We start from the raw sequence: 66,841 nt of genomic DNA on the forward strand, positions 1-66,841 counted from the left end.
TACGGAATCGAACTTAATTAATGGGCAGGAAACCATCGATTTTCACCTTGGAGTTTCATGTAATTTTGTCTTAGTTGTGCCTGTATTACTATTGCTAATTGCTCGTTACAAATATCTTTTTGCGGTAGAGAATAGAGTCTTGGATGAAGTGTTTTAGGGGTTGTGATTGTCATTTTCTGAGATAATAAGGTCGACATATTTTTATGCAAATCGATTGATGCCGTCTAATCGACCTATTCCTTCCGTTCCAAAATAAAATTATTTTTCACTTATCACACGTATACTAATAAAAATAAAAAAACTAGACTATCCCATTTTATCAAATCCTAATATAATTATTCCTTAGTGCTCCCAATACATTTATCTCGTGCTTTTAAAAACTCGAATACAATAATTACTAAAATTAAACTTATTTTGAGACATACGGAAGGAGAAATAGACTATTCTGTAAGAGATGGAGTAGGTTCCAAGCGGCCGGTTACCGCATTAACTAGGTTTGTCGACACTGTACGATAGCGAAAATCACTTAATATTTCGATAAGATTAAAAGAATTTGATAAAATTAATTCTTTTAGTGAATATATTAATTTGGTTTTTGTTGGTAATAGATGTGTTGCTGCAATTACCGTTGATATCGATTAGTACGAGAGACGGAGAGACCCCACCCCTATTCGGTGTTGATTTTTTTTCCCCAAATCATAAATTCACAACAAAGTATCACGTGAATGATAATACCTACAATTAGGCTAGGGAGCACAAACTGGAGGTAGCTCGTCTGGTTGTGTTATTTGTAGTGGAACACGAATTCAGGTCCTATAAACATATGTAAATGATAATACACATAATTGAGCTATATTTTCTTTCAGGGATAGACAACGATATACCGTTTTTGTTTATAGTGAGATCGACACCTATGGTGTCTTCATTAATCTCGATAGTAATATCAAGATATGTGACCTGGTCTTCAGAAATCATCCGTGGTGAGTTCTTTAACATTGATAGTGATTTCAAGAGATGCCTCCTAAGTTTCTTAGAGGTGCTATATGGTGAGTTCATCAATATTGAATCTTAAGATATACTAGTTCAGTCTCTAAAAGGTACGCTCAAGTGACTTAGTCAATCTCCACATAATCAAGTCTACGTTGACGGCATCAATCTCAAAATATCCCGACCTAGTTCCATGGGCTAATGTTTAGCCATCACCTTTTAGCCTCAAATTAGCCCTCAAGGATCCAAATAGGTGGGCTAATTTTAAGCTAATATAAATTAGTCCCCCTCAAAACATTAGCGCCTTCAAGGGGTGCTAATGGGGCTAATTTTGTGTGGGGACCATAAAAAGCATGTCTCTCTCTCCTCTCTTTTTACTCTCTCTGCCTTTTAGCCTTAAATTAGCCCATGGATCCAAACATGTCACCCTAGGCTAATGTTTAGCCTATCAATTAATGACTAAACATTAGCTCTCAAAATTATCCCTGAGCTAATCTTTCAAATAGGGCCCTAGTCTCTTAGAGGTACTCCGTGTTACTTTGTTAATATAAATAAAGTATAGCACTTAGTCTTTTAAAAGTGTTGATAGAGGCAAGATGTGTATATACGAGCGTCTGCCTTTTGACCATTTTTTTTTTTAAAAAAAGAAGCTATGGAGCGATCATCGGGTCTTGAACTTTGATAGCTGAAATGCACCTGTGAACGATTTTTTTTTATAATGAAAAACTTTATTTCCGGTCTTTACACGATGTGCACACAACCTATAAGCTGAACGGATAAAAATTAATGGCTGGCATTTTACAAGTGTACGACTAAAATTCATCAAAACTGATTTTGTGAGTAGAATTGTGACAAACTCAACGACAAATGTACATTCACTTCTCAATAGCGGGAGCAAAATAAGTACACTTGTTAGGTTTATTATGACGATTGATGAAACATATATATCTAAGTTTTAATATATACTCCTTCCGTCCCAAAAAACCTCAAAGGTTGGGTTTTTTTTTTTTGACAGAGGGAGTAGACTTATTAGAGTGTTTATATTCACAGCTAATTATTTTTTTAATAATATATGAATACTAGATTTAAGCTTTAGACCGAGACAATTACATCCCAATAAGTTTATGGATTCGCCAAAGTGGAATGGATGCACCCTCATATTTTTACTGTTGGTGTGAACTAGGTTGATTCTTTAATTTACTGGTGTGAACTAGGTCGATTCCAAGTGTTTAGCTTAGTATAAATAAAAACTTGTTTTGTTCTACTTATTTCAAAAATTAGTGCAAATATAGATTTTCTTTTGCCAAGTATAAAGTGAAACAAATCTATACATTTTTTTTAGAAAAAACACTTCCCAGTGCCAATATACTAATACTACGGAGTAAATCTGGTAAAATACTAATACTACGGAGTAATTCTGGTAAAATAATTTTTGGTAGATATGTGGGTCCCACTTGCCAGTCTCGGCGTAGGCTATATATCCGGAGTCGGACCCCCTCCCAACCCGGAACCCTGAACCCGCCAACCCGCTTCTTCCCCCCGACCCCTTCGCATCTCTCGCAACAAAAGAAACGAAAAGAAAGGGTTTTTTTCCTCTCCCCCATGGAGGCAGAGCACCCGCACCAGATCACATACACCACCACCACCACCACCTCCACCTCATCCCTCTGCCCGCGCCGCAGGAAGAGAGGAGACGACGAGGCGGCGCACCACCTCGTGTTCCCCATGGATCTCGACTCGGCCGCGGCGGCGGCTGCGGCGGCGGCGCACCACCAGCAGCAGCAGCAGCAGACCACGGTTCGTCCGTCTCTTTCCCCGTCTCCCCCCTTTTCTTGCGTTTCTTGGATGAAATTAATCTGCTGCTTCATCGCTGGACATATGCTCTGCGAGTTCTTGTTCTCGGGTTTGGGGGTGTTGGGGGGGGGGGGATTTCTTGGGAAGGCTTGTGTGCGAGGATTTGTGCCTGGGGTTCAGGAGAGGAGGAGGAGGCGCCTCTCTGGATTCTTTGCTTTGGTGGGTTAGCGAGGGTTTCTGACTTTCTTCGTGGCCGTGGTTGGTTGGCGCCGAATGCGTGGTGCGAGAATTCTTAGGCGGTTCTTGTTGTGTGTGCGTGGAAAGAGAGATTCTTTGCTTGCGTGTGCAGTGATCGGGTGATTTGGGAGGAATCCATGGTTTTCTTTGACCTAGGTGTTACCGCCATGGATTGGATAGAGGATGTTCCCATTATAAGCTGGAATCATGAGGAATGAACCTTCGTGGGGAAACACTAGTGCAATTTAGCTTCCCTTTTTTCTTTGTCGTGAGTAGTTCCTTGCAAGTGTTTCTCAGCGATTGAAATGAAAGATTAGCAGTTCAGCCCTTGCGTAGTTAGCATTGTTAGCATTTTAGATAAATGCTGGCTGTGTCTGTGTGGACATCAATGGCCAGGAGATGTTTGGTTGCCATTATCAGCTTCATCTACACAAAGTTATTTCTTTTGTTGCGATATCTTGTTCATCCTTCGTACGGTTGGCAGAGAAACAGTACTGTATCTCGGGAAAGGTTTGGAGGGATGCTGTCAGGAGTTCTGCAAAGTAGCGTAATAGCTTAAAACTACATGGCATTCACTTGTTCTTGGCAGCACTTGTACTTGGTTCTGTTTTTCCTGTTGAGAGATGTTCGATTATTGGCAATTTCATCTCATACCCATGTGCATTTGATAACCTCCTAATAGATATTTGTGGCTTCATCATAAACAAAACAATAATTATAGCAATTCTTGCTTCACATGAACCTTTTTGCAAAAAATTACATTGAAGTCTAACAGATGCATTTTCTGTCAATAGTCCCAGGACAAGCTGAAAGCATTGGCTTATGAGTACGGTCATGAGTTCCGAGTATTTTCAAGTGTAACATTTGAGTCAATGACTAGCAACTTGCCCGCAGCAGATCAGGGTACAATATATCTCTTGCTTTTATGAGTTCCGAGGTTTTCTTTACAAAAATCTCTCTATCTTTATGGTTGTGCTCTGATGCTAAAACATGGTTCATGCAGAGGAAGATGATGACTTTTATGAGCTTCAGCCTGCTGACTATTTCAACTTGGTTTCGAACAGAATAGGAGGTTAATTATATTGACACTTACTATTGTTTGGGAACTTTAGCATCTGTGTAGTACTGTCCAAATTGTACTACTTTTCTTTTTTATTGTAGCACTATCTAAAACAATGAAACTGACTGCAGAACAATCGAAAGTTTTGAAGACTCGTAAAATGCGTGAAGCAGAACTTGCTGCCCAACGAGCAAAGATAAAAAAGGTAAGATATAATTCACACTGCTCTTCTCTGTATTTAGTGTTTCTTTCTGAATCTAATTTGGTATAATATCTATTTTTCCACAACCTTCTTAACTGTAGGCAGTAATGAGGGTGCGATTCCCTGATGGATACATACTTGAGGCCGATTTTCATCCGTCAGAAACAGTTCAAAGTCTGATGGATTTTCTGAAGAAAGTAATCTCTAGACCAGACCTGCCATTCTATCTCTGTAAGTCCACTTGCTTGGGAGTTACTGATGTATTAGCTTCAACAGTAGGGTTTCACCTCCTCTTTGCCCCCTTAATTACCCACCTTTGTTTATCCTATCAACAACGATCTCGGCTTACAGTTAGTGTAATTTCATCTGTTTCAGTTTACAGTTAGCTTTGGTTTTCATAAAGACTAATGAGAATACTTGTATCTATGATAAGAACTATTTATCTGTTTCATTTGCAATCAAATATGTTGGCAATCATGATATCGGAAATAACTAACCTCCCTTAAGTAGTTCCATCATTATAGTTACATGCGAGTAAAATTTAAGTGCATCCTTTTGTGTAAAGGGTTTTACAATCAACCACCTTTTACAGAGTAATACAAGTTAATAAGCAAAATTGGGTACAACATTCAGAACACCTATTTGATGAGTTCATATGACAACATGACAGTAGCTCAAACAGGACAAGTTTTCTCATCGTGTTCTCGTTGCCCAAACTTGGATTAGACACTATCTGTTGTTATGTCAAAGGAATATCGTCAGTCACCAAGTTGATTCTGTCTGGTGATAGCTTTGACAAATGTTTGAGTTAAAATATGCCACATGTAACCTGTATGTGAAAACATAGCTTTAGGTTTAACTTCTACAGTTTTTTGGGTAAGCATCATATTCATCTGTCATTCTTTGAGCACAGATCATTTGAGTGACATCTCCATAGATTCTCTGCATTCATATCATAGAGATGTACCAGTTATAATTTCGTAATACTCCATCATTTGATTCCACTACAGATACAGTTCCACCAAAGAAGCGGATAAAAGACACTTCACTGGATTTCTACACAATTGGTTTTGTTCCTGGGGCTAATGTCTACTTCTCTTATGATCTGCCGGAAGGTATGTTTGTCCTAAATAAGTAATAACTAGTACCAGGTTTTGTTCCTGGGGAACTCATTAGACATTCCCATTCGTTTTTGTTTTTTTTATTGAATCACATGCAGGCTCAGAGTTAAATACAGACAGTGTAAAATCAGGACCTTATCTCCGTGAAGAAATTCGGATGTTGGATGGACTACCAATTGTCCAAGAACCTGTGCACCAACCAATTGATTCTACTATGAACTCTTCTTCTGCTCATCAATCTGATGTGTCTCAATCAGATTTTGCACCGCCAGCAAACAAGAAACCAGCTAAACCAAAGTGGTTCAAAAGGTAGACTTTCTTTTAGTGACATACTGTTATGAAAGAGTGAATTCATTGCTAAGCTATGCTACTACGGTGCTACTTCTTTTTTGGTTCAAATTTATCTGTTTTCTCACTTCTCTTGGGGAGCAAAACTAAATTATTGCCCTGGCAATAATTTATACATATCTGAATTCTCTGTTTAATTAGAATAAGAACCTACATGGAGACACCTGTGAACTTATCGCTTGCTTTAGGGTGCTAGAAGGTAAATCATGGTGATCTTGCAGCAATGAATTTGCTATTTCTCCAGCAGTAACAAAAACCCCTCTTCAAGTAGCATCGTTGCATGAGCAACAAGCCTAATTTATATATGTTGTCTGAACCACCTGTCGCAGCTTCTAACATATCATCACTTCAAGATGCATTACCATGTTCATCATGAAATTTTGTTGATTTTTCATTTTCACTCTTGACCAATTGTACATATCAATGTATTTATGTTTAAAAAAGTCAGTTTCAGTTTCAACCTGTGCATGCATTTTGCTGTATACCACTGAAGTTGTTCTTTGTAACACTGCTGCTTTCTTGGACATTACTGCTATAGCAATCTTTGCTGCACCGTGCATTTTACTTGATAGATTCATCATTTATGTATGGATGCCTTGCAGGTGATGATGAGGTGAGACAGTCAGGGCGCCAAGAATGCACCACCAGAGGACGACTCTAATGTAGGGGGATAGAGAGTGAAAGCATGACAATAATGGGTTGCTGTTGGCTTTCTTGATGGATGGATACACATTGTAAAATGAAACTTTCCAAAGAAATTTCACGAGTGCTGCAGAATGATTTTTTGCGTCTGATAGCACTGCATTACACTGTACACTCCGTTGCTAACAAAGCCTCCCTTTTCCTGAGTGCATATGGCTGGGGGTGTTTGGTTGATTGCTTCACTTTGTCACGCCACACTTCAGTCATGCCACAGTTTGTAGATGTGTGTTTGTTTCAATGCCACAGTTGTGTCATGCCACACTTTTCTACCGTTAGGTCTCACATGTCATACTCAGATAACTAGAGCTAACATTGCCACACTTGTGGCTAACTATTTCTTGGCCATACTTTTGCCACATGCCACAACTTACCTAAGCTTAGTTATGGCAAGCTTAGGCATCAACCAAACAACCCCGCTACCCCGCTGTGCGTTAATTTTCTGATGTCTCAATATTTTTCGACGCTGACTCATGGTCATGCTCATAAAGCATGGTCATGGGTAGTATTACTTGCTGACAATTGCTTGCAATTTTTTTTTAAAAAAAAACTTGCAGTCTTGCAAAAACGGCCCTTGAGTTCACTGAAATTGCAGTCAAAATCACTTGCACATCATCCTCTTTGCTCCATGATATTGTCTCTAAGTTGCTTTCTCGCGTCAATTTCCCCAGCGACTAGTTTGTTGCAGAGCGTGCAAGCGTTTTTTAGCAGCGGCCTCTAGTGGCCGTGGGCCAGCAAAGATATTGTGCGATGATTACGACGAGGGGTCGTGTGTAATTATGTTCACTTCACCGCTTCAATTATAGTATCGCCTTTGCGAGGGGTCGTGTGTAATTATGTTCACTTCATCGCTTCAATTATACTATCACCTTTGCGTTGTGCTTAGCTGTGAGTGGATGGATGCTTTTGACAAGAACGTTTCTGTCTGGCGTCACGAAATAATGCATTAATCCTGGGATTGGAATTCGACGTCTAATCGCTGACCCTGGATAGGTACAATAGAGATAATGTGAGTGGTCTCACGTTTGCTAATTAGGCCTCGTTTGGAATGTGTGGGGTACAAATTCATACAGAAATCGAGATGCTTATTCTGAATTTCCTGTGTTGTAATAGTAGTAGTCTTAATCCACCTTGGAGTTACAGCGGTGAACGGTGGAAAAAACGGATGAAATTTACCAACAAAATTCAAAATATTCTTTTGACCTTGATAGGGTTAATGGATCATCAAATTGTGATGTGATGTGGCCATGTGGGAGTTGAACATCCAACTACCAACAGGCCCAGCAAACTGCACGAGCTGTGTGTACTAAATTTCCTTGGCCAAGTTTCCCCTATTTCCGCTTATTTTTATTCATTTTTCATGTTGGAGATCAAGTTATCTCAGACGTGACAACACTTATTTTATTCAATATGTCTTCTTGTGCTGACATCTCAGAGATCATCGCATCGAGACCAAGAAAAGGAGGTTTGCAAAGCAAGTCTGAAGTCTCTGATCTCTGAAGACCGTTTAGACTGCAAAATGTGCGCTGATTTCGCCGTGATAATTTCAGAGGTTAGTTGGTAGGATAGCAGCCGGTTAGATACACTGACTCCTCCCCGTTTTCCAAGTCGTAGTCTGACGCATGGGACGGCTGCTTGGACCGAATTTCCAGAGACTTCGATTTCATCAGCGAACAAGCAACTTCCTGAAATCTGAACCTACAACGAAGGAGTACATCGTCAGAGAAAGAACTCTGCTGCGATGATTCAGGTTCAGTTCAACTCAGTCTTCAGGAAGACGGAAAAAGGAAAACAAGAAGGATGAGAGCGTTGCAAATTCTGTTCGTCAGAAGAACGTCTTACACACAGCGGGTCATCACTGGACCAGAAGACGTCAATTCGATGGTCGTAATTCAAACACAAGTTGACAAATTGTCAATAAGATTCTGCTCTGCTCAACCACATGCAGATCAGATCGATCTTTCGGCTCAGTTCGTTCGACGTCACACGCAAAGAAGAAGGCGAGGAGAGAAAGGTATCTGTCTCCTCTGCACACGTGACCCACACTTTTGTGAATTTGTGAGCGTTGAGCTCGTCCGAAAATTTTTCAGATGGGGCAGATGGCAACTCTCCATCCATATTCCATCACCTGTCCTAGCTGCTAAACTCTGAAGAACCTCTCTCGTTGCTCCAGTACAGTACATGATCACATCACATGGGTTTCAGGATAATTGCTCTGGTCCGATGGCGCCACAGATCTGAATCAGTTATCACAGTTCAGTCATCCAGTGTGGTGCTGCTGCTGCTGCTGCTGCTACCAGCTAGTAGGCTGCACGGCGATCTGTGTGCTGGAACCTGGAAATGGTGAGGCCAGGACGCACCAGGTGCGAGACAGCAATTACTACCACTAAGGCCCCTTTGATTTGGAGGAAAAGTATAAGAATTTTAGAGGATTTCAATCATATAGGAAAATTTCCTATGAAGCCCTTTGAAACAAAGGACTGAATCCTATCTAATCCTTTAAAATTCCTATGGAATGGACAATCCTATAGAGATTTTGGAGAAAATTTAGCAAGAGCTTCAACCTCTTGCTAACTTTCCTTTGAGTCTCCCTCTCTCATCCAATTCCTGTGTTTTTCCTGTGGTTCAATCAAACGGCAATTCCTGTGTTTTTCCTGCGTTTTGCAATCCTCTGTTTTACACTTACATTCCTATCAAAATCCTACATTTTTCCTATTCCTACGATTTCTCAATCCTGCGATTCAAATGGGCTCTAAAATTGAAGGAATTCAGTAACCGATACAGTAGCATTTACGGAGATTATGGTCACGTGAGGACATTTTTACGTTAAAAATTCATGACTAATGTAACTCTTAGGTTAGGGCTCCAACGTCAAAAATTCATGACGAATGTAACTCTTAGGTTAGGGCTCCAACGGCGGCTTTTCTGTCAGTAACACACACTTTGAAAAGAACTTATCAATCAATATCAAATACTCTTCGTCGTTTGGACTCGACAACACCGCTGGATCCATCACTGTACAGGATCAGCAAGATCGAGCCAAGAAATACATCAATAGAAATGATGTGTCAAAGATGATGCAGTGACAACTGTATTTTCATGTAGTAAACTGTAAACATGGATCAAAAACCATTCGATTTAGACGCACTGTACCACAGGTTCAGAGTGGTTAATCCATCCCATCAAAGCAGATTGGCGAGTAGTAATCCCGGATCGGTCCATTTCGTAATAGCAACGAGATGGGAAAGCAACCACTTGGATCGGCATCGATCAATCGTGATATTTTTTTCTTCACGCATGATAGCGACCTTGTCAGTTCGTCGATGTGCTGCGAACGTTTAAATTTGAATACCGTTTTCTCTTTCCCACAACAGTTACAAAATCCCTTTTTAGAAATGAATTTCGCGATTACCAACAGAGAAATTGGAATAAGTCGTCGCATTGGACTTTCTGCCCCAGATATGAGAATCTTTTCAGCAAATCCACGGCTCAAACATTTATGCGCGATTTGCTCCTGGATTAAACAAATATATTTAACGATAATAACACATGGACATGTCTCTTGCCACATCCATACCGCAGAGAAAAAACGATGGGCCAGTTTAGTTTGAGATCTAAATTAGGCTTGCCAATTTTTTTGGCAACCTCAACAATAATTGTGTATGTTTGGATTGAAGCCAAATTTTGATATGCCTATATAACATAGGCCATTTCAATAGCCAAATTAGTTTAATTTAGCTTCAATCCAAACACATGTTGGCCTTCCCAAAAATTGGCATGCCAAATTTTGGTAAGGCCAACATTTGTCACAAACCAAACTGGCCCGATATCAATTCAGCTTCTCCATTGCAAAAAAGTTTGATTATCGCGCATAAAAATACCTATAAATATTATACTCTTAAAATACTTCTTTTGTAGAAATTTACAGAGATCAAATTTACTGTCTCCTTGAGCATGTGTTCTAGTGCATTGCGAATATACACGTCTGATGTGAAAGAGTGTATATGTTAGAGAGCACACCGAATATATAGTTGAAAAAGATGCTAAGGGAAAGTGTTAAGTGATTAATTAATAGATTCTCAAAAAAGCTAGTACAACTAGCGAGCATATGCAGTAAAATTCTCCCAGATTTTACCGCGTCATTTGCAGATAAGCCCCTGTATCTGCCCAGCAATTACGTTGGAGTTTTTCACGGTTGGTGGCACAGAGCACGCTGGGTGGAAAGGTTGGTAGGTAGTGGACAGGTGGGTTGCAAGCCGCCCGGCTGTGAGAAAGCCAGGCAGGAGGAGGCGCAGCAGCACTAGCCGCGGTATAAAACATCCAAGCGCTCCTCCATCGTCGCCACCGCTCCGGTTTGCCTCCCGCGCGAGCCCTCGTCGACGCCGCCGGTCAGTACTTTGTCCTCCACCTTGATCGCTGTTGCTAATCTCCGGGAAAAAAGGAAATCGTCTTTTTCTTCTTCTTTTTTCTTCTTGTTTTGCTTCGGCGAGATGTCCGAGGTTTCTTGGGGGTTTTCGGCTCGTTGCAGTGTTTTGGGGATCTTCTTCTTTTTCTTTTCTTGCGGTGGTGTTTGGTTTGAGGTTTTGTGTTAGCGTTTTCTTGGGTTCTTTTTTAGATTTCTTTTTCTCTTTTTTTTTGGGTTCCCCCTCAATTGCGAGCGTTTCTGCGGCGGTGTGTGGGCGATGCGCGTCGCGTGCATGTGCTGCGGCGAGTTTGTTTCGGGTGCGGATCTCGTGCTTGAGCTCTTGATCCCTTTCATGCCGCCTTGGATGGAGTAAAGATAGTGAATTGTGGTTAAGCTTGAGCTAGTGTTCTTTCTTTTCTCGTCTGGGTTCTCGGCTAGGATTCAGGAACTACCCATTTGTCCTGCTTTTGGGAGCCTTTTGACTCTTTTCGTCGCCGGTTGTTTCGTTGGGATGTTGTTTTGTTGGGGGAAATGGTGGATCTTTTTTTGTGAAAAATGTTCTGGCCTTTTCGTTTCTTTCTCTATAGTTGTTTCACTGTGACTAAAGTTTAGCAAGGACAAATTCCAGATTTATGAACAAGAGTCCCAGTCCTAAAAGTTATCCAATTTGTAATTTAGCTGTAACTAATTCGGCTGAAAAAATTAGTGTTGTGAGGTTGCAGACGGTAAAAGATATCCAGTCACCTTTTTGTCAATTTTCATTTTAATAGCATGTGTTGGAGTTGGTTAGTTGTTTCTTGACTGCACACGAGTGCACCATGTGATTGGATGTTGCTATGTTGACCTTTTGTGTTGTTAGCATCTGGAGATAAGTTGATAGTATTTTGTTATCAAAAGTGTTTGGTAGATTGATCTATTAGAATTAGTTCACCTAAATGGCAAAAATTAAGTGTCATATTTGGCCTTGTCATGCTCAGTTTGCGGGATACTAATACAATGCCATAGCTTTAAATTGTCAATGAATAGAACAAGCCTAACCAGGCAAGCTATTTATATGTTCTGCTACTGCTAGCCAATTGTAAATGTTCCATTTCAATGAGTTGTATGAAATTTCTTAGCCTGTGTTCCGATAGTCTTAAGATTGATTGCATTTTTCTCACCTTTTCACAGGTATATTGCTGAAGGAAGAAGAGCACCAACCTATTTATCATGTCAGGAGGATCTTCACCAAGGTCAAGACGAAGCAGCTTTAATTCTTTATCAAGAGATCTCGAACTCCCTTCAGAGCAAGGTTGTCTCTCTGTTATTGTCCTCGGGGCTTCTGGAGACCTAGCCAAGAAGAAAACTTTCCCGGCACTCTTCCATCTTTTTGCACAGGTAATTTGACTCCTGAGTCCTGACAATAACTAGCTGTTTCATGTACAATTTCCAAAATCTACACTACGAAAGGAACAATCTAGTGCACAGTCATTTGAGGCATTCCAGAGCAAAGGTTCAGTTACTCATACTTGATCACAAGTAAAAGCTCGAACACTTGTACTATTTTTTCTTCCCAGATACAGATAGTGGATATAGGACACAATTGAAAAGAATGCTGGAAAATTGCAGAGCAAGCTTCTTTTTATCCAGCAAGCTGTTTTTACGAACCACTCATAAAATCTTAGTCTTTACAAGCATGCAAAATGTGTGCAGTGCTATAATTCCCAGGTTATCGTTGATATTCATGTCCTTGTGTTACAGGGATTTATACAATCAGGTGAAGTGCATATATTTGGGTATGCGAGATCAAACCTTTCTGATGATGGGTTAAGGGAACGCATTCGTGGGTATGGTTTCTAAAAGCTGGGTTTTTGACATCTTGGCATATTGCTGCTGTATTTAGATATTTCTACTTCTTTTAAACATATCTAGCCACTGAATTTGAATGTTATAGCTAGGATAGTTGTCAATAAAAACATTTAATACTCTAATTATGGTCAATACGTACTAAAAACAAGCAGTACATGATCTGAGATACATTGTGTGTAATGCGGTGGCAGTTATATGTTCGACATCTTCATGAAATTGTATTTGTTTTTCCTGTCCCCTATGAAGTTCAATCATCAATTTTGCACATATTTATGCCTTTGTTGTATATTGCTACAGATACCTCAAAGGAGCCTCAGAAGAACATCTCTCAGACTTTTTGCAACATGTGAGTTGTTGTTTGTAATGTAACCACCATTTTGTGATGCGCACACGTCATTATGATAAATTTCTTTTTCAGATAAAATATGTCAGTGGTTCCTATGACAGCGGAGAAGGATTTGAGAAATTGAACAAGGAAATTTCAGAGTATGAGAAGTCAAACAAATCAGAAAGCCCTCGCAGGCTCTTCTATTTGGCATTGCCTCCATCTGTCTACCCTTCAGTCTGCAAAATGATCAGAACATATTGCATGAATCCATGTAAAGTTTCTTTACTATTCCATACGTTATTCTTTTTGGAATTTATACAAGCTATGCGCTCTAGTTGAACAAAAGCAATGAAGCATAAAGTTAGTGGAAAATTCAGGTCTTCTTGGAAGCATTTCTTCATCAAGATTCATTTTCTTTGCATAAATGTTCTGTTTGCAGCTGGATGGACTAGAGTCATTGTTGAGAAGCCATTTGGAAAGGACTTGGACTCTGCAGAAGAATTAAGTGCCCAACTTGGGGAGCTATTTGACGAAAACCAACTCTACAGAATTGATCACTACTTGGGAAAAGAGTTGGTCCAAAACCTGGTAATGGCTATAATTTTGTCAAGAATGTGGGATGATTTCCTCCGAATACTTGACTAACTACTTTTGAAACAATCGCATTTCACAGCTTGTGCTTCGTTTTGCCAACCGCTTGTTCTTGCCTCTTTGGAACCGTGACAATATTGATAATATACAGGTAAGCTGGTCAATAGTTGGTACTTAGCAGTAGGCAACTTATAGGTTATGATTCAAGAAGTCCAACTTTTATAAACTGCAGTTAATGCATCATGTAGAAGAAATATTTTGTAGTCCTCTTGTCAGTTGATTGCTGAACTTCTTTCTGTTTTTTGGTGGAGAACTGCTGTGTTCTACTGGTATAATTTATCATTGTCTGAATGGACTAATTGAATCTAAGAAACTAAAAATATAGGTATATTTCATTTGTACTATTTTAACAGTATATTGCCAACAATATGGCATGCCATAGTAGCTGCAATTTATAATCAATACAATCCTGCAGATTGTATTCAGGGAGGACTTTGGGACTGACGGGCGTGGTGGATATTTTGATCAATATGGGTATGTAGAAACATTACATTTCATTAGCACTTTTCTTAATTAAGTTTTCTATTATAAAATCGTAACCTTACAAGTCAAAAGTGTACATATGAGTATATTATCTAGAGCTAAGTGTTGATAAATTTTGGAAATATTTAAATTCTTTGTTAATTCTTACTGATTAAGAAAAGCATACTCTGCATTTCAGTGTGGAAATGAACATTTTGCTTTATTGAGTTTGCAAGCCAACATGGAAATTATAATTTTCAGTAACAGAAGTGTTCAGTACTGAATTCGAAGAGAGTGCATTCGCTTTGTATATGCCTTTCCTGCTATGAGTTAACTAAACCATTTAAGGATAATGTATACTGGATCATAGTCCTCTCTTTTTGCATAATTGTTTATTGCTTAAACATGTTTTACACCTCCCATCGTGTATCTCGTTGTTCCTCAAGGGAGTATCTAACGTTACTCTTGTTGCTGCAGAATCATTCGTGACATCATCCAGAACCATTTGTTACAGGAAAGTATTCTCAATATGTGTCAACATTCCATATGATATGATTTGCATCATTGTAGTAACCCCCACCCTGTCCTAACAAAGAAAACTTTTAGTACTTTAGTGACTAGGAAAGAAAAGCCTCTTCTTACATTAATTTGTTTAAAATTTATATTCACAGATAGTTTCATGCTGAATTATATATGGTCAAGTAGTACATGATAAATTCCTTGATGAGAACAATGTCTTTAGCCTTTAGGAGTTAACTGTTCCAACAACAATTTAATGAACTGTTGCTTCTTCTGCAGGTTTTCTGTTTGGTTGCAATGGAAAAGCCTGTCTCTCTTAAGCCTGAGCACATTAGAGATGAGAAAGTCAAGGTACTTTACCTTTCTCTATTCTCTACATGTCAATACTATATTGCAGCTTGCCAATACTATAATACTAAGAGTATTATGTTTTAGTCCGTTTCTTTAGTACTAAATAAAACCAGTTCCCTGTTAATGCCAGGTTCTGCAGTCCGTGAACCCTATAAAGCATGATGAGGTTGTCCTTGGACAATACGAGGGGTACAAGGATGACCCTACAGTGCCAGATGACTCAAACACCCCAACTTTTGCATCTGTCGTGCTTCGGGTACACAATGAAAGATGGGAGGGTATGTCTCTCATCAGTATATATACACATTAGGGTTCTGGAGAAGGACAACATTGATTTTCGTTTTCCCTTCAGATTGTCTTTCAGTGGACCATAATTCTTCATTTTAACTCTGTAATATTCATATCCTGCAGGTGTTCCTTTCATTCTTAAAGCTGGTAAAGCACTAAGCTCAAGGAAAGCAGAAGTCCGTGTGCAGTTCAAAGATGTTCCTGGTGACATCTTTAAATGTATGTGCTATAATTACGTGCAGTTCATATCATGGTGTACTCAACCCTTTTCTGACAATTTTCATGGCCTAACTATGTTTCCATTACTTCCTTATGAAATGACTGAGAATGCCTTAATGCCCGTACATAACTAAGCAGTAGAAAGCTATAACCATTTTCAGAAAATCCACGCATTGATGTGGAAGCTGAGAAAGCATTTAATTTGCATTGAATTGATCCATCGAGATAAGCTTTATGTTTTTGGGAAGTCTATTGTGTACAAAGCAGAAAGGTAGATAAACAAGTAAAATGGATCTTCACTCTTCGTTGCCTTGTAATTTAAGTTCACCTGACCTTACCATGGCATGTTAATACTGTTAGGCTGCTAAAATTCACCCATACGTTGTATTAGATACCACCGAGGTCTCAAGAAATTCAGTTGTGCAAATGCAGATACCTTTTTTTCCTTTTTTCTATCAGTATGTTCTTTTTTGTATCTTAATTGCATGTGGGTCTAACATTTGAACTAAACACATCCTGGTGAAGGTAAAAGGCAAGGAAGAAATGAGTTTGTCATACGCCTTCAGCCATCAGAAGCCATGTACATGAAACTTACTGTAAGTTCAGCTACTTGTGTAATACATAATACTCCTCTCCTTGGTCCTAAAGCTACTTCCCTACTCCAGTAAAATTTTATCACATTTTGAATGTTAGTGGTATAATATTAGTCAATGACTTCTTCCAGGTCAAAAAACCTGGATTGGAGATGGCCACCGAGCAGAGTGAACTTGATCTGTCATACGGGATGCGGTACCAAAACGTCAAAATTCCAGAGGCATACGAGCGTCTCATATTGGATACGTGCGTATCATCCTTCTAATTGTTCAAAATATCTTCCGTTAAAAAGATCTTTTCAACTTCACAGATAACGTAATCCGACCATATGCATTTGATTTAATACCCACATATCTACAGGATACGAGGAGACCAACAGCACTTCGTTCGCCGAGATGAGCTGAAGGTTTGTCAGTTGTCACCCTGCATACCTAAAACCTCTGAAGAGAAACTTGAATTCTGTTTCCAAGCCGTTTCGTTTCCGTTTTCTCCCTAACATATGGCACATGTGTGTCCAGGCTGCTTGGCAGATCTTCACTCCCCTGCTGCACGACATCGACGAAGGCAAGGTGAAGTCTATTCCATACCAGCCTGGCAGCCGAGGCCCCAAGGAAGCCGATGAACTGAGCGAGAGGGTTGGGTATATGCAGACCCACGGTTACATATGGATACCACCCACCCTTGCATAGACAGACAGACAGACAGACAGTAGTATTGTTTAGCTAGGAAGAGTGCCTCTAAACTGTTATTATTGCGGATATATTCGTTTCATATTTTCACGATAACGCCTGACTAGTGACTACCTGGCGTTGTAATAATGTGTTGCTTCGTAAGTATAACTGCTATTGTGAAATAAAAGTGCATGTTTCGATCGATGAACAGTGTCAGGTTTTGGGCATTGTAGATACACTGATGATGAATGGATGGCTGCCAACATTGTTGTTTGATGCCTTATGTCCACTGCATTTGCAAGATTAGCTGGTAGCAACTAGCAAGATAAGTAAAGTTGCCAAGAAAAGATGATGAAATGCATGCTCAAAAGCGGCAGAGCAAAATGAACCATAAACTGAAGGGATGTGCTTCTAGATGTGCTGAATTGTTTACCACTGCAACAGCTGCAGCGCGAATATCTGCCAACTTTGCATGCGGCAAGAAAAACTCTAGGCAAAGTTAGGATCGCATTACACACACACACACACTCAGCAAGTAATAGCACTCCATACGGCAGAAACTACTGGCGTAACTTCACGGTCATGAGTCACACCACCTTCTCACTTCGTCTTGACCAGCTTCTTGATTATGCTTTTAAGAGCTGGAGCACTAGCACTGCATTTCTGATCAGTGAAGCATGATCTTCCTTCCTCTGCCGCCTTGCAGAGCTGGGGATCCATGGGAACCTTGCCAAGAAAAGGGACCTCCATTTCCTGGCACATCTTCTCAGCACCACCCTTACTGCTATCAAACACCTCACTGCATGCGACAACAGATAAAAGCTCTGGGGCTTTCTCCTTGATGTAGTTCAGCGCCCACTCGGTGGCATCTGTTTCTCCCGCCTCACTTGGCTTCACAAATTTCATGTCTGAAAATGCCTGCCTCAAGCCACTCATGTTCTCGACAACTCCCAAGACAGGAACGCCAACCTTCTTGCAAAAGTTTATCTCCTTCTTCACGTCGATCAGAGAAACTTGCTGCGGAGTGGTCACAATGATTGCCCCATCAATTCCTGCGATCTGGAGGTACTGTACAATTGAAATATGTTCATCAGATGTTCCTGGAGGTGCATCCACCACAAGATAGTCGATCTCCCCCCAATCGACATCCTTCAAGAACTGTTTGATGAGTCCGTTCTTGCGAGGACCTCTCCATATAACAGCATCATCTGGGTTGGGCAGCATGAAGCCAATTGACATGACACCTAGGTTGGACTCAACATACACCGGCGACCAGCCAAGATTGCTTTGATGAATATCTTGGCCTTCAAGGCCTAACATTTTTGGGATGCTAGGACCACAAATGTCTATGTCGAGAAGGCCAACTTGATGGTCCATCTCAGCAAGGGCAAAAGAGAGCTGGGCTGAAAATGTACTCTTCCCGACACCACCCTTCCCAGACAGTACCAGAATCTTGTGTTTCACGGTATTCATTCGCTCAATGATGGCAAGCAGATCTGGAAATAAAATGTCCACTTGTAAGATTGTTTCGCAAAGAACAAATACTATATGGATAGGCATAGCAAATTCACAATAACTTGGGACAGGGATAGTACATATGGTAGGACATTCACTTGGATAAAAACATTTACAATTAAAAATACAGTTGCTTACGTGTAATGGCGCCTGAAAGTTCATACAGCATCATTCATTAAGGTTCATAAACAGTGGTTCACTTAACATGTAGATATATGGAAAATCTTAAGTGCGATTATAAGTTCTTCTAAGCACTTGATCATTTAAGAACTAGAGAACTTCTATCCATTGATCAAATTGACTTGGAATGCAGATGTTCCAATATACATCCATGGTTGCAACAGTTCATAATCTTCAGAAATAAAGGAACCAACTTTGATGGGCCAACAAATAGGAATTTGTCGGAGAGCTCATGTTCTTTGCATACTTCACACCGGACTGTTTTTTTTTTCTTTTCATAGCTCACACAATCTAAACTTCTTCAAATTCATCAATGCCACAGCCAGTTATACTACAGAAACTTATACATGCTGGAAGCATGCGACTTTGCTATAGATGAGCTACCGACTACCAAACTCTGAAATTTCCTGCACACAACTGACACGAGGCTCTGCAAAAGGATGCTCATACAAGCATAGGCTGTATGCTCCACTAAATTCACACTCGATTGCAGTAAAACCAAACTAAACCAAGCATCGAAGCGACACGCCGCGGAGCAAAGCATCACATGCTGCGATCAAACGCCAAAACAACACTGGTCAAAGGGATTAGATGGGAAACAGAGGTGAGCTATAGATGGCACTGTAGATTTACCGGGATCGGGGCCCTTGGGCGCGGTGGCGCAGATCTGCTGGTTGGGGCACCCGGCGCACGCGTCCGCCTTCCCCGCCGCCTCCGACTGCGTCCCCGGGCAATCTGCGGCGGCGAAACCACAAAAAAACAATTAAAAAAACGATCAAAAAACCCGCAAAAATCCTCGAACACGAGAAACCCTGAGGAAGCAAGTGGTTTGCCCCTACGGTCGTTGGCGTTCTCCGGGACGTCGCCGCCGCCGTTCTCCATTGCCGCCGATGGATTGATTGCTCCCTCCTCCTCTCGCTGCTGCTCGTGAAGTCGTGAGGTTTAGGTGCGGATTTTTCGGTTTTCTTTTCGGAGGCGTGGTTAAGCACAGAAACCCTTGGGCTGACCCGGCAGAGCATCCTAGCCGTTCGTGCTAGATCGGACGGTGAGATGCGGTTTCCGAGGAGAATTTTGCAACCGCGTCCTTTTGGCTCAGGGACCCCAGCGTTACTGCGGAAATTTAAGCAATTGCAAATGTTAAAATTTTGGATGAAATATAAGCACCTTAAAAGGAAAAACCTAACCCAACTTATCACTGCTAGTGAGGAATATTTGTACAAATAAAAATAATCATCAACCGTACCAAGTTCAGAGCCTGCAAACAATATTTTTCAAACGCATGGCTTCGATATTGGTACCATTGGAGGGAAACTCAACTGGCACTCCCTTCCACTCATATTGTACAAAACAAATTAAGGGAATAAGTAACAACAAATTGCTAAAAGAAATGTTGATCCGCTGGAGCATGAGCATATATATAGTGGCAAAATAAACGCAGCAGCATGGCTAAAGGAATGAAGGATTGATCGCAACGATCAAGTATAGCAACTGGACTCTGGACAGGAGGGCTTGTGGTCAGCATGTCAATCCACTGCGATGGTAGAGGAATCAGGAATGAAGGCCGAGTATTCACCTGATTCATTTAGCTAGAGGATGGAATATATGTAGTGCAAGTGCAGTGGAAGATGGAAGGCCTGCTGCGTGAGCCAATGAATGAATATCCAACATTTTGGTTTCAATCAGGAGATGACCTGTCAGGAACAGACAGTTTAACTGTTGAATAGGCCCCTTTGTTTTTTTAGAGGGAACAATTTTTTTTTTAGAGGGAACCCCTTTGTTAATTACTGTCGTGCATGATGATCGGAATTTAAAAAAAAAAACGAAGAGGTGCATCCCACTATCGCTCTTTACACCCTCATCTGCAATCCAGCGACTAGGTGGAATCTATCTGCAATCCAACGGCTTGGTGGAATAGAGGTGACGTGGATCACTCCTAGAGCAGGAAATTAGTTTTAATTGCAGTTAGTGGGGATCACCTATATAGACTAGTAATTTGCCCGTGCTAACGCTACGGTGACATTTAATAACATAATTCAAGCAACCTGCTAACGCTATGGTGACATTTAATAACACAATTCAAACAACCAAAAATATATACAAGACTATATTGCATAGTTATAAGATCAAGCAAAAATTAAAAAAACTATCACTATATAAATAAGTCAATCTGTTCTGTACAATCTGTTGTACGCACATAAATAAGTCCAAAGTAGGTAGTTCTGTACAATATATAAATACTGTGCAGGTAATAACTATCACTACCTTTGACCAGTAGTGAAACACATATTGTTTGCTACAGATCAATAACAAGGCAACATATTGCATACACACCATCACAGTTCGATCATCATCGATCCATTAAAGCAGTCATGGTCAGTGCAAGGCTAGTTTTCTGTAACTCAAGACATTTTGATCTTCAGAATATGTTTGCACGGCCTCATAAATAAAGGAGAAGGCATATTCACAAATCTTGAAATACAAAGGAGGTAAACGAAATTTAATTTGTTCTATGACAGTAATCTGAAATCTATAACACTCTAAGTATGACATCCAACAATTATACGAGTAGGTAGTCACAACTTAAACCTTGAAGCCGAAACCCTTCATTTTGCTTGTCATCGTCCAATGATATGAAGAGATTCCTTTTGCTTGTCATCTTATCCTGCGAAGGAAGTGAAAAACATGTTTGCTCCATTGTACCCGATGCACAGAGAACAATTTTGGATCATAGCAACTACAGTTATGTTTGCTCCAAGTTTATCCTTGTCAATGCAAACATAGTGTATTTACTTACCAACAAAGATTGTTTCTTCTTTGATTTCATATTGACAAACAGATCCCTTGAAAGCTTGCTATTTGAAGAGGATATATGCCTCGGTCCATTCTTAAACAGTGAATAAATCGTAAGGGTAACATATATAAAAGGCTATAAATTTGTCATAATTTTATTCTTTTGTCTCTATATGATTCATGAATTTGAAGATATGATTATCCATTGCACTATCTAATACTCTGTGAATCGCATTTGACGATCCAATACTCATGTGTTCCCAGTTGAGTAAACACATGATAGTTCTGTATATACAGGCATGTTAGGCCTCAATGCATGGTAGGTCTGAAATTAGTATAACGGCAGAAAAAATGACAAAACATTAGTTTGACAATTAGCCTATAAAGACGACTTCTCTAACCCAACAATTAAGAGTTACTACAAAGCTTTTGTTGAGGTAAATATCCTCTGCATGAAATGACTGACAAGTAGTACTTGCATTATACACATAACATAATTTGAACATAATTCCGTTCAACAGCCAAGATGTGGAGGCGGCATCAGGCTCTCCTTTGCCGCATCTCGCCGCTTAAGCATCCAGCGGGCTGGCCTGCTAGGGGGATCGGATGCTACTACGCCACCGAGCCGGAGGGCAGGAAGCCAAAGACGGCTCCTTTGCAGGTAATTTCTGGAATATGTTATCTCTAGGCTAGGCTCGGTGCTTGCTATCATGGCAAATCCCTCCCTTTTGAGTAATGAATGCAGGTCATTGCCGAAATACGTGTCTCTTACCTTGAGAGTTTTGGCGACGAGTTGTATATTTGTACGAAATATTTCGGTCAGGATATAGACAGTGAGAACAACGGACTGAACACATTATTTACCACTGCAGCTCAACAGCATAATAAGAATTTCTCATAAGCAAGCTATCGTTTTGCCTGAATTACTACTTTCTTACACACATTCCATAGAGATGCTTTGATTTTCAGTGGATTTTAACTTTTTTTTAATCGTCCCAACTACACTTGTGAGAAATAACAAACTTGCATTATGTAAAAGTTTGACAATCGGAATATACTGAAAGGCACCCATTCTTTGGGGTTTCAAGAAATCCATGTCATCAGACGGATATAGTAAGAAACATCCATACTGAAATTTGCAGTCAAGGGGCATGGTGGATAGGTTCCGTTTGCGTGCCAAAGGTGGTGATGGCAGCAATGGCTGCATCAGTCTTCCTCGCTCCAGGTCAGGATCGCCAAGGCAAGCCTGATGGTTTAACAACTCCCCTGCTGCACAGCCCATGGAATTGTCACATGGTGCTAGCAGTAATCTTTTTGTGTATTTGTTTGTGGTGTAATAATGCCTGGTCGTGATCAACATTAGCCTAGATCTTAGTGAAAAGGAGTAAGATCTAGGCTAACTTCCTTCCCCATCTCACAGATTGCTAATTGCTTACAAAATAAAATTCAGCAGCACCTAAGTAGAGTAAACTATCAGATGCCCTGTTTTTCCACATAATGCATAACATTAAATTTATTTCTTTCTGAATAGTCTCCAGATCACAATGAATGCATTGGACAATATGTCGGTATTTAATCAATCTAAATATCAGTTGGCCCTAACACATTGACCTAACTTAACACTTACCTATGATGAGATCGGATGACGAGTGATTGACGACGACCTGATGGCTGCGCGGTGGAGACAGGACGGTGAGCGATCCGATGGCGGAACGCGGTCAACGCGAGGGTGCGCTGGCGGCATCTATCTGGAGGCGGGAATCGACGGCGGCGCGATGGCGACCGGATGGAGAGCGGACGGCGATGGGATCGAGAAATCCGGATGGACAACGGACGGCGATGGAGAGAGGGGCGGCGCGCGGCGGGAGAGAGAGGGGCGGCTGGGGTCGGCGGCGACGTGAATCGCGGCGGGGGCGGCGTGATGTTGGAGATCGGTGGCGGGCTGGCGGCGCGTGGGAGGGAGAGAAGAGAGATTAGGGCTGGGGAGGCGTGGGCTGGGATGGGGGAGGGGGCGCGGTTGAGAGGTGCGAGGTGGAGAGGATCTGAGCGTTGGATTTTACACAGAGATGATCCGAACCGTTCCACAAGGAATGAAAAAAATAAGTGATGAGTGATGAGTGAAATCATTTGTTGAACTATAGCGTAGATATATAGGATTCGGTGAGACAGATATGCTCACCAGTCACCAATAGTTTTGATTAAAGCAAAAGAATTGAGCAAATTGCGTTCATGAATTACTCTGTTTTTGTTATGACCTTCCATAGCCATGAGAGCATAGAATTTGGATGATGTTGTGAAACGTTATCTTGTCATCATGTCTATTATATTATTTATATAACTTTTGGTATTAAGGGGTTGTTTGGTTTGCTCCCAAAGTTTGCCAGAGCTTGCCACACCTTATGTTAGACAAGTTTGATCAAGTTAGCCTATTGTTTGATTTATAGCCACACTTATGGCAAGATTCATTATTATCTATTAGAGTCCTACATGTCATCAACTCACCAAAGTGTGGCAAAATTCAATTTTGCTAGCTAAGGTGTGGCTCACTTTTTGTAAGCCACAACTTAGTCAAGTGTGACAAAAAGTATGGTGAATGATGACAAACTTAGGACAGCATCTAAACATCCCCTAACCCTTGTACTAGTTCCATAGTTCAACGATTATAGGGATAAAAAATCACTAGAAGCAGTTGCCAATCCATAATAAAAATTACTACTAAGGTTCGACATACTAATTATATAATTATTAGCTAATATAATAAAAACAGCTAGAATAGAATAATTTATACGAGTCCCGTAACACTGAGAAAGTACACTTAGACTTTGTTCGGGAGCCTCGGCACACAAAATAAAACAGCATTTTAGTGCGTGATTAATTAAGTTTTAGCTATTTTTTTAAAAAATTGATTAATATGATTTTTTTAAGCAACTTTCGTATAAAAACTTTCTGCAAAAAAAACGCACCATTTAACAGTTTGAAAAGCCTGCGCCCGAAAAATAAGAAAGAGGAGTTGGGAACTTGTACTGCCGCACGGAGCCTTAGATATGCACCGGCAACAAGTGATGTTGAGAAGGTTTCGCAGTGATAAATTATTTGAGAAAAGTTGTATGAGCGTAAAAGGCCTTCACCACTGGCATAGTTACGGCCATGGGCCATGGCTACTACCCAATGTACTTCCTCCGTTTTACAATGTAAATCATTCTAGCACTTCTCATATTCATATTAATGTTAATGAATCTAGATAGATATATATGTCTAGATTCATTAACATCAATATGAATGTGGTTAATAAATCTAGATAGATATATATGTCTAGATTCATTAACATCAATATAAATATGAGAAATGCTAGAATAACTTACATTGTGGAACGGAGGGAGTAGCTCTTACCATGGGCTATAAAGTTCAACAACAGCAGCAGCTGTGGCTAGCTCAGCCAAGCACCTCTTAACTTGATCACATAGTTTTCTCTTTCTTTTTCCTTTCAATTTTAAATCCTTAGATAGCATCCCCGTTAGCTTGTGGGGTTTGGGTGAGGAGCCATTTTATTTACCGAGAAGACATTCAATTAGCATATGATTTATTAAGTGTTAAGTATTATAAATTTGAAAAAATGAACATGTTTAAAATTTTAAAATAAACTTTATATATATATATATATATATATATATATATATATATATATATATATATATATAAAATATTGTTTAGCAGTTTGAAAAATACCACAACCTAATAAGAACGGAGCTTTATTACATTTGACAAAAAGAAAAACGTGTAGCGTTAGATTTAAAAGCTTTTGTTTTGTAGAAGTGAAATAATGAGGAGATGGTGGACTAGACTGGAAAAAAAGCAAGCAATCCCATCTCGTATAGTCCTACACTTCCTATTCATCCCCAAACAAAGCGCCGCGCTAAAGCCGTAACGTAGAAAAAGGGGGGACAGAATGAGAGCGGCGGTAAGCGCACCCCCTCCCCACAGCTGCTACTCCCGCCGCGGCGCCACTCTACTGGACGCGCGCCATGTGCTCGACCATATGCCGCAGAGGCGCGAGCCGCCCCGGGCCGCTGGCCTCCGTGCCCCGCCGGCGGCCGCGGCCGCGTCCTCCCGGAGGACACCACCGCTGCGCGTGGCCGGGCGCGCCGCCGCCGCCGCCGCCTGTCCGGCCGCTTCAGGTACTAGAAGGGATGGAGCCTTTTTTCTTGGTTGTTCCCTCATAGCCACAAGACACGTCGTCCTCGATGGCTCTGGGGTGAACATTTGCGGCCTTTTGTCTGGATATCTGTGCCTGGGTGGGCGCTGCGTGGTTAGATGGGGCTTGAGTATCGGGAGATTGTGGTTTAGGACAAAGTCTTTTGGTGGTCACTAGGTGGGGAAGTGAACGCTTAATAATGGCATGAAAGTCTTGGGGGAGCTTGCAACTACAAAACAAAGTACGGAATGAAACCAAACGATTGCTCCATTGACCATTAGGATACATAGTACATTTTGGTTAACTGAATCTTGCAATTGGGGACAAGGACACTCCTAGCGTTGATTTTGGAGCGCATACAAGTTAATTGAGTATTGGTGCCAAATGCCAAAGGGATTTTGGGAGAAAAAGAAGGTATATGAAGGGATAAGGCCTAAGGGGAAATGTGAAGGCTTATAAGATTTCAATGCTCTCAATGAGTTGTAATTTCGTTTCTGAAATTCTTACTTGCCTTCAGAAAATTGTTCAAAAGTATCCTGCTAATTCATATAATGTGTATAGCTGTACTTATCAATTCTTCAGCTTTATCAGGGGTGTGACTTAAATTTAGCTTCACCTCATCATCAGGACTGCACTTGAATAGATTGTTTCAGTAGTATACAATTATACGTGAGGCTTGGATTCATGTTAAATACTGACTGAAGTATGCTCTGCCTATATAATTTGATAACACATAGATAAAAGAGGCAGGAGACAAATATCCCTTGATCGAACTGTAAATGGAATCTTTGTTGTCCGGCATAAGAGGTTAGAGCTATTTGCAAGTTGTCGTTTTTCATCTTCCTGGAGTTTGCTTCATTGTAGTATATACTCCATTGCTTGAGAATCCGGGATCTCTTAGCCCAGACTTTTACTTGCCCCAAGCAAGCCTGCTTCCTAAAATCAAGCAAGGAATAAACCCTTGCTAGTTGCTTGCATTATTCTTGCAAAAAGCCAAGCATGTTCATCATATAAAAATAAGTATAGCTTTTCATGTATGCCACATTCAGAGGTTAACCATTCTTGTTGAGCACTTCCTGCATGCTTTCTCAGCTATGCTATATTTATCCAGACTGCACCGTCATTTAGCATGATGTCTAACCATTGCTCAGTTCCTTATTTGTTCAGGATACTCCTGCCAATTCCAACAGCCTTTCGCTCAACAACTCGTGTGCGGTTGACCTCACCTGCATTCTTGCCATCAAGACGAAATTTTGAAGGCTATATTCCTCAGAGCTGCTCAGGTTCATCATTGCAGATCTATAGCCGGTCATCCCTGCTATCTCTCTCACCATCTTCAGCTCTCATGGTGTCCTCCCAGCTGAACTCTTCGGATGTTGCTCAGCGATCAGAGGAATGGTTTGCTCTCCGCAAGGACAAGCTCACCACAAGCACCTTCAGCACTGCCTTGGGCTTCTGGGCTGGCAACAGACGGTCAGAGCTGTGGAGTGAGAAAGTATTTGGATCAACAGAAATCAAGTTGGAGGATGCGGCGAGGTCTGCTATGAACTGGGGCACGGTGAATGAAAGTGTGGCCATAGAGCAGTACACAAGCATCACCGGACGGTCAGTGGGTTCCCTTGGCTTCGCAGTGCACACAGAGGCCAACTTTGGGTGGCTCGGAGCTTCACCTGATGGCGTTCTAGGGTGTGACCCAGATGGTGGGATCCTAGAAGTCAAGTGCCCGTACAACAAGGGTAAGCCTGAGCTCGCTCTGCCATGGCGTGCTATGCCATACTACTACATGCCACAGGTGCAGGGCCTGATGGAGATAATGGGCAGAGATTGGGTCGAGCTCTACTGTTGGACTCCCAACGGAAGCAGCCTGTTCCGAGTGCCCCGAGATCGCGGGTACTGGGAGCTCATCCATGAAGTCCTGCGTGATTTCTGGTGGGGGAATGTGATGCCGGCCCGGGAGCTGGTGCTGCTGGGGAAGGAGGCCGAAGCTAGATCCTTTGAACCACAGCCCAAGCACCGGTCGACAAACCTGGTGATTTTTAGAAGCAGGAAGCTAGCTTCTGAAGCCAAGTTGTTGTGCAAGGATATTGGCGGTCATGTAGAATTCTTCCCATGAGTAGCTCTGCCAATGGCTGCACACTGTATTCAGATTATTTATTCTTTCAATCAAAAACATTGAATTGAATGACTAGTTCTCAAACCGTTGGTGTTTTTACTGTGGTTTTAGAGCGTTATAAAATGTTCCGTGATACGTCTTGTCATAGTTCCACATGTTTTTTCGGATTTTCATACTTGAAACAGGTGGCAATGAATCAAGCAGACTTGCAGATTAGCCAAACAGGCACAAATGTAATTTGCCTTTTTTTCCCTATGTGCCATAGCCTAACTCAACATGACGATCTCAAACTGAACTTTGGTTTTTCTTTCCTTTTCATTTGCCAAATGTAATTGTTGAGTTGGCCTTCTCTTTTTCTTTCCATTGTACGCCAAGCAGCAGCAATTCAATCCGACAGGTGTTGCTTGCTTCCAGGATATTCCTATCCTATCCCGGGAGACAAAAAAAAAACGGGTTGCAACTCGACATGCCGGTTGCTTCTCAGCTCTCACGACCCCTTTGTTCTTACCTTGCATGTGGGACAAGCAAGCAAGCCTGACCATGATAGATACACAACTCAAGGAGCAGGCAACAAGGCAAAGGTCTGGGGCTAACCTGGTCAAGACCATTTGGTATCTGACCTATTCATATCAGGGGCCTAATTGACCGGTAACCCGCGTTCTCAGCACTGCTAATTGCAGCCAGTTTTCTGATTGTAGTGCTGTGAGGTAACGGCCGATCTGATGATGGGTGGTGTGACCGGGCAAACCATTGTGGTGTCATGCAATGGTTTTCCGAGTTCTTGTAACACAAAAAAAGAAAAAAAAAAAAAGAGAAGAGACTTGGATGATTTAGCACAAGTGTAGGGTCCCTATATTTAGAGTACTGGACAACGAGACTCCTTTTTTCTCCATGCTTGACAGAGTACAAAAGATATGTTCCCATTGCCATGGCGGTCTCCATGACCAAATTTCGTGGCACTCAGCCCACATGTCGAAACAAATACCTTCAAGATATAAGAAAAAAAAGGAGCACGCACAGCAAATCGCAGAGAAAAAGAAGGAAAACCCAACGAGGGGAACAAACGTTACATAAGTACATAACCTTTTGCATACCATCCTGACCAAGCGATCATGTTACCACTTACCAACGAGGACGGCCATTCACCATAGTTTGACAAAAAGAAATGATGGGATAACAAACCAAGCCATAGTAACTTAACGTCCTAACAAGCGATCATGTTACCACCGAGGACGGCTATTCACCATACTTGGCAAATTGACATGATAGCAAGCGCAAGTTTGGTTAGAAGTCATTTATTTCTCTGCAAGTAGTTGTAAATTACATGGTAGTGTGACAAATGTTCTCAGAACTACAACAACATTGTGGCACGCATGTACAAGGTAAATTACAGCAGTCCTCTCTTTATTTGCTCTGGTGAGACCGTGAAAGGAGTAGAGCAGTTCATCTTCGATCTTAACATTCCAAGAACAGCAGCAGCTGCTGCAATACTGACGTAAAGTTCACGCTGTACTTCCGCTCTTGAACCGCAATCCCTGGAAGCAACCCCAAACCAAAGATAGGAAATGAGCTCTCACATAAGACTTAATTCAATGGGATGTATAACATCAAAGCAATCAGGAAAAACTCACCTCTGAAATGTCACCAGTCAGACAATAGTAGCGAAACAATCTTTTTTTTCCTTTTTTTGCTGAATCAAACTAACTACTATTTTTTGTTCTTTTTCTTGCAAGAAGCTAATGTAGCATGTCAGGATGGCTGCGCCTTCAAGAATAACAAACTCTTCGTTTTTTTTTTGTCTGTTTTCTCAGTAGAAATGATATGTTAAGATGGCTTGCATGACAGCATTGCATGCTGTTCTCTGTTAGCGGAGGAAGAGTATTCATTGGGGGACAAACCCCTATTTCATTGGGGGAGACAGATCCTTCTTCTCTTGACAATTAGGGCAAACCCAGTCCAGAGAAAATGACTCCTTGAATGCCAACTTGTCTACACACCTTCCACACTCATAACATCTCAGTATGCAAACAGTACAACCTTTGCAATTACCAGATCTTCTGTCATCACATCCTTCATCTGGGCAATCATAAACAAGTTTGTAGTTCTGACAAATAGGGCACATCTCAATATCAAGAGCATATCCATCATTGCAATCTGATAAAAACCGATTAGCATGAAGGAATCTTGGCCCCCGGTTATGCACCTCCTGTGTCTTGTCGGTATTCAACAAGGATAATAACTCTTCGTACTGCTCCTTTCGTAAACTGAAGAGTGTTCCAACTCTGAGGTGCTTAATTCCAAACACCGCCTTCGTATTAAATGACTTGAGATTGGAAATAAGGCCATCCAAAGTTAACCGTGGGCAGCCCAAAATGCTCAGCTGTGTGAAATATTTTGTGTTAGATAAAAATTAATCAAGAGGAATTTCTATTAAGTTAGAAGGCAGAATAGACAAATATGTATTTACAATTAGAATGTCAAACTGACAAACATGTAAATATAAATATCAAAAGTGTTCACAAAACTGATGGCAGAAGGTTTCTTTTGTGATGCTCCTACTATGAAAAAAAAAACAATATAACAACTTAAACAAATCGCAGTGCTGAACTTAGCTAGGTGCTCTTCAGCAACTTTGCACCATCATGTTGCATGTCATATAAAACAAAGAATCGCATGCAAATTGCGGTCAGCTACAAAGTATTAATGCAAATATCTGTAACCACTATTCAGATTCGCTTTTATGTATTACTCAAAAAACATCTAATCAACAGCACTTGCAAACCATGCATAATTGTCTCATCTAATTAGTTTCACTTTGAGAATATTATCTAGCAGGCATACAGATAAGTGAATAATATTAGCTAAAACAAAAGAAAGAGCATAGACAGGGCGGTCACTAGAGAAACAATGGATAACCTAAACAGTAGTCATGCACCAAAAAGGTATATAAGATAGCAAAATAGCCTACACTACATGCAAAACTACAATGCAGATTTCCTTTCCCATTACAGTAACAAACTAAGAGTCCTATGGTAAACATTTACATTGGATTGATGGGAGTATGTTAAGATCAAACGTATATTGGTATGACAATGAACATTTCCAAGCAAACTTGTTGATACAGTATAAGTGCAATACTTGAAGAAGTTTGATTAAGTTATACTAACCTTTGTTAATCTTGGATTACTTTCTAAAACAGCCTTCAGCCCCTGGTCTGTGATATTTACGCAGCACGCAATACTTAGACACTGCAAAGTATCTGGGCACTTCTGTGTCAGGTGTAGAAGACCAGCATCAGAAATTCTCTGGCGCAAATCCCCTTCAATGTGGATGGACTTCCACAGTAAGGGCTCATTTCTGACAGCCGAATGCAATGTCTTACACACTCTCTCAACAGAGAGGATGTCACGAAGGCCAAGGTAGTCAAGGGCAAACAGCATTCCCTCATGTGGAACTCCTCCCTCCTGGACAGGAACAACTTCAACTGCATCGCCGCACTCCAATGCAGCATTTCCAGAGGTAGGAGGGGTCTCCACGAACCCAAAAGAATCATCAGCATTTCCTGAGGAAGAAGGGTTCTTCATGAACCCAAAAGAATCACCTTCACCAGCAGAAAGGCCTCCAAACCCCAAGGGGCCTTCAAAAACACCCCGATAGCCACCAAACTGAAACTCCGGTGATAGAACAAAAGCCTTATTCAAGTAATAACTCAGGTCGGCAAAAACAGCATCATCGCGGCTGTCTCCAAAACGCCCAGCACTGGACATGACTGTGAGGTCCTCAATGCAACTGGCGATCGCCGCGGTGAACGTGGTCTCCAGGTTCATGCCGAAGGGGTCGGTAGGCAAGAGGTCCACAGGGTCGAACTCCTCTTCCTCTTCCAGCTCCAGCTCAAACTCCAGCTCATCCCACCACAGGGAGTTCACCCCACCGGATGACAGCGGCGAGGCCTCCTCCGACCAGCACCCGCACCCACACATCATGCCAGCGCAGTCCTCGTTCATCAGGAACGAGCTGGTGAGCGAGCACGACGAGTAATTCAGCGCCATAGCCTCCAAACTCTCCTCCACTCTCCCCCTCTCTCTTTTTTTTCCTCTTTCTATTTTTTTTGGGATTTTTTTCAACTAATTTTCTGCACACAGAAACGATACAGAACAAGCAACCCTAGATCTCCCCAAGAGAACCCTCCATTCCTGATCCGGGCCGATAAAAAAAATTCCCCTAGGACCAAAAACTTCACCGAGCAATCTCGATCATGGATCCCAATCCAATCCAATAGCAGAGAAAACCAGGGCCCCTCGATACACCACCACCACCACCTCAATCTCCCTCCCAAATCGAAACCCCCAACTCCCCCCAATCAACAAAACCAATCCACGGCCCCGGCGCGGCGAATCACGCCTCCAGATCACCGAGCAACACAAAGCTCCACCCCCCACCGAAACCAAGCGGCGGCGGCGGCGAGGAACCAAGGATCGATCCCCGGACCAGAGGCACCTCGAGACGGGAAGGGGAGTCGTTGGCGGGTAGGCGGGGATCGATGGATACACACCTTCGAATGCGGCTGCGGCGGTGGGAGGATGGGGTACTGGGAGGTGAGGCGGAGGAGGAGGGGGAAACCCTAGGATGTGGGTAATAGGTGGAGGCGGAGGATGGGGGGAAGAGGAGGAGGAGGAGGAGGATGGTGGTGGCGTGGGGGTTCCGCGGAAATCTCGAAGCCTCCTTTGCTTCCCCTTGGCTTCCGCGCCGCGCGAGGGGAGGAGAGGTGAAGAAGAGGAGAGGAGGAGGAGGAGAGAGAGTGCGTGTGCGTGGCCTGCCTGCTCGTTGCGCTGGGTGGGGGCGGCTGGGCTGGCTTGGCTAAGGTAAAGGCGAGATCGCTCGCCTCGCGTCGCCTCTCCTTTTCGCTTGCGTTTTCGTTGGGGGGTTTGGTTTTTTTTTCTCTTCTCCGAGCGAGAGTACAGGGGCTTTCCGGCAAATACACGCCTACCTGCCTACCGGACTGCCTCGCCTCCCTCCATGCAAAACCTCCTTTGAACGGCCGTGCGGAATTGGCGGCCCCTTGGAACGGTTGGGGCACAAAGAATTAGTTTTACCGCTTGACTTGGTAAACATATATCGGATTTGACATATGCTTCGTGAATAATTGCATATAATATGAAACTAGTGGAGGATAGTAACCATGTACGATGGGAAAGTTTATAACTGACGAAAAAAATATAGTAGTATTCATGAGGAATGATAATATGTTGTGATGTTTTAGATTTGTGATAGTTTATGACGGTTACATAAGTTAAGATAAGAATACGACTTATAACTATTACGTAAGTGAAGAGAACTAGCGAGATAAAACTTATGTTTAGGCTATTACTTATGTAGTTTTAAGGTGATTGAAAGTATGAAAACAACTCCTGAAAATTAAAGAAAAAAGAAATATACTCCCTCCCCTCCGGTTCTAGTTTAATTGATGTTTTAGACAGTATTGCAAATACCAATGAGTAATTAATTAGGATCTACATTTTCAATTATACCCATATTAAATACATTCGAGGATGAAAATGAAGCAGCAGATGCATGCATCTTTACTCCTGGAGTACCAGCTGTTGGTCACAGATGGAAACCAAGCAACAAATGTTTGCCTCGGGAGTGTATTGTGTTTGCATGCATGCAAGGATAGTGCTGGGAAACTGAGCCTTGAGCTAAAACGTCGATTTTTCCCATACAAAAGCTATTAAGCTATAATGTCAGTTAAAAAAGAACTGGAGGGTGTACTATTCTTATCTCCACATAATATGTTATCTATAGACTTAATTACATTTCCATATAGGCCAAAATTTGGCGTGGCTATAACACCTAAGTTAACGGGAAGAAAGAAAATCTAAATAAAGGGGGTTATATTCCAGACCTATAATTGGCGACGGCTCCAAAATAGTTGGGCCCAACAAAACCGCACGCACTAAGATATGAGGCTTGTTTGGCTACAAGGTATGGTGTTGCCTTGCAGCTCGCCTGACGTCTACGGCAGCTTCATTTGCTGCATGGTGTAACAGTCGACTGGCTGCATGGCAGCGCTACACCAGGCAGCCGACCGAGACAATGTAAGTAGTTTTATTTTGGCGCGACTATTGGCCTAAAAACAAATATGGGTATCTATTATATTTCTCTATGTATATAAAATTCAACTTTTACAAACTACTCTATGCGTCTCAATATAAATGTATCTAGGATGATCTCCGTGGCACATTAAAACACTATAGCTACTTATAGCATGTATTGTGAAGGTTTAATGCATTATTTCTCTTCTATACGCAACTCCAGCTTTCAACAATAATCATGCGGGGATTGCTCTTACGCTGAGTTTGTGGGTGAGCGCACAATACGAAGTGATGGTTAGTGCATGATTAATTAAATATTAGCTTCTTTAAGAAAATAATTAGTATAAGCAACTTTTTTATATTTTTTTTATAAAAAACATATAGTTTAATAGTTTGAAAAGCGTATGCGTGAAAAATAAGAGAGATGGGTTGGCAAAGCAAGGAAACTAACTCAGCCTAAGCGTTTCTCATATTACAAAGGAGCATTTCCTCAGAAACCAGGGGGTTTATTACAAAAACACGAAGCAGTTTGCACCCCACGGAAGCCCAAGGACACGAAAGGATCCATCCATCCACTGACGAGGCGGGGCCTCGGCTGATGTAACCTTCCCACCTCTCTCTCTCTCTCTCTCTCTCTCTCTCTCTCCATCCCTCTCACGCGTGCAAGCACACAGCAGCACATATCCAAGCCGTGGATCACGCAATAGCAGCAAAGCCAAGCCTCCGGCCGCAACAAGCAGGAGCAGGCAGGGCATTGATTCGCGACGGGTGGATAGATTAGAGCAAGTATAATAGTGAGTTATAACAAAAAAAATCAAGAATGTTGGCTATCATGTAAGAGCTAGCTTAATACAAGTTTCTAGGCAAATACATTAAATGCATAGGTGAGAGATAGAGGGAGGAGAAGATAGTTGTAGCCAACTTTATAACTAATCCATTATATATGTTAGCTTTAAGATGGGCTAATAGTAGTAAGCGAGCTCTCCTGTTATCTTGCTCTAAATGGATCAGCGGATGGCAGGACGAGAGGTTGTTGGCCGCTCCGCCGCTGGCCATCTATACGCGTGTCCCGCCCTCCCCGCGGCCCCGCCCACGCACGTGGCGCCCGCCATGACCGCATCAGCCGCAGCCGCCACCGTGGCGTGCGGGTGTGGGGGGCGTCGCGCCGAGATGGGCCACGCGTCGTCATGCGGTCATGCGCGCGGGCGAGCCACGGGCTCACGGCCCACGTGGTGGGACGCGTCGATCTACGGCTGTACCTGTGCGCACGCACGCACGTCTTGCGTTGGACCGACGGGACCCCAGGATAAGCTGGATATGGCTGAATGGCTCAGCTGATCCCTTCCCGTCATTTTTTCTTGCTCCGGTGAAAATTCGGCTTTGGTTTAACGGTATACATCAGCTCATCAAGGCGGAGCTACGGATCATCAGGTCGTGGAAAACGTGGTGCTTTTATGATATTTTTGTTGAGTAGCATAAGCCCCAAGATTTGTATACTACTTCTCTGTTTGCAGGCTACGTGCAGCGGTGGATAACTGGATATACGATACACATCATGTGATGCAAGCATCTCCCGGGCCTATTCTTCCCCTTGCTCGGTGCGCGCGCCTAGTGGCGGCAACCGGAGAGGAGAGAAGAGAACCCTTCCTACGGTGGATTTCCTTCGTGCCAAAAGTACGCTTCGGCGAGCAACTTTTCGGCGCCTCTCACCATCCGGGTGGTAAGCGCTGACGCAACGCGCGCGTTCGGGCTGCTTGGCCGGCACGAAAGCTTTCGCTCGCTGGCACGCAGGAGGAGCGGCCAGGTCGCGTCGCCGAGGCGAGCAGCTGACGGGTGCCGTTTTGGCGGGTACTCCACCGTCTCCGCGTCGAGTGTCAACCAGAGGGAGGAACAGATCAAAAGAAAGTCGTTTCTTTAACTCCGATGCTGAACCAGCTGCTGCGCGCAGCAGCTATTTTTGGTGCGGGCAAAGGCATATGTGCTGTGTGGCCGAAGCTTCCAGCACAACCGGTTATGTGTAACTCTCCGTAGTAGTAGATCAGAACAGAACGACGTTTCGTGATCATTTACACACGTTTGGTTTATTTACCAACTTTTTTTGTATTTTGTTTCCTCGACCGGGTCGATCGAATTGCCGTGTATTTCTCAGTTCTTGATGATCATATATCAATATGTGTATGCCATTCCACTATGAGTTGGTTAAGAGTGCTTATGTTTGTTTAGCTTTTTAACGATATGTGAAACAATATGAGTCATTATTGTTGATTATTTAAGTCTTAAATATTCCAAACTGAAAAATGTATTTGTTTGTTTCTATATGAAACAATTTATATGAAAAGTATTTGAAAACAAGTCCTTCCGTCCCAAAATATAGTAACTTAGAAAATGTTGCATACGCCACTAAGTTTTTTATATTTTGAGACGGAGGTAATAGTAATTTGGAAAATGCACAAATGATAAATGGGGGAGTAGTTATTTCGAGAAACATTTTAGCGCTCAACCTAAGTAGTTCTTGATGAAAATTAAAAGAAAGTTTAGTTGTGCAGTTGTAATATACGACAACTAATATTCAGCTCTCAAACTTGTAAAATTAATTCAAAATGATATCATTTTTTATTATTTGTTTGAAAACAACATTTGTAAGGTTGGGAATTTTTTATATTTTGCATTTAACTATTTAGTGACAACTTTAATACGATACAACATAAATTAGAAAAACTAAGTTTGACCGTAAGAAACAATACAACTTTTTTAAATGGTATCGGTACGATCGAAAATTCCAGTTGTCATCCTCAAACGGACGGAAACTATACATGTACCACCATTGTTCTTTCTCGAACGTACAAGCCACCCCACGTTGGGCCAACTTCACAGCCACGGTCTCAGGCCCAACAAGCTGACAAGGTAGCTAAACACGGAAACCAATAAGTTAACTTTACATCACTTAATTTGTCTGCGAGTCTAATATTCACACAATTTTTGACAATTTGATCATTTGAAAAATCTAATTTTATAAATAAACTGTCGTCAAAACTTATTTCAAAAATGATCATTCTGTTTAGCGCCAAATCGTGTGACGCTGAATTTAGACACCTCAGCGCTACACAACACGGCGCTGAATGTCCGTTGGCGCGCTGACTCAGCCTTCTATTCACGGTGGCACGGCATTCAGCGTCAGTTGACGTTGCGCTGGAATGTCTAAATTCAGCGCCACACGATTTGGTGCTGAACAGAAGGGTTTTGAAATAAGTTTTGGCGACGGTTCATTTGTAAAATAGTTTTTTCAAATGATCAAATTGTCAAAAATTATGGTAATATTCATCTCTGAACCCAACTACCAAATATAGCCAATCCCCCGACTCATTCCTGAGTAGAAAACTGGTTGGTTTTGGCTGACGTAAACCCATTCTAGTTGTGAGACAACTTCAAGAGATCTAAAGTGAACTTATTCCTTTTCGATTCAGTGACGACTTCCAAGTAACAAAAGTGAACTTATTTCTTTTCAGCTAGGGACAACTTTCAGGCTCATACCATATGCCATTGGATCTTCATATGGTGATTTATTTTCTCTTTTTCGGAACACTTCGTATAACTTGCTACGTCGCTGGCGTCACGGTTACTCCCTCCGTCCCAAAAAGAAGGTAAACTATGGTTTCTGTGTCCAACTTTAACTGTCCGTCTTATATAAATTTTTTTTATAATTTATATTTTTATTATTGTTAGATGATAAAACATGATTAATATTTTATGCGTGACTTGTATTTTTTTATATAATTTTTTCAAATAAAACGAACGGAGTTTTATTTTTTTTTTTGCACGGAGGGAGTACTTCGCAAGAGCATAGAGATGAAACGGAGTGAGACGAGACTCGAGAGGACTGCAAGCGCTACGAGGCGTGTGCTTTGAGATTGTGGCGTGAGACGTGTCGCACGCATACACAGCAGAAATTTGCTTCCCACCCAGGCACCCAGCCGAGAGGTTTTTCCTATGTGTCATTAAAAAAGATGGTGTACCACTGAAAAGTTCGAGCCTCTGCAGAAATTTGCTTCCCACCCAGGCACCCAGCCGAGAGGTTTTTCCTATGTGTCATTAAAAAAGATGGTGTACCACTAAAAAGTTCGAGCCTCCCTCTACCATCGTCGAATTTTATCGTGCCCTCCACACCACCATTCCGTCGCAATACTGTTTGGATTTAGCCATCTGGTAGCTCTGACGTGTAGGCCCGGGTAGGGAAAATGTCGCTCTTGCCCTTTCACTCTCTCCGCGGCGTGCGCGTCCGCTTCACTCTCAGCCGGCGCCCAGCCGAGCGTGGCCGAGCCGCTGGACGCCCGAGCCGCCACGCCGGCCTCCCCTTCCCTCGTCGCCGCCGTCTCCGCCGAGCCGAGCGGACGGCGCCGCCGGCCACCCCTCCAACCAGCACCCGCCCTCCACCTTTGCCCGGCGCTGCTCTGGCTCCTCCACCCCGACGGCCTCCGTCGCCGCCGCACCGGCCTTCCCCCATCCTCCTCGCCGCCCCGGCCTCCTTCCCCGACCCGCCCTACTCGCAGCGAGGAGGACAGTGACCTCCCGCCGCCGCGGCAGCTGGCCGACCCGCCCTACTAGCTGGGGCGCACCATCCTGGGCTACGACGTGCGGCGGTCGGCGTGGCTGGCAGCGCACCCGGAGTTCCCGGCGCACGTGGCGCCCCGAACCCACCTCGCTCGCCGCACGCCCGCCGCGTGGAGACGGCGCGAGAGATCGATCGACCGATTCGACCCGACCGATGGCGAGCTCGCTGTCCCGCGTGGGTGCGGCGCTGCCCCGGGCGCGCCCGCGCGCCGCGCTCCGATGTTCGGTGAGCAAGCTTGATGGTTCCAGGGCATTTGATTCGCTTTATTAGAGGGGAGATGATTGAGAGTCCTTGGCGGACTTAGGTGCTCTCTGATGCGTTTGCCCATTTGCACAACGCACACACTCACGGAGTCATGGTTCTGTTGCCTGCTGGTAATCGAATCGCATACTTAGATTAGAACAACTAATTAAACTGCAAAGTTACATCTATTGATGACCCCGAGTTCTCCTCTGCATTTCGTGTAAAATTTGATGATATTTTAGGAGTATGTAATTCGGGATGCATACTTGGATATTGGGGTATTATGCTTGTGTATCCTTCAGATGCCAAAACGGCATTAATGTTTTGTTGTTTGGTTTTGTAATTTTTTGTAGTTTATGTAACTAATTGCGGTACGCGGCGCACAACCTCGTTCTCCATGGCTGGGAGGCCAAGGTGTTCGACGAGAAGAGCTGGATCGGCGTCAACACCGGCAGTGGTCGCTCGACCTGCTCGACGCGTGGGCCGACCGGCGCCCGGCCGCCGCCCAGCCGGGGCACCGCGCCGCCCTCGCCACGGCTCACGCCGCTGTCGCCTCGGCCCGGTCGCTGTTACGAAAATAGATGCACAACGGAGACACGAATTTTACGTGGAAAATCCTTGCGGGAAAAACCATGGGCACCGACCGGCAATGATCACTATAGAGAAATTTTGATACAAACGCATGGAATACATTGGGCTGTCGCACCCTCCCCATGCGGCTTACAAGGGATATATATAGCAGAAATCTAGGAGCCCTAATAGGAAACTAATCATATAAAGTAGAGTCATATTAGATAACTAATCCGAATATATTATGGGCCCGAAATTCGGATCACATATTTAACAATCTTCACCTTGAGACGAATTTCCCTTGTAGCATAAAAATCTTCAATCTCCAAAGAACCTCGTGATAATAAAATCAATGTGCGCCAAATAGTCACTTGGACTATTGTCGGTGACATGGGACCGGGAGTATCATGACTTAGGGCATCCACAATGTAGGGGAGAAGTGGGTATTAGGAATTAAAATATTCTTACTACTAGGTAAGATACATCGTGGAAGTAGTAAATAACTACTACCAAGCCATAAGCTTGCTACAGGTTATAGCACTTTGTGGTGGGTCCTATCTAATTTTTAATTGTGACATGGCTCATGTTTGGGGTTCTTTTTCAGATAGGTCCCACCTTATTACCCACTCTACACATATATACATTGTGGTGCATCTTCAATCTACTATTACCATCTTACATGGGCCCACCTTACTACCTACTTTTGCAACATACATTGAGGATGCCCTTAGAGACTTGAGGCAGACACGATCACCCACGTGGCCTAACCCCCTCGGGGGGGGGGGGGGTCGGGCCCGAGGGTGATACGGCCGCCCTTCTCTGTCTCCCCGAGGGGTCGGACCGCTCCCGTCTCGGCCCCGAGGGCCGAGGCGCCCCGACCCCTTGTGGGTTTTGCGCCGCGTATATGGGGTAGGTGAGCATAGCGGGGCTCACCTAACCACATTTATTGCGGTTTGGACGAGCGCGTCACGCCGCATGTAACGCAGTGCAGCGCGCTCGTTTATCCGGTCAGTGACCAGTCACAGACCGATCAGATCGTGGGTTAGGTGGCGACAGGCGGTCTGACGCACGCCTCGCCCCATCCCGCCAGGATGAGAGCCTCCAAGCACTCGTCCCTAGCCGGAGCCGACGTGTTAGCTCCTGGAGATGGCACGTTGGTCCCGGTCAGATATATACCAGGCTTCATCCTAACCATTACAAACAAGACATTGTATGAAGAGGGGCGAACATGCAGATTGATAAACTGACACGTGGTGGACAAGAATGACCGATTTGTGACCGGTCTGACACTGGTCATGTCGTCAGCAGACAGCCATGTTCCCACGTCGCGCCTGCTTCCGGCGGAAGTGGAGGTAGGTATGGGCCGTCCCATCAGAAGGTCATTCGGACGGCAACCATACAAGTCTCCGTCTGTTTATAAAAAGATAGGATAAGTCCCCACAAAAAGAGAGAGATGGTGCATGTGGTATCCCCTTGAGGTATAAAAGGAGGACCTTGCCCACTTAGAAGGGGATTGATTTTCGGATCCAGAAGGATCAGAGAGGGAGAGAGTAAGAGCTCTCTGGTTCTCCAGCTCTTTTGTAGCTTCTTCATACATAGATCCACAAAAACACAGGAGTAGGGTATTACGCTTCTCAGCGGCCCGAACCTGTATACATCGCCCGTGTCTTGTGTGTTTCCATTCTCGCGAACCTTCCACACACAGACTAGGAGCTTAGAATCTCACCCAGGGCCCCCGGCCGAACCGGCAAAGGGGGGCCTGCGCGGTCTCCCGGTGAGGAGCCCCCACGCTCCGTCAACTATAATTCATAACACCCTTAATCCAGAAGAGGTAGACTACACTTCAAACTCGCCATTGGGAACAAATCCTGAATCTGTTGGTATGACATTGTGGAACCCAGCAGAGATGCGAAACTGATGCACAAACTTCAAACTCGCCATGGGAATAAATCCTGAATCTGCTGGCATTAATTTCTAGAATCCAAACAGAAATGCGAAAAATTCTTGTGCACAAAAACGAAGTACTTAGATCCCCTGATAACCTCCTGGTATGTTGGGTACAATGGTAGCAAAATTCGCCGGACAATTTGATCACCTTGTGATCTAGACAGGAGCGAGGCTACCTCTCGACGACTTGAATGTACTTTTTTTTTTAATCTCAGGTGCATGACTTATCCTCCTTAAAACATGCGCCAACTTGCATCTTCACTTGCCATAACGAGATTGTATCTCAATCCAGAAGTCGTAGATCAAACTTCTAACTCGCCTTGGGAATAAAATCCTGAATCTGCTGGTACAATTTGTCAAACCCTAACAGAAACGCGAAACACTCTGGGTGCATAAAACGAAGTTGATCTCCGTGCAGAACCTCCTGGTAGACTGGCTTGTGAATGTAGCAATTTGGAACGTGAATTTGTGTTCCCCTGAACAGAACCAAAACAATGCAAGGCTTAAATCCCTGGTGCGAAGGGCGTGTGCACGTAATAATTCCAACGTGAAATTTAATTCACATGAACAGAACCGAGAAGGCTACTGAAGGCTTGGACTTTTCTCCTTCCTCGGGATGCGTGCGGAATAGATCAATGGCTTCAACCCTGCTGTTGCTTCTGATTTTCTCCTGCGTTGCTTGATGGACGTGATTCAGATCGATGTGTTGGAGCACTTGCTTAAATCGATCTGGTCGACACCGCTTCGGGTTTGCTTCACCGGTGATTCAATCTCACCGAATTGATTTCTGCGACGATGACGACGCGTTGCTGTTGCGGCCGATTCTTCGCGACGTGCGCTGCTGCTCCTTCCCCGGCGGCGTCGATGACGAGGTCAATCAGATCGATATATACTCCGATCCGAAAAATCACACCGGTGGCTGTGTGATTAGTAGATCGATCTCCAATGCTTTGATACCACTTGTTATGAAAATAGATGCACAACGAAGACACGAATTTTACGTCGAAAATCCTTGCGGGAAAAAACCATGGGCGCCGACCGGCAATGATCACTATAGAGAAATTGGATACAAACGCAGGGGATACATTGGGCTGTCGCACCCTCCCCGTGCGGCTTACAAGGGATATATATATAGCAGAAATCTAGGAGCACTAATAGGAAACTAATCCTATAAAGTAGAGTCCTATTAGATAATTAATCCGAATATATTGTGGGCCCGAAATTCGGATCACATATTTAACAGTCGCCGGCCGCGCCGCCGCTGCACCGGCCGCGCCCCCGAATGGCTGCCCTCTGAATGGCACAGAAGGAAACAAATTTCATCAAAGGGCAACTAAGTCATTTGGCTATACCGTTACCCACCGTTACCATCAAAAATGGACGGAATGGTGTGGAGGGCACGATAAAATTCGACGATGGCAGAGAGGGAGGCTCGAACTTTTTAGTGGCACAGAGGCAGACACCATCTTTTTTAATGGCATACAGGGAAAAACCTCCCCAGCCGAGCGTCCCCCACTCCCCACTCACTCGCCACCCATCCCGAACCCCGAGGTCCCCGACGCTTGCACGGAGCGCCGCAAGGCCCCGCAGCGGCGCGCCTGCCGCCCCATTCAACGTCGACCGGCACCCGCGCGCCTGGGCACCGCGATTCCGCAAGACGAATCCACGACCCGTCGTTTGCCCGTTTCCGTCGCTGCGTCGTTGGTCGGTACGGTAAGGACAGTAAGGTTTCTAAATTTTGAATACGAATCACCATTGTCGTCCCAATAGAGGAGAGTCAAGGGACGACACAGAAGGGGACGCAGGGAGATTATAGGATTGATCTCATCTCCCCATAGCGACGCGTGTGCGTTGTTGATGTGAAGACGCCGACGTTGCTCCTATGGACGGAGGTGGTGATCATCGGGCTTTATTTGGCTATGGCTAATATAAATTGATCTAATGCTAATATCAGTGAAATCTGATCTATGGATTATTTGTGGAGGCTAATAGATGCGGCGCCCCAGGGAGATTATAGGATTGATCTCATCTCCCCAGGGCGACGTGGGGATCGAACGACGTTGGTCTCTAAGGCTCTGATACCATGTGGAAAAAATCCAATTTGTTGTATTTTGTTGTTTTCTCATCTATTACATCGACTCTCTCATGGGGTATATATAGTAGTACATAGGGGATAGAGACTTGGAGTACAATATAAGTAAGAGTAGATTTATCTCTAGGATTCTATCTCTAGGATATATCTTATCTCTATATTTGCATTTGACTCTTACCTCTAACTAACAATAGTTCTAACAGTCCCTCCTTGCCACCGCGGGCCGGTCGGCCTGCCTCCACCGACGGCCGACGGCATGATCTGGTTCGGGGAATTCAAGCCGCGTGAATCGATTCCAATCTCGTGTTGTTCGTCTTGGTGGATCAGATTGGCAAGCGAGGGCTTTTGATCACTCGAGATGTCGTCGTCGTCGTCGTCACCTCGGGCGCCGGGGGACAGGAAGCGCTGCCGACGCGCCTCGGGCCCTGTGCCTCGCTGGGCGTCGCTGCCCGAAGATCTGGTGGACCTGGTGGCGTCGCGCTTGCTTGCCGGCGGCGACCTGCTGGACTACGTCCGCTTCCGAGCCGTCTGCACCAGCTGGCGGTCGGGCACCGCCTCCCCGCGCGGCCGCGGCGTCGCCGACCGGCGCTTCCACCCGCGCCGCTGGATGATGCTCCCGGAGGGCCACGGCCTCTACCCGGGCCACCCGAGCCTGCGTGGGTACGCCCGATTCCTCAACCTCGACACGGGGACCCTGGTCCGCGCCCGGATCCCGCTCCTCCGCGATGGCTACGTCGCCATCGACTCCGTCGACGGCCTCCTCCTGCTGCTGCTGGACCCCGACCCGAACCAGGAGGGCGCCGTTCGCCTCCTCCACCCTTTCACCGGCGACACCGCCGAGCTCCCGCCGCTCGGGACGGTCCTCCCGCATCTCGGCTCACGGCTGCTGGATTGCCCCGCGCCGTACAGGATCAGGAGCCTCGCGAGGGTCGTCTGCGCTTCTGTCTCCTGCAGCGCCACTGGAGCTGGAGCTGGAGCCATCACCGTCTTGCTTGCACTCTCCGTGGTGTCTCGTGTAGCCTTCGCTACTTCCCTGGACCGGCAATGGAGCCTGTCGACCTACGAATGCGTGATACTCTCTTCACCGATCGCATCCCATGGCAAGATATACCTGATGCACACAGACAGATCATGTGGCGAGAAGATGCACCAGATTCTCCGGATTGATCACCCACCTGCAGCAGCGCAGGATGGGTCGGGCTCGGGCGCAGGTCGTGCTCTACAAGAGCCAAAGCTGGTTGCCACAATCCCTGCACGCAAGCTCGACCATTTTCAAGGTCTGGTAGAATGTGGTTCAGAGATCCTGGTGCTTGGTTACAAGAACTGGTCTACGTCGCGGATTTCAGTTTTCAAACTTGCGGACCTTGTGCTGCAAAGGTTTATGCCAATAAAAAGCATCGGGGGCCATACCCTGTTCATTGGAGAAAGGAACATAAGTGTCTCTTCTAAGATACTGCCTACAGTCAAGGGTGACAATCTTGTCTACCTTAATTCAGGACTTGTGAAATACCACCTCAGTAGTGGCAGCTTGTCACTGGCAATTGATAATTGCAGCCTGTATGGCCGTGCACCGGGACCTAGTAGCCTCGTCCACTATATCTACAGCTGCTGCATTCGTAATCGGTGGTATTGACTTTATTTTCTTACTGCTTTATTTCTCCCTACTGTCGATTGTTTTTGTCCTGGGCTAGCTATTAATATTTGCATTATGTACTTGTAGGAGCAGAGGACTAATATGCAGAAAGGATGCACCAGAGTGGTTAGTGCAAGATTGAAGACTAGTTCAATAATGAGGCTAGTCCTTCCTCCCTTGTTTTCTGTACCAATACGTGATGCACCGGTCTTGAGCTAGAATTTTGCTGATAATCTTTTTTGGATCTTGCGGTTATAGATACTTTACATGCCAGATCTTCTGCTACTCACAAGCTATGTTTTGTATACTGATGAGTAAGCTGATTGCGATAATGATTGACAAGATGAATCAGCACGCTGTTGGAAAAGGGAACACTAAAATATTTAGTAGTGCCAAAACAACAAAACATGTCTGGATTTTGGCACTACGGATGTTTTGGTATGGCACTGAACCAAACAAACCCGAAGAGTTAAACTGGAACCATTCTCTTCTTCTTTTTTCCATTGATGAAGTGTACCTCCAAATATCCGACACGCAAACCCCCATCGTTTGGCTTATCGGAGGAACAAGCGAAACGACATGTTTGCAAACGAAAAATAATTTATGAGTAAAATTTTTATATACGTGTTCTTAGCAATCTAAAAGCAAAGGCTGAAAAATAAACTTTAATTAAGAAACTCTAAAATTAACTCCAAATTTAAAGTTAAAAGTTCAAATTTTAACTGATAAATATAAGTATAAGCGAAAAGATGAGGCTGGCAGTCATTCGCAGCTTCAAAAGACTAGGAATCCCCTCATGCCTATGGGCCATTAGTGAAGTTAAAGCTTGTACATTTTGATGGGCCTGACCCACTAGTCCATGCAGGCCATGGCCGGGAACTCGGGCCGGGCCGGGCCGAACGTCCACCGCATCTTCCCCGAGTCCCCCCGGTTCTCCCCGTCTCCGCTCCCCCACTGCTGCCACCACCGCTCCGGTCACCTCCCCCATCGCCGGCTTCCCCTTCGCGCACGGTGCCACTCCCCGAGCCCCGCCCCGCCCGCCGCGGCCATGCTCCTCTCCGGGCCGTCGCCGCAGCAGCCCACCCCGCCGCTGCTCCTCCCGGAGAGCAGCGGCGAGGACGGCGGCCACGACTCCTCCTCCCGCGCGGCGGCGTCGGGCGGCGGCGGCGGCCCCAAGAAGCGCGCGGAGACGTGGGTCCAGGACGAGACCCTCTGCCTCATCGCGCTGCGCCGGGAGATGGACTCCCACTTCAACACCTCCAAGTCCAACAAGCACCTCTGGGAGGCCATCTCGGCCAGGATGCGGGAGCAAGGGTTCGACCGCTCCCCGACCATGTGCACCGACAAGTGGAGGAACCTCCTCAAGGAGTTCAAGAAGGCGCGCAGCCACGCGCGGGGCGGGGGCGGTGGTGGCGTGGGCGGCGGCGGTGCGGGCACCGGCGGCGGGAATTGCCCCGCCAAGATGGCGTGCTACAAGGAGATCGACGACCTGCTCAAGCGCCGCGGGAAGCCGACGGGCGGTGGCGGCGCCGCCGTGGGGAGTGGCGCCGTCAAGAGCCCCACGGTCACCTCCAAGATCGACTCCTACCTGCAGTTCGACAAGGGTATACCTCTTCCAGAGTTTACAGTCTTCTGATTAAAATGAGCATGCCTTGCATTGATGGATCGAAGAGAGGCACTTCGAACTACTTGCATTGTCTGAAGAGCATGGGACAGCTTACAACTTTGGTATTTGTTCAATCTCTTGATGCACAACTCATAACTCAGCACAGAGCCACAGACTAACTGCAAATAGAACCCTAAACTTAGGCACTTAGCAATCAGAATTGAGTTTTCTTTACACCATGTAGCTCAGTAAGCTTGAACAGATGAACTAACAGCTGTAATAATTTTTTCAGGTAATATGAATAATAAATCTCCAGCCTGTATTCGTAGTGCATCCAGCCAAAAACCAGAAAAATAGAAGAGTTGTTGGACAAACCCCAACATGCTTGAACTGAAGCAGAACAGTAGAAAAAGTCTAGAATAAGACTCTAAACTGGACTAACAGTTATACTAATGTATGTCACTAGTCACTAGTCAGCCAATGAACTACGCAGAAAGTAATTATGCTATGCTGTGTACTTCTGACAGCTTATTAGCTAGTAATTCGCGTTGAGGGGATAAATAAATTGTCACTATAAAACTATATCCGCATCGTAGTAAACCTAAATAGCCCCTCCATGACTCTACCGGTTGTACCAGTATTATCACCACCAGTAGAAATGATCTCAACAATTGATTTATGAGTTATATCAGTAGTTGAGGTGGTAGTATAAATTGATATGATCCATTGTATTAGAAAAGATGAATGGTTTAGATTGATTCTACTTAAAGCAGAGATCATTGTAAAGTGTGCGGGCATGATTTTCACAATTGAGGGATGTAAAATAAACAGTATTGAAGTTAGGGTGGAAAAATGAAAATTAAACATAAGCAATATTTTCAGTCTTCATGCTTATACTTGCCTTCTACAGTTCTGCTTGTTTAATTCGGTTGTTTTCTCATTGACTAATATTATGACCCTTGTCTAGGTTTTGAAGATGCTAGCATTCCGTTCGGCCCTGTTGAAGGTACCAAAATGTCCACATGCAATAATTTCAGATATGCCATAGTCGTTTACTTGCTTGGCTAAGTTGTTTTGACATAGTAAATTTGATGCAAAGTCATTTGCGGACTAGTCATTTTCCCTTTTTATGGTTGACCATCCAAAAAAGTGCTCCAAAACAGTGAGTTTTTAGTGATGCCATTTTTCTTAGTGTCATAGAAGAGCTTTCAGTCCTAGCTCATTAATTTTTCTGATGGCGTATGATTTATTGTTCTCAAAATTTTGGATGAACCTAACATTTAATTTGAATTGCTCGATGTTGTTGTGGAATTGTTGAAATTCTCGCTTTCTCATATGAAGTTACAATCAAGGAGAAAAAGGCACCTGTTACTAGCACTTATAATTAGTTGTTTGACCAGTAACACCAATAAAGTATAATTTCATTTTTACCATTTTTATTATCAGATTCATGTGTTTTGTTTATCCAACTCCTGTTATCAATGATACTCTGATGTAACTGTGGTTATGAAGACAGAACCATGCATATCAGTGCATCATATATAGTTTTACTCTGATTCTTTTGCTCTTTTCTGTTTTACAGCAAGTGGTAGATCATTGCTAAGTGTCGAAGATCGACTAGAACCTGATAGTCATCCACTTGCATTAACAGCTGATGCAGTTGCAACCAATGGTGTAAATCCATGGAACTGGAGAGACACCTCTACCAATGGTACTAATCCAAATCCAAACACACTAAAAGTGATAATAATAATCTGGATATTTATGGCAGAGGAATTGGACTGGTTGGAAATATTGCTGCTTGACTGTGTACTTATGAACTTGATTCAACTTCCATTGGATAATATTTATTTTGATTGCATGAACTTCCTGTTCTGCTGAGAAATATTATTTCAAAATATTTCATAAACCACTGAATTTAACTATTTAGTCATATCTGTCATTCCTGAAATATGGATGAGCTATTGGATACTTTTTTCTTTCTAACTGTTATTGTTTCAATTTGTTTCTACGCATACGGCTAATATACACCATATACTTTATTTTTACTAATGAAGCTATAAGTTATTAATTTCAGATGGTACTAAAACTCTATAATTCTTATGTTAATTAATTCGTGGCTCCTTGTTTTAATATTCTGTATTAATCGGGAAACGTGCCTCATACAGGTGGAGATAATCAGGTTACTTTTGGTGGGAGAGTCATTTTAGTCAAGTGGGGTGATTACACTAAAAGAATAGGCATTGATGGTACTGCAGACGCAATTAAAGAAGCCATCAAATCGGCATTTGGTCTAAGAACAAGACGGGCCTTTTGGCTTGAAGATGAGGATGAGGTTGTCCGTTCCTTAGACAGGGATATGCCGGTTGGAACATACACCCTTCATCTCGATACCGGTAATCGGAAAACGTTTTCTCTGCTTATGGACAAGACTTTGTTTTCTCCACAACTAGGAATACCGTAGTAGATTATTTAGATTTGTAACAGTATTTTCTGTATTGTGGTGTTGTTGTTGTTGTTGTGTGTGGTGGGGGGATTATTTTGGAACATATGGCTTTTCAGTTTGTGACTTGGTTGGTGCAGTAGACCCTAACTAAGAACTGAAAGCAAGTGGCACCACACAGAAGATTTGCATCCATTAACTTTAAATGTGAATGCCGATTTCTTGTTTGAGATTCTTCTTGTTGAGCTAACTAGTTCATGTTGGTCATCTGTACATCTAACTAGAAAGTATGGTGCTAACTAGAAATTTCTTTTGGGGGTATTTGTATACTAGTGATGTTTGTCAGTATTTATGTTTGGATGCTGCCAATAGTGAATGACACTCTCATTACCAACAAACTGTAAAAAATATCATGTTTTATCAGTTGTAATTTACGTCTCAATTTACGATGCTATTTTGCGTCCAAGTTGCGCATTGCCAACTAAAAGATTTAGTTTTTTTTCTGAAGTTTTTTTTTTCAAACTCTACTGAAGGATGTTCATCAACACTGCTCCCTTTTGTTCCAAATATAGATTACTTTAGACTTCTCAACAATTTCCTTAGTAAGTCATTTAGGAACTTCTAAGCACTTATTCAAAAAAAATTCCTCCATGATTGTCCTTCCAAAATAGATGCTCCTTCTCTCATAAAGAAATGATACATATTTTCCAATGTAATATAAATGAAGGCCAACAAGGTCAATTTGAGTTAGTGCACAGATCTAAAACAACTTATTTTGGAATCAGATAGAGTTATATTGATTCAATCATTGCTGCATTCAATGTTCACAGGAATGACCATCAAACTATATATGTTCGAAAATGATGAGGTCCGGACAGAAGACAAGACATTCTACACTGAAGAGGACTTCCGAGACTTTCTCTCGCGGCGTGGTTGGACACTCCTCAGGGAGTATTCAGGCTACAGAATCGCCGATACTCTGGATGACCTTCGTCCTGGTGTGATTTATGAAGGGATGCGATCACTTGGTGATTGATTTGGTGACATTGCCTGACCAAGGCATATAATATATCCAAAGTAGATATGGAGCATACTCCTACCTTTTAATGCAATTTGAAGCCAAGCAAATCATGGGTTCCTGGTTATTGTAAATTTAGCTTTTGGCATCTTGACCTAAGCTAATTTTAAATGTCCATGCAGCCGAAGGGGAAAAGTTATACTGGATATACATTGGTTACCCGAAGTAAATAGCCTTGGAAGTTGGAACTTGAAAGTTGGAAATATGATCATTCAAGCTCTCTGAAGATCCAAGGTGCTTTGGCTGAGTACAAAGATTACAGCCTAAATGAGGACCTGTTAGTTGCTGCCAACAGGTCCTGGGGTTCCTCTGGTTTATATGTAAATGTAAATGTAGCTCTGTAGCATCTTGGTGTTAGTTAGTTTCCAATGTGTTTGTTACCCATGCTGATACTGGGTTTTACATTTGTCACAAATAGTCTTGGAAGCTGGAAACAAATACATTCATCAGAAGTGTAATTTGTCCGGACAACGAAGGTTGTCTGGCAAAATGTAAGATTTCTGATGGATTGTTGCAAACAGCCTTGGAAGTTCCGAAGCTGGAATAAATTCATTCAGCAGAAGTGCATTTTGTCTTGAGATTGAAGATGGTACAAAATTACTTCTAATTTAATATGCAAGTTTTGACAAGAAAAACGGTGGTCGATATAACATAAACTTTGAGGATACGGCTGTCTTGAGATTGAAGATGGTACAGAATTACTTTTAATTTAAGTGCATTTTGTTATTCACAGAGCATATGACTTCAAAACACCTTGAATCTTTTGAGATTCTGAAGTGAGAAACAACACATATAATTGAACAACACAGTGAAGAAATCGTGGCACACGATCACGATGCATTCAACTCCAGTGGTACTTTCAACCCAGGATTTCAAAGGCTGAGGAAAAAAAAATCATGGTGAAGCAGCGATACACAGTCGATTCTCCCAAAATGCGGTAAAGAACAAGAAAAGGGATTCTCCCAGAGCACACGAGTTCCGATAGGGCTAGGGCGTGAATGAACGAACGATTCACACAAGCATCACGCCTAGCAAGCTAAGCTAGCTAAATAAGCTAGCAGCAATAAACTAGCAAGGGGGTCTCCTCCTCATGGCTCCAACCTCCACCGGCGGCTTCTACTCCTCGTCCCACTCGTCGACCTTGTAGGAGACGAGCGTGTCCACCTTGTGAATCTGCCATGGCAAGAACACGGCGCTGTAACGTCAGCAATCTGGGAGAGGCAGCGAAAAAAAAGAAACGGAGTCGATTCAGTGATATTCACCTTGGTGTCGAAGGAATGCAGCTTCACCATCTGTGGATTCTCGATGAGCTTGGCGTCGCTCTCCACCCAGGTGAAGGGCACCGCGACGTCCATGTCGGTGTACGCCAGCACGTCGAATATGCCTGCAAAATCAATCAATCAATCAATCAATCAATCGACGAATGCGGATGAGCTGGGAGGAATTGGGGGGGAGAGCAGAGGCGATGAACACTGAACACTGAAGAAGTAGAGGTGGTGGTAATGGCGCTTACATGGCTCGTCGAGGCAGGGGAGGTAGGTGATGCAGGAGGCGACCTGGCGCATGATGGCCTGGATCTCCCTCATGATCTCCTTGTCGCTCTTCTCCTTGATGACACCCTTGTCGACCACCTCCGGGTCGGTCTGGATGCTGAAGTTCCACCGCTCCAGCACCTCGGAGGTGGCCTTGCTCATGATCACCAGCACGATCCTCTGCAGCTTCCCGGCCTCCAGCCACTCTGCGCGCGGCAACGCAGGAAACACAGGCAAGATCAATCAGCAGCAGCAAAAGAAAAAGAAAAAAGAAACCAAATGGAGACAGGCAGGCTAGTGATCCGGTGAGTGAGGCCAGACGACCTGAGAGCTGGGTGTTGAGGTTGGCGATGAAGGTCTTCACCCCTTCGTCCTGCGTCAGCAGCATCGTGAGGCCGTACTTCTTCACCTTGGTGAAGCTCTCCTCCGGGTACACCCCGCGGTTGTACAGGATGCTGCGCCACGCACAAACCAAGAACACAAAACACCCCGGATCAGAAATTAACCCTGAATCTGCAGCAACCGTTTTTTATATTTTTTTTCTTTCAAAGGAAACCAGCATCAGCGCAGCGGCGGCCGTCGATCCTGGCACCCGCAACCGCGCGAAGCGCGCACCTGTTCGCGGCGTAGCCTGCCACACGAGAAAAGGCATTCGATCAAACACCTATCGGGCGCGCGCACGCGTGAGAGGAGCCGAGGGCGAAAAAAAATAAAAGAAACGGAAGCGGAGATCGGCTTCTACCGAAGAACTCGCTGACGATGGCGGCGGAGCCCCGCAGCGTGATGATGTCCTTGGACGCCGTCCTCGACGCCATCTCCTGATCCGCCTCACCTTCTTAACTCCTCCTCTTGCCTCCCGTGCGGCGGCGGCGGCGGCGGCGGATGGGGGGAGAGGAAAGAGGAAAGGGGGGGAAAAGCCGGGCAAAGGCAACGGCTAGTGTGGAGCGGATCGGCTGCGGGCTGCGGCGCTTGGGAACTTGGGAGCGTTGTTTGTCGATGGGTCGTGTTGGGTCAGGTGCGGGGGAGAGAAGGTGTCGGCGTGCGGGTGGGTTTCGGGAGTTTTTAAAGGTGGGCCGGACCTGCGCTCCCAACGGTCGTGTGGGCGGTGGGCCAGTGGGCTTCGGTTGGCGCGATTCGCCCAAGCCGCGCGCTCTCTTCGAGTCCTTTACCTCTTGTTGATGATGAATTGTACTGGTACCAGTAGACTACTAGTAGAACCGTAGAAACACCATTTTCTTGGAGAAAATGCTCCTGGGTGGCTGGGTTTTTGAACTTGTTCGGACGGTTGGCCTTTAGGGCAGTCCCAACCCATAACACTAGACATAGTTTTCATAAACTCTACATCATCAAGAAATTAGTACTAGACACTACTCTTTCAATATAAACACCACTATTCCATACTTCAATTTAATGCAATTTATCTTACATGATATTTTGTGTAGAAACCATATCTCATGCAAGACATGGTTTCCTTCTCTTTCCTCATTTATTTACTTGCCACATCATTTTTTATCCTAGGTGGCAACTTATATAATGTTATGGACATCATCCTAGACATTGGGTTGGGAATACCCTTAGAAACGGAGGGAAGGTATTTGCCCTTTGCCGCCAACAACCCCTATTTGCCCTCATATTCGTCCGTTTAGCACAGTTATAACTTACCAAACAATTTTGGTTTCACCAAAAAAAATAGAGTAAAGCTGGTTAGAGTGTTCTCGCAAAATGAGCGTCTTACCAAACGAGACATCTGTTTCTTACTGTTTTTCTGGGCTTATTCGGCCGAATTGTAAATCGAAAAGTTTATTCTTCACCAGACTAAAAAAATACGCTTATTCATTATATTATCAGAGCATATCATTTGATTCACGGTTTGGAAAATTATGTTTTGAAAATACAAAAACTTATACTGTAGTCCTTCCATCACGGCACAACAACTTTTTTCCATGTCTTGTAATATAAGGTGTGTGTGCATGCATGCACATTAACTATCACCTCTTAGTCCTTTAAATTTGGTTTGTTTTAAACCATCTACCATCAAGCCCCCAATCACACTGCTTGCCTGTACGGATGTGATCTAACCGATGCGATAATCAAATTATTTCTCGGTCTTTTGCGTTAGAAGTGATTTAGCCTAACACCCATTTTGGCATGTAGGGAGTATTACTTAGACCACTCATTTTAGACATATTTTATCTTAAAATATTAAATTAACCACTATAATCGGTTATATAATGGCGATAATAATATACTCAATAATCTAAATATAGTTTTTAATATATTTGTGAACTATGTGATTCTATACTAAAAACTACCCCTATGCCTTAAAAGCCACTGACTAGCACTGACATTCTGTTTGCCTTTTGTTTGAAAGTTAATTTGGATGTATTTAAAATTCAAGTAGGATTATATTGTTTCGGTAGAGATTATTTTTCAAGAGAAAGTTTCCTTTGATTTTTTTTGGTGCAACCTTTTTTCTTTACAAAGGGAACTTTTCTAATGTTTGTTAGAAGTTTTGGTATATAGCTAACTTTTTTATTTCTCTTGTAGATTTTTTTCCTATGAAAAACCTTTATAGTTCTTTTGGTGAAAGTTCTATCAGGCCCTGCCATTTTTACTGGCACAGCTTAAGAAATGGAGCACTATGTTTGATTCATTGGCCAATGTATGCACGGTAAATTGTTAATGCATCGTATAGCAACCAATATATACAACTACCAGTTGTAGAGGAGATATCTCGTTTCAGTAACCGCCATTTTTTCACCAACCAAGTCACGTTTTAATAACATTCTAATCGAACATTTTCAATTTATAACTAAAACTAAACCAGAGGAAATGACTGTATTCTAGGACAAAATATACACGGATCAAATCACGTCTTATTAAGAAGGAATATTTCTCAGTATCGGTTCCCTTGCTCTAAATGATACTGTATCAACTATTCATAACACCGTTTATATGTTTCTTGATCAGCAGGACGATAGATCTTCAACGGCTGATTATCATCGATCTTCTTGGGGAGGAAGCCTACCTTTGCCATTATCTTTTCGTGGGCCCAAATCCAGCAGCGGTCCAACGTTTCTCTCCACCCACAGGAACCTTCTGGAAACCCACGCCCTCTCTATCCCCTCTCCCAATCCAGCGACGTGGCCGCATCTCCCACCGTCCACTTCCCCCCTCCCGATTCAAACCAACGGCCCCGATCCCATCCTTGAGCCGCGGGCACAGAGCCCTGGATCCCCCGGCGGAGCCAGTTCTATATAAAGGCGAGGCCGCCCCAGCTGGCACCACCCATTCCTCGCGTCGCATCGCACTTGTAGCTCTCGACCCCCGCATCTCATCCCTCCTCTCGCTTAGTTCAGATCGAAATCGCAAATGGGTAACTCCGCCATCTGATCCCGCTTCCTCCGATCTCGATCTGGTCTCCCCGTTCCCGTTCTGTTCTAGTGGAGTGATTTTTTTGCATTTTTTTCTGACTTTTTGCTGGTTGGTTTTTTGGCTTCTGCAGCGAAGATTAAGATCGGGATCAATGGTGAGTTGGACCTTCGTCTCCAGATCTGTGTTTTGTGCCGGTGTTTGCGGGGTTTTGGGGGTGGGTTTTGATTGTTGGATGTGGATTGTGTAGGGTTCGGGAGGATCGGGAGGCTCGTGGCCAGGGTGGCCCTGCAGAGCGACGACGTCGAGCTCGTCGCCGTCAACGACCCCTTCATCACCACCGACTACATGGTAAACCCTCCTGCCTTTTGCTTTTATCTCGTTAGCTGCACAGATTTGTGGATAGATGCGAGGGGATGTTTGGTTTGTTTTAGATCTACTATTCCAGGGGCTAGTTTGTGGGTTTAGGTGTTAGGAGGTTACAGTCACAGTGTGCTCTTGACTGGCTTGAGCTTGACCCAGCGTATTGATCTGCATACGCGAGCTAGTTTTTTGTGGCTGCTTATCATATTGTTGTCCTAATTAGATCTGTGAGTTTGGAATTTGGATATCAGTGTGTCGACCTGTCGATCAAATAGTCATTGATATGTCTTCAGATGCATTTGCACATGCAAAATCACAGATTGTGCCGGTTGCTTTAAAATTCCGCACAGCGATATGCTTTGCTGTGGTACTGGCTTCTGAGATATGTTTGCCACATCCAGCTATTTGTTTCCAGTTTGTTTTGGTTTGATAATGGCCCTTCTTAAATATCTGTGATTTTCCTTTTCATCTGAAGTGTGAATCCAATCATCTAGACAATGCGGTGATAACTTTTTTTTCAATTTCCTGCAGACATACATGTTCAAGTATGACACTGTGCACGGCCAGTGGAAGCATCATGAGGTTAAGGTGAAGGACTCCAAGACCCTTCTCTTCGGTGAGAAGGAGGTCACCGTGTTCGGCTGCAGGTTTGCTGTTTTTTTCCCTCTCTGCTGTTGTCTGATGATATCATGAGCAGTATACCATATCGCTCAACCTTAATTTCTCTGCTCAGGAACCCTGAGGAGATCCCATGGGGTGAGACTGGCGCTGAGTTTGTTGTGGAGTCCACTGGTGTTTTCACTGACAAGGACAAGGCCGCTGCTCACCTGAAGGTATTTTCTGCGAAACCCAACATGTCATTGTTTGATTGTGGTGTCATAACAATTCATATGAAGAATGATTCTCATGGTATCATATGCGTTTCAATATAGGGTGGTGCTAAGAAGGTCGTCATCTCTGCTCCCAGCAAGGATGCCCCCATGTTTGTTGTTGGTGTCAATGAGAAGGAGTACAAGCCTGACATCGACATTGTGTCCAATGCTAGCTGCACCACCAACTGCCTTGCTCCACTTGCCAAGGTGTGTTCCTCACTCATTTTCACTTGTCTACTGTTGCAAATTGTGTGGTGATGTTAAGAAATTGGTCACTACTACCATATGAAGCCTTGTCCTTATCAAATTGTCTGCCTGCAGGTTATCAATGACAGGTTTGGTATTGTTGAGGGTTTGATGACCACTGTCCATGCAATCACTGGTATGATCTTTGAAGTACCTGTGATGTTCTTCATTGTTGTGGCGTTGCTTAGCATTTCTTTGATGTAACACTGTGCTGTAATTCTTACAGCAACTCAGAAGACCGTTGATGGACCCTCGAGCAAGGACTGGAGGGGTGGAAGGGCTGCCAGTTTCAACATCATCCCTAGCAGCACTGGAGCTGCAAAGGTAATCATGAGATTTAATATTATCCCATATGCTGAGGTCAGCCTCCATGATGATTTCTGTCTGTACATATAATATAGGTGCATTAGTTAGTAATGATTAGTCGCTCACTTAAGAGTCAACTCTTTGTTAACTTCACTCGAGTTGGTAGGCTCAACCTTTGTAGCATCAACAATGATTTGTTAAAGATCTCTTTGAATGCATTAGCATTTGGTGTACATGTCAGACAAAATTTTTAAACACGTTTACTTATAATTGAAGTTAAAGCTACTGACTCCCTATCAGAGAAGGTTCAAAGTACATTGTCCTGAAGCAACTGTACTAATTTGAACACAGTTTCTGCCTCCAAATGCTTCTTTGTTTGCATCATGTTTGTTACCTTCAGCATAATCTCTGGAAGTGCAACCGTATGCATCTAAGTTGTAAATTCAAAATTTGAGATCATTATTTAAGAATTTTGTTTATAGTCTTTTCGCCTTTGTGCTAATCCTGTTTCGGGGAAATGTTTGTACATGTTTTAACTTTTGCTATAAAACTTGTTAGGCTGTCGGCAAGGTGCTTCCTGCTCTCAATGGAAAGTTGACTGGTATGGCTTTCCGTGTTCCAACCGTGGATGTCTCTGTCGTTGATTTGACTGTCAGGCTTGAGAAGCCAGCATCCTATGATCAGATTAAGGCAGCTATCAAGTAAGTGTAGCATAAATTAGAATTGCCCTTACAGAAAGTGAAGAGGCTAAAGTATTGGGTACCAGAACGTCATCTAAGACTAGCAATTGACTTTTGTTTGTTCTGTTTTCTAGGGAGGAGTCTGAGGGGAAACTCAAGGGTATTCTGGGTTACGTTGAGGAGGACCTTGTTTCCACAGACTTCCAGGGTGACAACAGGTGGAGATCTGTTTAAATTCGTCTTGTATTTGGATACTCGGTTACTCGAAGCCCCTGACCTCTTTTGCTCTGTGTAACAGGTCAAGCATCTTTGATGCAAAGGCCGGTATTGCTCTCAATGACAACTTTGTTAAGCTTGTGTCTTGGTATGACAACGAATGGGGATACAGGTAATCATTTCTATGTGCATTAGAAAGCTATACTTGTTTTTTAGTTCATGGTTGTTTGGTTCATATCGCGTAGGCTAGCTCTCCATTAGAAAGCTATACTGGCTGTTTTGTTCATATCCTTGGAATTTTAACATGTTCTATGGTAGTTCTCTGAACTACATTACCTTGGTCAGGTTGAACCCTTGTTTTCTAATGTATTACTGGTTAGTTGCAGTTCTTAACACAAACTGGATCACACTCCAGTGTGCCCTCTTTCTTTTGCTAGTTGGATTCAATATTAGAGAATTCTGCACTAGTATCTTTTTGCCATACTGTTCAAATAATTCGTACCCACTCCATTTTATTACTGTCCAAATAATTCGTACATTAACCCACTCCTTTTTATTTCAGCTCTCGCGTTGTTGACCTGATCCGTCACATGTACAACACCCAGTAGAAGATGGTCACTCTTTCGGAAGAAATGGAGTAGAGTGCTACTGAAAATAAGTCGGACCTTTTGCGAGCTACTCCAGTAGAGCTTCATTAGCTGTATGCTGCCTTTTGTTTTTGCTGGCTTTTCGCATGATGTTTTATTAAAACTCGATGTAATGTTAATTTGTGTACTTCATCTCCGGCACTTTATAAATCGTGGTTTTTGAATTTGAAAGTTCAAGTGGCATTAGACGAATAATTTCTTGAGGATTAGTTGGCTGCGCTGTTGATTGTAGATGCTTGGTTCATATCCATAGTTGTTGATATTCACGGCACGGGTTTGCTGAAAAAATGTCGCCTTTTTTTCTGCTTGATTTCAGTCGGATTCTTTCGTCTGATCGCTCAAGTGCTCGCTTGCTCTCTGCTCCGACTACATTGGCCCGCCGCCATGTACTCGGTTGCTCTTTTTTTACAGCCAAACGTGCGAAGTGTTTTCATCTCCTTTTTTAGAAAGGAGCCTGGGGCCCTGCTTTTTTATAGAAGGCAAATCCTTTTTATAGAAAGCAAATAGAGTAACCAATTTATCGCTGGGGACTCCAGCTGAAGGACACTCGCAGCTAGCGCCCAAAACAGAGAACTTGGCTATCGGAAACAACACTAACCAGTCCCGACTCTTGCTGGACGAGGGTCGTTGAATAACTTCACGAATGTTGTCTACCAAAGACTGGGTCGGAATTTCTTCAGCTTTCAAAAGTGGCGATGAGTTTGCAGCGAAAAATCATATCATTTCTGACACGGCGGACACGCGGGCCGCGCCTAGCTTAACGCACTCGACGTGCAGGCGCGTGAGGCCCGCGAACACGCGGGGATACTTGTCGCGGTAGGACGCGAGGCGCGCCCCTTGCCTAGCGACGTCCCTGCCCGCGCACAGAAGCTCCGGCTTCTCCGACGAGACGGTGAACCACAGGTCGTGGATCCTGCGGCCGCGGGCCATGGCGTCGTCGACCGCGCGGACGATGCCGACCGACTTGTCCCTCGAGAAGAAGCTCAGGCCCAGGCGGCGGATGGCGTGCCGGCTCTCGTGCGCTGCCAGGATGCTCTGCACCGCGCGCACCATCGCGTGGTTGCTCCTCGCGGACTCGGATAGGGTGGATGTGAAGCCGTCGTCGGGGTCGTCGTCGGGGTCGGGTGCGAAGGAGTCGACGTCCAGCTCGATGTTGGCGAGCATGCCGGGGACGCGGCTCCACCGCCTCGAGAGGAGGCTGCATCGCACGGCGTCCCGTGTGTCCAGCTTGTCCAGGATGAGGAGCAGGACGTCGTCGGGCAGATCGCTCAGCAGCGTCGTCATCGTGTTTTTGTCGCGGTCTGGCGTTCGTTACCTGTGGCGCGCGCGCGAGACCGAGAGCAAGCGCCGGCCCGCGCCTATATCTTTCTCGTTTATATGTCCGCGAGACGCCGAGACCGCGACGTTTGGTCGTCTGCCGCTGCAATGCTGCATGCTTTAGTCGTCTTGACTCGTTTCCGATTCCATATTTTCGCCACCAGAATCCCGACGACCGACGTGGGAGGTGGCAGGAGGCGACTGGTTGGTTGACAGACCCAGATTGGAATATGGGCTGGATTCACTCGTTCCAAGTTCGGCCCATGCCAAAACAGCCCACTTCATCGAATTGGATCACAATTCCTGATTTCCAAGCCCAATATACCTATAATCCATACGGGTTATTACTTTGAGATATTCTGTCTACAAAAACAAACCGGCATACAGCCTTGAGCCTTCTGTTTGGAAAGGTTTAGGCCCCTTTAAATCAAAGGAAAAACCATAGGAATTCTAAAGGATTTTATCCTATAGGAAATGGGACCACCTATACATTTGTCGATAAATTTTCTCCTAAAATTTTGACAGATGTAATTATAGTACAATTATAGTGTAATTACACTGAAATTTATATGTAATTACACTGTAACTTGCATGTAATTACAATGTAACTTGTATATAAGTTTCACGTAATTTTGAATTGTTAAATCTATTACAAGATTTGTTTTGGTGAGGAAAAACAATCATAGCACACACATATGTGTAAGGATTTATTCTCACAACCTCTATTTTACCGAAATAACATATTATAGAGAGATTTTTGAAAGTTACATACGAGTTACACTATAGTTACAGTGTAATCACACTACTGTCAAATTTTTGGGAGAAAATTTGTCAACAAATATATAGCAAAATCGATGGGAAGGGACATAATCCTATAGAGTCCTTTGAAACAAATGATTGTTTCCTATTAATTCCTTTGAAATTCCTATGGAGTGAACCTTACTAAAGCAATTTTGGAGGAAAACAAGCATGAGGTCGAGACCTCATGTTTTCCTCTTCATGTGTCTAAGGTTCCTGCGTTTTTCCTGTGTGCTAATCAAACGACAGTTCGAGGCCCCCTTTGAATTGGAGGAAAAATGGAGGAAAACAAAGGAATTGAAATCCTACTCTATTCATGCCTTTGATTCGTAGGAATGAGAAAAGAAAAAACGTAGGAAACTTTCCTATTCCTACAATTCTAAAGGAAAAACGTAGAAAATTTAACATCCACTCAAACCTCTTGGAAAACTTTCCTTAAATCTATCTCTCTCATCTGATTCTTGCGTTTTTCCTACGGTCCAATCAAACGATCATTCCTGTGTTTCTCCTGTGTTCTGCAATCCTCTATTTTTACACTTGCATTTCTATCAGAATCCTATGTTTTTCCTATTCACCGTTTTTTCAATCCTGCGATTCAAATGGGCCCTCAGGGATCTAATAAGTGTGGCATTCAATTCCTACGTTTTTCCTATTCCTCTGTTTTCTCAATCTTGCGATTCAAAGGTGCCCTTAATTGTGCATACAATGAAGTACTTGAATATCGTGATTATCTTGTGTACTTGGGGGGATGATTTGATACTATTTATAAGAAAACACGTGAAACTTCTCTTGGTATCACCTTTTGTGAATAAGGGAATAACATGTCTCCTCGCTATGCTATGGAAATAGATGTTACATTCGTACTTCTTATATGTACTAAAACACTTTTTTATCATATAAATTTTATTCTAAATATAACCTTCCACCCACCCTTTCATCTTAACCATCTTCCATTTGATTCTTTCACTAAGGCCCTGTTCTTTTCTCCAACAAAACTTGGATAAAAATAAAGATTTTTGTGGCACACATTTCAAACTGTTAAGCCGTGCGTTTCGTGCTTCTATATGAAAGTTGCTCTAAAATATCAGATAATATGTTTTCCAAATTTATAACAATTAAAACTCAATCGATCATACGTTAATACCACCTCGTTTTGTGTAAAAAACTTAATCTTCATCTTCATTTTCAGAAGAAAAGAAACACCACCTAAGTCTCTCATCTATAAGTCATAACCATCTCTCACTTAATTTCTCTACCTATTTTCTCACATCAATCAATTATTTAAATTTTACCTTAAACTTATTTTTTTCCAAAGATAGATATGTTGAACATGTGTTGGGCTATTGTCTATTCACAGCTCCATTGTTTGTTTGTTGGTTTATTAGCTACAACCAAAATTTAACTTTTGAAACTTAATAAATTAGAGTTAATTTTGAGATTTTTTCATCGTATTTGTTTTTTTACTTTTAAATTATTAAGACACGATTTTAAAAATATTATTTGTAAATTATTTTTTATTGCTTCCATTATTTTTTTTTTGAAAGCTTAGAGATCTAGAGCAAAGCGAGGCCGATCTTCAGTGCTCAACCGCCGCAGCTTAGCGCGCCAAAAATATTGCTATCTTCTCAAATTTCCCTCCAATTCCCCTACTCCCCCTTCCGTCTCTCTCCTCCCTCGTCGGCCCCGCGCCGGCGCCACAATCTCTGCCTCCGCAGCCGCGCCCGCCGCCTCCGGAGATGTACTCCCCGCCCCACGCCGCCGACTCGGACTCCGAGGGATCCCTCCTCTCCGACGTCTCCGCCTCCCCGCCACGCCGCCGCTCGCCTCCTCGCCCGGCGCCGCCTCCTCCTCCTCCTCCTCCTCCGCCCAAGCACCGTACTAGGCCCGCCGCCCCCACCAAACCCAAGCTCAAGCCCACGCCGCCCGCTGCCTCCGCGCCCGCGCCCGCCCCGCCGCCTCCGCCTACGCTCCGCGCCGCCGCGCTCTCCGATCCGCACGGCCTCGCCGCGCGCATCGCCGCCGGCTCTGCTCTCACCGCGGCCTCCGGCACTGCCTCGTCGTCCTCCTTCCGCCGTCTCGTCCAGTCGCGCAACCCTTCCTTCGATCCAGCCACCGCCTTCACGGCTCCCGCTTCGTCCGCTCCCTCCGAGGTTCCGAGCGCCGCTCCGCGGCCGCCCCCGACCGCCGCCACCGACGCGCCGCCGCAGACCAGGCCCAAGCGGGTGCACCCCAACTCCGTGTCGGAGGTAGCGGCCGCGTCGGCGGCGGCGGAGCAGCCGAAGCGGGCAAGAGGGGGATCCGAGGGCAACTTCGTGCGGCTGAACATCAACGGGTACGGCAGGAGGAGGACGTTCAAGAATTCGCAGGCCAAGCGCTCGACGAAATGTCGATCCTGGCGGCGGCAGCGCGCCGCCGGTGCAACACCCCGTTCTCAGGGCGACGAGGAAGGGGATCTCGTGGCGGAGGCCCTGCTGGAGCGGGAGAAGCAGGCAGCTAGCGATAGTGTTCTGGAGGCTGTCGAGAGTGTGAGGGAGGACCCATCGGAGCAAAATCTCAAGAGCTTGCTGAATGCAGCATATGGGCACGATTCGTTCCGCCAGGGGCAGCTTGAGGCGATCCAGCAAATTGTTGCAGGGGAGTCAACAATGCTTGTGCTGCCCACCGGTGCGGGCAAGTCGCTATGCTACCAGGTATGCTTCAAAATTTGAGCTATTAAGTTTATATTGGTCGGTGCTGAAAAGTTGATGATGCTATTTTCTCAGGTGCCTGCTATGATTTTGCCTGGACTGACACTGGTGGTGAGTCCACTGCTTTCCTTGATGGTTGATCAATTGAGGAAGCTCCCTGCATTTCTGCCAGGTGGCCTTCTTGCGAGCAGTCAGGTAAAGGCAAAATGTTTGCAGTTGCTGCTAGTTCCATCCATTCTTGTTTTGACTATTGTGTAACATTACCTCATTTATCCAGACATCGGATGAGTTTCATGATACACTACAAAGGCTGCGTGCAGGGGAAATAAAGGTACAATTTTCTTAATGTCGACATCTGATCAGTTTAAGCATTCTCCAGTGACTACAGCCTTGATGCTGCCTTATCTAGAGAACATTTCCTTACTATCTTTATCAATTCTTCCAGTGCAGCATTTTTCTTGGAGTAACTAGAACATGAATCATTAAGAAGCACAAATGTATTTTTTTTTTGCACTTCAATGTTTTGCTAGGTTATGCTGAGATTCTTTATTTTTGGGATCAGGTGCTTTTTGTTTCCCCTGAGAGATTCTTGAACGAAGAATTCCTCCTGATATTTAGGGACACACTACCAATATCTCTTGTGGCGATTGATGAAGCTCATTGCATTTCTGAATGGTGAGCTGACATTGTTCTTAGTTCAGTTGAGAAGACATGATACTTCTTTACAGTTGGTACTGTGTTATTACTTTTGTGTTCACATCATTTTTGTGATACATCTTATTAATTTTACCGTTGTTTTGTTTTCCTAGTTTATTATTCACTTGTTGTGTAGTGTTAGACAGTTAGTACAACTGTCTTGCTAAGTTTATAACTTATTCCTGACTGAATGTACAGGTCTCATAATTTTAGACCTTCATATCTGAGACTCCGAGCGTCACTACTTAGGAGAAAGCTCAATGTTCAATGTATTCTTGCAATGACTGCAACTGCAACGACCCAAACCTTGGAGGAGATAATGAATGCCTTAGAAATACCATCTGATAATCTCATTCAAACATCTCAAATAAGAGAAAATCTACAGCTGTCTATCAGCACAAGTGATAACAGGTAGGCCACTTCTCTTTGCACCCATGAATGCAACCAGAGTCAGTTTAATACGTATTTACATGTGAAAGAAGGTATGCTATCTGGTTTTCAAGAGCATTTGCACGTATGCAGACTGAAAGATTTGATGTTATTATTGAAGTCTCCCCCTTTTGTTGACATGAGAAGTATTATCGTCTACTGCAAGTTTCAGGTATGTTTTTTTTTTTTAAAAAAAATCCTAAAGATGTTCCAAAGACCACGCATCTGTCTATATACCCTAAATGTGTATGCACTATATGAAGATTTGACCCCTTTTTAATTATTGCGAACAGGCAGAAACTGACTTCGTCTCTAAGTACTTGTGTGATAACAACATTACTGCCAAGGTTGACATTAATCTTTAGCTTGATATTAATTTGCTGCGCCAACTTTAATTACATATTCTATTGTTTTATAGAGCTACCATAGTGGACTTCTGATTAAGAACAGGAGCCGTGTACAGGAGCTATTTTGCTCTAACAAAATAAGAGTGGTATGTGGTTTCTTCTTTAGTTCTTTGGCATGACCTTTTCTCGTCAAATGCATTATGTAAGACGTGGTGTCTAACATTTGTTTTCTCCATCCTTGAGCAAAGGTTGTTGCAACTGTGGCATTTGGCATGGGTCTTGATAAGAGTGATGTCGAAGGGGTATGGATATACATACATTATGATGCTCAAACTGTATGATAGAATTGCATTTGCTCCTTGTTTTTAAGTGAACTTCATTTCTACACTATCTCAAATTTTGTGTATCTCATAACGTTAAGCATAACTAAATTATGTTAATGGTCTGACTCGAGCATTCCACCCTTAAAGGTGATTCACTATAGCTTGCCAGAAAGCTTAGAAGAATACATCCAGGAAACTGGGCGTGCTGGAAGGGATGGACGGTTATCACACTGTCATCTACTTCTTGACTCAGCAACATTCTATAAGATCCGTAGTCTTTCACACAGGTGAATCTTTTTTTCCTAATCAACATGCTCTGCCTGCCACAGTTTTCCTATAATTTCACCGAGCAACCTTTTCTTGGCAGTGATGGTGTTGATGGATATGCAATGAGCAAATTTCTTTACCAGATATTTTCCTCTGAGAACACAACTGGGTGCATTTGTTCATTGGCTAAAGAGTTGACCTCACGCAAGTTTGATATAAAAGAAGAGGTTTGCACCTTCGGACCTTCCTCTTCAGGCCAGCATGCACCTAGTTTCTTATGTCATGCACTCATCCTACTACCTACATAGGCCTAGTTTGCTCGCACTATGTTATACTGAACGGGTCAAATGGATATCAATTTTTGGGGCACGTGTGTTTGATGGCTATTTGCTGTGCTCTGTAAGAATTTGCAATGTCACTAAATTTTATTTCTTAGCTTAAATGATGTCTTAGTGGATGAGCTGTCTAGCATTCAATTGTTCAGAACATCATAGAGAAAATTATCGGTATGATGCCCCAAGAAGATTCCAGTGTTTAGTTTACGGAAGTTGTTTCCACATTCTATTAATCTCTTAATGTTACTCTTCCAGTCAAAACCACATTGCCATTCCATGCAATTGGAATCAGCTATAATGCATTTAGGTTCCAGGAATACTACAAGGAATAGCATTTATAGACTTTTTCTCTGAAGCCGTTAGACAGTTTCTTCCCCTAATATTTTACATGGAATCCACCTTTCCCACCAATATCTTCATGCACTTCTTTATAATACTCTTATCCTAAAGCCTTTTAGTTCCTGAATGACCGAAAATATTAAATGGTCCAGCAAATTTTTAGATTCAATGATCTTATCTTCTTATTTTTCTAACAATGCAGGTGCTTTTGACAATTCTCACACAGCTGGAAATTGGTGATCAACAATACATCCGTTTACTTCCTCAGTTCAGTGTTACCTGCACACTGTATTTTCACAAGGTATGCCACAGGCTTCTCCAGTGATCTGGACCTTTTTTGATTTGCGTGTCAAGATGCTCAGTTGACGATCTTCTTGTCTGTCATGTAACAATGAGTGATCTTAATTGTTCACCGCCTAGACACTTAATTAACATGGCTTGCCTTTACTTAAAAAAAATTCATGGATTTACCATGTTCATTGTTATTTTGTCAAGCAATATTCATTTTTCTTTCATATCTTGATCATTGGATTAAATTGATGCAGACATCACCACAACTGCTTGCTGACAAGGATATACTAATTAGATCGGTTTTGAATAGGTAACACACTATCAACTTTTGTTCCAAAATTTTTTCTGAATGTGCTACACATTTCTAAGATGTCGATTCTGAATTCGTGGAGAAAGCAGATCAGAGATGAAGGATGGACATTATGTCTTTGACATACCAAGAATAGCTAATGATCTGAAGATCACTATGAATGAAGTATTTGATCACCTACATAAACTAAAGGTTTGCCCTTCTCTTCTAAATTAGCTAGAATGTTAAACATATTTGTTTGGGCTGCATCATCTGTTGCAACTTTTTTGAAAGAAAGGATAGGAGCTCTGCCTAGTGTATGAACTGAGTAGAAACTCATTCTTGCTAGTTGCTTGGAGTCATGCTATTTTAACCTTTAGTTTAGCCTATCATTATCTACTTATTTACTTCATGTTGCTTACATATGTTCTGGCAAACTCTACCATTATCGGTCTTGCGCTAATGGTTATCTTAGAATGGTTATTGCTGTTATTATCCAGATTCCAGAAGATATGATCACGTAGTATAGGCTTATAGTCTGGTTGTGGTGACTGTTGAACCACTGCCCGTTTTTCTTTTCTATGATCATCTATATTCCTTTT

The 66,841-nt window shown here is 43.5% G+C and overlaps 11 protein-coding genes across 14 annotated transcripts in view; 7 read left to right on the top strand and 4 right to left on the bottom strand.

The window, feature by feature from the left end:
• The first annotated feature begins 2,565 nt into the window (after window positions 1-2,565).
• On the top strand, window positions 2,566-6,602 carry LOC4336208 (plant UBX domain-containing protein 1). The gene is made up of 8 exons (XM_015778276.3): window positions 2,566-2,784; window positions 3,813-3,921; window positions 4,022-4,090; window positions 4,210-4,283; window positions 4,382-4,511; window positions 5,291-5,395; window positions 5,500-5,710; window positions 6,352-6,602. Exons 1-8 carry the CDS (start codon window positions 2,590-2,592, stop codon window positions 6,353-6,355), a joined length of 897 nt encoding a protein of 298 aa, XP_015633762.1. The 5' UTR covers window positions 2,566-2,589; the 3' UTR covers window positions 6,356-6,602.
• Window positions 6,603-10,791: 4,189 nt separating this feature from the next.
• On the top strand, window positions 10,792-16,986 carry LOC4336209 (glucose-6-phosphate 1-dehydrogenase, cytoplasmic isoform). Its single transcript, XM_066309241.1, has 16 exons — window positions 10,792-10,836; window positions 12,024-12,230; window positions 12,594-12,679; window positions 12,999-13,047; window positions 13,120-13,300; window positions 13,469-13,617; window positions 13,703-13,771; window positions 14,096-14,154; window positions 14,620-14,653; window positions 14,938-15,012; window positions 15,143-15,290; window positions 15,424-15,519; window positions 16,045-16,115; window positions 16,244-16,359; window positions 16,474-16,519; window positions 16,632-16,986. The coding sequence occupies exons 2-16, from the start codon at window positions 12,063-12,065 to the stop codon at window positions 16,800-16,802; spliced, it is 1,518 nt and encodes a 505-aa protein (XP_066165338.1). The 5' UTR covers window positions 10,792-10,836; window positions 12,024-12,062; the 3' UTR covers window positions 16,803-16,986.
• Window positions 16,987-17,141: 155 nt separating this feature from the next.
• On the bottom strand, window positions 17,142-19,429 carry LOC4336210 (cytosolic Fe-S cluster assembly factor NBP35). Of its 2 annotated transcripts, none has more exons than XM_015780352.3 (3): window positions 19,319-19,429; window positions 19,113-19,214; window positions 17,142-18,280 (listed from the first exon to the last, which is right to left on the bottom strand). In XM_015780352.3, exons 1-3 carry the CDS (start codon window positions 19,359-19,361, stop codon window positions 17,385-17,387), a joined length of 1,041 nt encoding a protein of 346 aa, XP_015635838.1. In that variant the 5' UTR covers window positions 19,362-19,429; the 3' UTR covers window positions 17,142-17,384. The 2 variants fall into 2 exon arrangements, with proteins under 2 accessions (XP_015635838.1, XP_015635837.1); XM_015780351.3 differs by having other exon boundaries at window positions 17,142-19,029.
• Window positions 19,430-25,190: 5,761 nt separating this feature from the next.
• Window positions 25,191-27,643, top strand: LOC4336211 (uncharacterized). 2 transcript variants are annotated; one of them, XM_015780354.2, is made up of 2 exons: window positions 25,191-25,444; window positions 26,613-27,643. In XM_015780354.2, exons 1-2 carry the CDS (start codon window positions 25,216-25,218, stop codon window positions 27,572-27,574), a joined length of 1,191 nt encoding a protein of 396 aa, XP_015635840.1. In that variant the 5' UTR covers window positions 25,191-25,215; the 3' UTR covers window positions 27,575-27,643. The 2 variants fall into 2 exon arrangements, with proteins under 2 accessions (XP_015635840.1, XP_066165339.1); XM_066309242.1 differs by having other exon boundaries at window positions 26,629-27,643.
• A 1,210-nt stretch (window positions 27,644-28,853) lies between these two features.
• On the bottom strand, window positions 28,854-32,409 carry LOC4336212 (F-box protein SKIP14). Its single transcript, XM_015781218.3, has 3 exons — window positions 30,742-32,409; window positions 29,206-29,954; window positions 28,854-29,109 (listed from the first exon to the last, which is right to left on the bottom strand). The coding sequence occupies exons 1-2, from the start codon at window positions 31,621-31,623 to the stop codon at window positions 29,475-29,477; spliced, it is 1,362 nt and encodes a 453-aa protein (XP_015636704.1). The 5' UTR covers window positions 31,624-32,409; the 3' UTR covers window positions 28,854-29,109; window positions 29,206-29,474.
• Window positions 32,410-43,313: 10,904 nt separating this feature from the next.
• On the top strand, window positions 43,314-45,108 carry LOC4336213 (uncharacterized). 2 transcript variants are annotated; one of them, XM_015779162.3, is made up of 2 exons: window positions 43,314-44,753; window positions 44,848-45,108. In XM_015779162.3, the coding sequence occupies exons 1-2, from the start codon at window positions 43,486-43,488 to the stop codon at window positions 44,900-44,902; spliced, it is 1,323 nt and encodes a 440-aa protein (XP_015634648.1). In that variant the 5' UTR covers window positions 43,314-43,485; the 3' UTR covers window positions 44,903-45,108. The 2 variants fall into 2 exon arrangements, with proteins under 2 accessions (XP_015634648.1, XP_015634651.1); XM_015779165.3 differs by having other exon boundaries at window positions 44,854-45,108.
• Window positions 45,109-45,613: 505 nt separating this feature from the next.
• LOC4336214 (trihelix transcription factor GT-4) lies at window positions 45,614-50,449 on the top strand. Its single transcript, XM_015780139.3, has 5 exons — window positions 45,614-46,364; window positions 47,334-47,372; window positions 47,949-48,077; window positions 48,535-48,762; window positions 49,640-50,449. Exons 1-5 carry the CDS (start codon window positions 45,620-45,622, stop codon window positions 49,843-49,845), a joined length of 1,347 nt encoding a protein of 448 aa, XP_015635625.2. The 5' UTR covers window positions 45,614-45,619; the 3' UTR covers window positions 49,846-50,449.
• A 247-nt stretch (window positions 50,450-50,696) lies between these two features.
• On the bottom strand, window positions 50,697-52,455 carry LOC4336215 (mitotic spindle checkpoint protein MAD2). Its single transcript, XM_015780141.3, has 6 exons — window positions 52,162-52,455; window positions 52,035-52,050; window positions 51,744-51,874; window positions 51,401-51,625; window positions 51,150-51,271; window positions 50,697-51,060 (listed from the first exon to the last, which is right to left on the bottom strand). The coding sequence occupies exons 1-6, from the start codon at window positions 52,232-52,234 to the stop codon at window positions 51,004-51,006; spliced, it is 624 nt and encodes a 207-aa protein (XP_015635627.1). The 5' UTR covers window positions 52,235-52,455; the 3' UTR covers window positions 50,697-51,003.
• Window positions 52,456-54,705: 2,250 nt separating this feature from the next.
• LOC4336216 (glyceraldehyde-3-phosphate dehydrogenase 2, cytosolic-like) lies at window positions 54,706-58,409 on the top strand. The gene is made up of 12 exons (NM_001402381.1): window positions 54,706-54,795; window positions 54,925-54,948; window positions 55,042-55,142; window positions 55,686-55,801; window positions 55,888-55,987; window positions 56,087-56,233; window positions 56,348-56,408; window positions 56,499-56,596; window positions 57,137-57,279; window positions 57,393-57,476; window positions 57,557-57,646; window positions 58,037-58,409. The coding sequence occupies exons 1-12, from the start codon at window positions 54,792-54,794 to the stop codon at window positions 58,080-58,082; spliced, it is 1,014 nt and encodes a 337-aa protein (NP_001389310.1). The 5' UTR covers window positions 54,706-54,791; the 3' UTR covers window positions 58,083-58,409.
• Window positions 58,410-58,698: 289 nt separating this feature from the next.
• LOC136356114 (F-box protein At4g27050-like) lies at window positions 58,699-59,478 on the bottom strand. The gene has a single exon (XM_066309648.1). It carries the CDS (start codon window positions 59,403-59,405, stop codon window positions 58,836-58,838), a length of 570 nt encoding a protein of 189 aa, XP_066165745.1. The 5' UTR covers window positions 59,406-59,478; the 3' UTR covers window positions 58,699-58,835.
• Window positions 59,479-61,884: 2,406 nt separating this feature from the next.
• LOC4336217 (ATP-dependent DNA helicase Q-like 5) overlaps window positions 61,885-66,841 on the top strand; it is a 7,274-nt gene continuing 2,317 nt past the window's right edge. Inside the window, exons 1-14 of the mRNA XM_015780138.3 lie at window positions 61,885-62,926; window positions 62,999-63,118; window positions 63,201-63,254; window positions 63,486-63,598; window positions 63,818-64,030; window positions 64,142-64,220; window positions 64,342-64,395; window positions 64,467-64,541; window positions 64,644-64,697; window positions 64,866-65,005; window positions 65,086-65,212; window positions 65,862-65,960; window positions 66,205-66,260; window positions 66,350-66,452. Of these exons, the coding sequence (XP_015635624.1) occupies window positions 61,973-62,926; window positions 62,999-63,118; window positions 63,201-63,254; window positions 63,486-63,598; window positions 63,818-64,030; window positions 64,142-64,220; window positions 64,342-64,395; window positions 64,467-64,541; window positions 64,644-64,697; window positions 64,866-65,005; window positions 65,086-65,212; window positions 65,862-65,960; window positions 66,205-66,260; window positions 66,350-66,452 (2,241 nt within the window). The 5' untranslated portion in view covers window positions 61,885-61,972. The remainder of the gene's footprint in view (window positions 62,927-62,998; window positions 63,119-63,200; window positions 63,255-63,485; window positions 63,599-63,817; window positions 64,031-64,141; window positions 64,221-64,341; window positions 64,396-64,466; window positions 64,542-64,643; window positions 64,698-64,865; window positions 65,006-65,085; window positions 65,213-65,861; window positions 65,961-66,204; window positions 66,261-66,349; window positions 66,453-66,841) is intronic.

Source organism: Oryza sativa, chromosome 4 (genome assembly GCF_034140825.1).
Source record: "Oryza sativa Japonica Group chromosome 4, ASM3414082v1".
Classification (NCBI taxonomy): Eukaryota; Viridiplantae; Streptophyta; class Magnoliopsida; order Poales; family Poaceae; genus Oryza; species Oryza sativa.

Excerpts from the sequence above, each read along its gene's own strand:
- LOC4336208 (XM_015778276.3), top strand. The coding sequence starts at position 2,590 with ATGGAGGCAGAGCACCCGCACCAGATCACATACACCACCACCACCACC. Across the intron at positions 4,091-4,209 it reads GGTTTCGAACAGAATAGGAG|AACAATCGAAAGTTTTGAAG; the intron begins GTTAATTATATT and ends AACTGACTGCAG. Across the intron at positions 4,284-4,381 it reads AACGAGCAAAGATAAAAAAG|GCAGTAATGAGGGTGCGATT; the intron begins GTAAGATATAAT and ends TCTTAACTGTAG.
- LOC4336209 (XM_066309241.1), top strand. The coding sequence starts at position 12,063 with ATGTCAGGAGGATCTTCACCAAGGTCAAGACGAAGCAGCTTTAATTCT. Across the intron at positions 13,048-13,119 it reads TCTCAGACTTTTTGCAACAT|ATAAAATATGTCAGTGGTTC; the intron begins GTGAGTTGTTGT and ends TTTCTTTTTCAG. Across the intron at positions 13,618-13,702 it reads AAGAGTTGGTCCAAAACCTG|CTTGTGCTTCGTTTTGCCAA; the intron begins GTAATGGCTATA and ends CGCATTTCACAG.
- LOC4336210 (XM_015780351.3), bottom strand. The coding sequence starts at position 18,461 with ATGAACTTTCAGGCGCCATTACACGTAAGCAACTGTATTTTTAATTGT.
- LOC4336211 (XM_015780354.2), top strand. The coding sequence starts at position 25,216 with ATGAGAGCGGCGGTAAGCGCACCCCCTCCCCACAGCTGCTACTCCCGC. Across the intron at positions 25,445-26,612 it reads CGCCTGTCCGGCCGCTTCAG|TTCCTTATTTGTTCAGGATA; the intron begins GTACTAGAAGGG and ends ACCATTGCTCAG.
- LOC4336212 (XM_015781218.3), bottom strand. The coding sequence starts at position 31,623 with ATGGCGCTGAATTACTCGTCGTGCTCGCTCACCAGCTCGTTCCTGATG. Across the intron at positions 29,955-30,741 it reads GTAATCCAAGATTAACAAAG|CTGAGCATTTTGGGCTGCCC; the intron begins GTTAGTATAACT and ends TATTTCACACAG.
- LOC4336213 (XM_015779162.3), top strand. The coding sequence starts at position 43,486 with ATGTCGTCGTCGTCGTCGTCACCTCGGGCGCCGGGGGACAGGAAGCGC. Across the intron at positions 44,754-44,847 it reads TGCTGCATTCGTAATCGGTG|GAGCAGAGGACTAATATGCA; the intron begins GTATTGACTTTA and ends ATGTACTTGTAG.
- LOC4336214 (XM_015780139.3), top strand. The coding sequence starts at position 45,620 with ATGCAGGCCATGGCCGGGAACTCGGGCCGGGCCGGGCCGAACGTCCAC. Across the intron at positions 46,365-47,333 it reads CTACCTGCAGTTCGACAAGG|GTTTTGAAGATGCTAGCATT; the intron begins GTATACCTCTTC and ends ACCCTTGTCTAG. Across the intron at positions 48,763-49,639 it reads CACCCTTCATCTCGATACCG|GAATGACCATCAAACTATAT; the intron begins GTAATCGGAAAA and ends CAATGTTCACAG.
- LOC4336215 (XM_015780141.3), bottom strand. The coding sequence starts at position 52,234 with ATGGCGTCGAGGACGGCGTCCAAGGACATCATCACGCTGCGGGGCTCC. Across the intron at positions 51,626-51,743 it reads CCTCAACACCCAGCTCTCAG|AGTGGCTGGAGGCCGGGAAG; the intron begins GTCGTCTGGCCT and ends TGCCGCGCGCAG. Across the intron at positions 51,272-51,400 it reads CCCCTGCCTCGACGAGCCAT|GCATATTCGACGTGCTGGCG; the intron begins GTAAGCGCCATT and ends TTGATTTTGCAG.
- LOC4336216 (NM_001402381.1), top strand. Across the intron at positions 55,988-56,086 it reads AGGCCGCTGCTCACCTGAAG|GGTGGTGCTAAGAAGGTCGT; the intron begins GTATTTTCTGCG and ends GTTTCAATATAG. Across the intron at positions 56,409-56,498 it reads CACTGTCCATGCAATCACTG|CAACTCAGAAGACCGTTGAT; the intron begins GTATGATCTTTG and ends TAATTCTTACAG.
- LOC136356114 (XM_066309648.1), bottom strand. The coding sequence starts at position 59,405 with ATGACGACGCTGCTGAGCGATCTGCCCGACGACGTCCTGCTCCTCATC.